The 72,089-nt window shown below is 44.2% G+C and overlaps 1 long non-coding RNA gene across 4 annotated transcripts; it reads right to left on the reverse strand.

The window, feature by feature from the left end:
* Nucleotides 1–1,322: 1,322 nt before the first annotated feature.
* On the reverse strand, nt 1,323–54,639 carry LOC144100294 (uncharacterized). 4 transcript variants are annotated; one of them, XR_013307603.1, is made up of 2 exons: nt 48,917–49,035; nt 1,323–1,663 (listed from the first exon to the last, which is right to left on the reverse strand). It is a non-coding gene; the product is annotated as an uncharacterized LOC144100294 (long non-coding RNA). The 4 variants fall into 4 exon arrangements; XR_013307604.1 differs by lacking the exon at nt 48,917–49,035 and adding an exon at nt 21,774–21,931; XR_013307601.1 differs by lacking the exons at nt 1,323–1,663; nt 48,917–49,035 and adding exons at nt 29,772–30,025; nt 54,542–54,639.
* Nucleotides 54,640–72,089: the final 17,450 nt, after the last annotated feature.

The raw sequence follows: 72,089 nt of genomic DNA on the forward strand, positions 1-72,089 counted from the left end.
CCAGCTGTCTGCCAGTCCCAGGCGCGGTTAAGCGGTGACGCTAGTCACTGTTTCGTGGGTCATCCAGCCCAAGCCATCTGTCCTCTCTTCGCCTCTCTCTCCGCTTCCACGGCCGTCTTCTGATCATGGCGCGTGCAATCCAGCGACGTTTACACGGCGTGTCTTCGTTAGGCTGCTTGGCGTATCGACCAGCTAAGAGAACCATCCGCCCTTATGATACCATCTCCTAGAGTCCCACATCTATGTTCATGAGGTTTTATGCCAAGCCATATGCTACATTATGGTCATCATGAGGATCCATGGCGCACACAATTGAGGGGACACAACACAAGCGCTAAACTTCCACTGAATGAACTTTATTTGGTGCTGACAGCCTTATAAAGATCACGTAAGGTACAGGTATCACCTACTAACAATAATTATCTTGTCAAAGTCATGACACCTGTAACTGTACCTTACGCGATCTTTATAAGGTTGTCAGCACCAAATAAAGTTCATTCAGTGGAAGTTTAGCGCTTGTGTTGTGTCCCCTCAATTGTGTGCGCTATGGATCTTCATGTTGACAACCCACCAGCCCGAACCCTCACCCTTCTATGTTTATGGTCATGATGTCCCTCCCAGGCAGCCTTTTTTAGCGGCTCATTTCCCCCTCACCCGCTGCATTCCCCCTAGCAATATCACAATCTTTCGACACTTCCACCGAGTTGAACAGACAGCCGCGGCTATTCGTTTCTCCTGTGCAGCCGTTTGCTGTCCCGAGGGCATCCGCCCTATTTCACGAGCGGTCAAGCGAGTCCCTTGACGCCATCGAACTTGACTCTAACCTCGCTCTCGACTCTTCGCCGATAGTATACCAGATACCAAGAGTGGGTTCCTTACACCGCGGGGACGCATCACAGGACTTAGCTGCCACATTCCTAGACCAAACATCCACTCCATGCAGCGCGCAATCTCTGGTGGTTGTTTTGGAGCCGGTGGCCACTCATGTCGCTTCTCTATTCCTCTCCCACTGCATCAAAATACTGACCGCGCCCCAATGTCACACCTGCACCCTGCAAAAGGTATTTTGTTGATATCGCATTACAAAATAGTATCCGCCAACCAAGCGTCAATGCTGTCAATGCTAACGACTTTTAAGGTTTTTAACATGGACATGCTTATCGTCACACGCCCAGGTTATGCGGCGAAAACACAAAAGAGCGAAAATCTCACAGAGGTGCTGACGTTTCCTCGCGGGAGGGCACATCTTGGCGCCCATCATACTAGCAGGAGGGATGATAAAAAAGTGCAAGTGAGCATTTATGCCTTTTATTTATTGTCCTGGTTAGTGCTGTATGCTCTTTTTCGCTACACCAAGATCGCGACAAACCTTAAAAGCGTATGGGCCTGAGATGTGCGCGCCGTCTTTTCGGGCTGCCGGTAGATGTATCCAAAACACGTGATGCCTGTTCTTGAGACAGCTGGTGCGGATCACGGCTGACATTTTGAGAGAGAGTCTAGGCGTAACACTGAGACACCGCGATGCACGGTCCATCAGTGCCTCTCCTGTATTGGCCGTCAACGCAAAAGCAGTTCGTTTTTTCGTTGAGCTCGCAGAAGTTGTAGACCATATTCTCGCAGCTGCATGACATACAGTGAGCATTTAGATCGGGTCCCTTGTGCGCTGAAAAAAAAAGAACAACGATTAGAAATTGCCATCTGTACTAATCTTGCCTGTGCAAGTATACAGCCTCTGTCATATGTATGCAGCCCAAGGGATTTGCTAATAAGCTGTTTGGCGCAGCTCCCTAGCACATGTATCAGGCCGAACTTTGGGATGAATGGCGACTCGAAGCCATTCCTGTTCCGGGAGATTAGGGTCGCTGAAGATGCATAACGGGCACGCTGCAGGCCTCGGAGACAAACTTCTTGGGCTAGAGTTTCTTACTTTACACCAGAGGGAAAGCAGGCGGCTTTTCACTTCATACTCCATGTAGGCTGGAGGCATGCTGGGAAGACAGCAAATCGGATTGACATCTACTGACTCGTTGACTGCCTGTTCAGTTTCGTCTTTATCATTGAAGTTTTTACTGGTGTTTCGCGCGCTTAGTGGTCGTGTAGTGCAGTTACTGTAGTGCAGCATCGCAAGCAGCTGAGATGCGAAGCATCCGAAGGCGCTTGACCCGAAGTGGGTTGCACGCGGTGTCTGCTGCCTGTTAGGCCTAAACTCCGTTTGCCCCCTCACTGGGAGCCTTTTACGCAACAAGCTGTATTTTGCTCAGCGGGAACCTTTGCTACATGTGCATTGAAATGCGAAATCAGGGAACGAGGTTATTTTTGAACTGAGAACTCGGCAATTTGCTGCCGTGACCACTCTGCATAATTTCCGTAGGAGTCTCGGAGACAGCACTTCGACAAGCGCAACTTGTATTAACGTACTCGTCGAGGATTCCGTTTGGTTGATTTCGAAGACCGATGGTGGTCGATCATTGCATATGCGGGAACGACTGCTACTTAATGGATTAATTCTAGCAAATACCAACATGTTGGACTTGCTAGCATGAACACGGCCGTCGCTTTGTTTTGGTAGGAGAGGTTTGAGCATCCTAATGCACGTTTTTCTTGGCAAAATCTGTATGCGCAGCTCCAGGACATGCTGGGAGTCAGCAATTTGTGTCCGCAAGATAGTTTTCCTTCGAAAATCGGGGGCTCTGGCAAGTTTCACACGGCACAAACATTGCCTATGCACGGACATAGGTCGCTTCCCGCCAAGTTAGACGGCACAAAAGAACGTTTATATTTTTCACAATGCCTATAATAAAGCTCCTTTAATGTACCACTTTAAGCGCTAACAATTTGTTGAAAGAATGTTTGCTTTAAAAAGCGTGTCTGTTAAAACATAAATTATTTTACACGGTTACCTATGTTCGGCGGCATGAGGAGAAAGCCCTCTCTTGCTATAGGCAAATTCAACGCTTCTATGCTTTTCTGCTCGTTTACTGTGACTTACAGTTACCTTATTTTATTACGGCACATACTGACTACAAAATAACGGTTCGTTTCTACATGAAATTTGCGATAATTTGTATTTCCGCAGTCGTACTCAAGTTTCAGGGCCAAGCCAAGTGCGCTTTGCTGTCTTCCCAGCATTCCCACTGTAGATGAAATGCGCTTTAATGGCTCTTCAGAAACTGGCATAGTCGGTGGCGCCAGCTTTTCCTCTCGGTAATATTCAGGAAATCTATGCTTTGGGTTGTATACTTCTGTCACTGGCTGTACATGTTCAATCTGCGCATTTTCCTTCAACGACACGGTTACAATTCTCACAACACGAATCCGTTAGGAACATCGGCTGGGAAATTGAAATTTCTTCACTTTTGGAACTAGAACGCATGATTTCCCAATTGCCTTTACCATATATCTGGCTACAAGTTTTGCACTTACGTAAATTTTATTTTATGATAATCTCAGCAAGTCTGCGGGACCAGACTAAGCACAACTTAGTCATGTCATTTCATTATCGGAAGTGATTATCGAAAGATGAGCAGACTATTTTTTTGTAATGGCAAAGAAAACTACTGGATTACGTTTCCATATATACTCATTTCGGCTTTGACATAATCGTGGATTCGAACACACATTTAACACTTCAGTTCAGTCAGTAATAGTAAGCCTTACTTTCACAAAATGAGGAAAGCTGACGGTGACTGTATAAATTGTTTTGTGAGTGCATCGTCGAGGACTGAAGATAAGTTTTACGCTCGCCACAAACTGTCGAAATTTCTGCGAAATTTTTTAGCCTTCTATTAAAAGTTATGGGGTAAGATTTCTAATATGGTAGTACTTTTCAGAGTTCTCTGACAAATAAACAAAAAAAAAAACAGGCAAACAAATGCCAGCGCATTTTTATTTTTTAATTCAGGTAAGGTTTACCGCCGATTTACGCTCCCCATAATAATAGCGTATTTCAAAAACAATCTCGCTAATGCAGAACAGGTCGTACTAACATAATGCGCTTGTTCAAAACAGTCAGTTATGTTTGTGTTTTCTTGAAAGCAGCGCCCTCAACTACTACCCTTGGAGATGCCATTTAGCACAGTCGGTTTCTATGATGAGGGATACTGAATAAATTTAGTGACCGCCGAAATCAATGGTATATTATCATGTTTCGACAAGAAACGATAAACACAAGCCAAACCGAGTTATTAAATCACTGCCTTGAAAAGCGTAAAAAAACTCGCGAATGCCCAGGTTTTTTAGTTGAGACTGCGTTGAGGCAACTGCTTCTGCCACGGACCTGTGAAAGGATAAGTGCTGGGTGGCAGAGGAGGTTGCTCCTGCATTTTTCATATAGGCAACGTTTTAGGTGATTGTTGTAGGCGAACAAAACCTTTTTTTGGAGTGTGCGATAATTAATACACATGATATGATCTTCTACTTATGTAGTAGTAGGATGTGAGCAAGAGTGCTATGAGGGGTATGCGCTACGTGATCATGTGACCGCTTTCACCTGCTTCCTCATAACTTTTTGTGTAAGCGGGAAGGAGGGACGGGAATTCAGACGCTGTCTACAATCGGTTCTTTGCCCGAGGGCAGCCGGAAACGTGGAGTTTTTAGCGCGACCTACCTCACTGTGACTCCCAGTCTTAGTTTCGGCGTCCATTCAAAATAATGCCAGTTCTTACAAGTACAATACGCAACTTATCAAGGATGCGCCCGATCGTTGGTCAGAGGGACATTTGACGAAGATTGCCAGTGGAGAGCTAGTCGAAAAATGTAGTATATAATAAGATTTCAGATGCCGCTTTTCAATGAAGACCACCTGACTGACCAGCGTTACAGTAAGCGCATGCTCCCTGATATCAAGCGTTATCTCAATGCTTACGAAGCTGCTGTTCATCGAGATCGCTGGTGCATGCAGCATGTTTTAAGAAATGGTCACTGGATAGCTGGCAATTTGCAGCACATCAACACGGCGACCGCGCGTTTAAATACAAGCACTTCAGCACTTCATTTTGAGCTGTGTATTTTAATCAGTATTTCTAAAGAAACACTGACGAATACTAAATGGCCACCGAGAAACCGTAATGCAACGATCATGCAGCCGCACATCTGTGAGCGTGCTGCGTGTCAATAGGGTATCAGCAGCGCCTTATTTATTAGTCACTCTCCCCACCTTATAAGCCATATCCTTGAAGCAAAAGCTTCACTAGGCTAGCTTTTCAAGAGGGCAGCGTGAGTGAAATCACGTGACTGGTGTCACATGGTGTCACGTGACAGGTCATGTGACCTACTGACGTCATCACCATATACCAATCGTGGCCACGTGACCTTTTAACTTCATCTGCTGACTCAGCCATGTGATCTCTAAGTGTCCCGTCTAACGAGCGACGCTGTAACTTTGGCACTGGACGCGGAGATTGTTTCAACTGAGACTCTATGAGTTTGACTGGGCTACCTGTGCATTTCATCTGCGCTTTACCGGCAATCCGTTCGGCAGTGCTCCATGCAAAGGAAGCTTTCGCTTTTCGCCAGGGTTAGCAAATGTTTTAATCACAGCTAATTTTTGGTTCGATTGATTTCTAAAAGACAGCATGATCAAGAACAGTTTCTTTAAGTTATAGCCTTACTTGCCACATTGAGCGGGAACCGATCTGTGTGTGTATGTGATAACGCTCAATCCTACCCGTAAAGGATGGCGTCCTAATGCAACCTGGTATGTCGCGGCTAAATTAATGATTGGTCGCGCGAGGCTGTTCGGGAAGAACAATATGGACCGCAGAATTTCCACCGGTGGCAGCACCTGCCGCGGTGGAGGGCAGCGGTGCACTCCTTAACCACTGCACCACTCCACCACGAGTTGTATGAAGACTCTCAGGTACCCATGAATGTTAAATACAGAAAAATCAATCCACGGTGGCTACTTAGTACCTTGCATAGGTAGATTTGCCCGCTGCGTGGCATCGCGTTACATGACGGCCCGTGGTGACTGCATTCACAAAGTGAGCGGAATGCTTACGCCTTCTCACACGTAAGTAGTATTAAGTATCTTTGCCGAATTTTGTTCTTTGTTTGTTGTTTTTCCAATAGAGTTGATTTTTAGTGCACTTTAGGTCTTCCTATTTGCGTAACTTCACAGAGGTGCGTTTCTGCCAAACTGTTTCTGGGTAGCCAGCTGTCTATACAGGTCAGAAAGTAGGTAGCCGATGTGTCTTGACAGTAACGTCAAATAAAGAAATGAATTTGAGAGCAATAGCAAATTTATTGCGTCATGCGTGACAGGCGAGAGAGCAGGGAATAACAGATTTGCGAACATGCACCGCAACGCACACTATCAAAGGGTAACAATAATTGCGTGAGAAACTGGGCGGTCGTGTATGACTCGTACATTATCTGCCACCAGTTGCCATTGTGCTTTGCGTTTTATATTCACAACGCAGTAGCAGCTAGCACTTCACTCACCCTTCAACAACGAACGAAAGGAAATTTTCAGATACCACCTTGACAAATAAAGCGCAGAAAGTGGATAGGGACGAAATGGTATTTAAAGTTATTTCAGTTAAGATGACGAGGTACAATCTAGCCTATTCCCCACATACAGACAGAATACTCTAGTCAACCCGGAGGAATAACCGAAACGGAGGAATAAGAGAATTGCTTAATGGCAGCATTATTTCTGCGAAGTTAGCGGGGATATTGGGAGTGGGTGGTGGTAGAGGGAGGTGGGAGGGGAGCTTATGCCAACCAAGAGTAATAGTAGGCGCTAGATGCAAAAGCAAGCAACACCAGGAGGAATAATTTTTTGCTTTTATTACAGATGAATCACCAGGAAGTCAGTCAAATCCCAGTGTGATTTCTGAGAAGAATAGAGATGACATCAAAACTGCGACGCAGCTTGTGGTTTATGCACCCCCCCCCCCCCAATAGCAAATTTGTCTTCTTTCAATTAGAATATTTTCAAAACCAACAATGTTGTTTGCCGCATTTGCCAAATATTATCGCTTAGTCATTCATTGCTCGACCTAGTGCAGAATATGAAAATAATAAGCTTTCCTCACAACACTGTAGCCTTATTTTCACAGCTTTTCAGCCAGTCCATTCGAAGAATAAGTAGTTCTATTCTGCTTCCCTTTAAAGATCGGTATATGTTTTGTGTCTCCTTTCTTTGCAGAACAAATGCCGAGATTTTCCCATTCGTAGCATTCAAATTAGATGGCCCTACAATTTTGTAATGAGCTTTGCGAAGGGGCTATTCTTGATCGCCTGCTTTAGCTTAAGAAGCGCGTTTGCCCTTTAAGTGATATCCAACGTTCTCTCAAACAAACATTTCTACCCTGACAGCTCGTAAAACATTGCACTCCACAAATAATTGTAAAATCTTCCACTCGTTTCACGTAGTCCGCACTAAGGGGCAGGACGAATAAGAAAGTGGAAAAATATGGTGTTTTCCAGCGACTAGTTTTCATGAAAAAACTCGGCGATAAATAGGCATCGCACCGCACAAGAAGGGCGCAGCCTCCGGTTATGGCTTCTAGCCACCATACATCGGGTGGAGAGCTTCAGAGGGTACAGCGGAGGCTGAGAGAATCGACAGCTGCGCGAGGTGTGGCGGGGCGGTGAAATAGAAGAAAAACACCGGGAGAGGAGGGCAAGAGCAAAAGGTGAGACGTCCGCCAGCTGCGCTTGGTGCGGCATAGCAGTGAGGGAGAGCAGCTCAGCGCCAGGGGAATGTTTTACCACCTGTAGCGGCTCCGCGGCAGTTGTAGCGTCTGAGCGCAAGCGGCGTGCTCATGGGGTCCAGGAATGTTACGGCGTGCCGCCGACGAAATTGCATGCGCACTGAGACTAACGACGATGCATAACTAACTGCCGAAGCCGAGATGAACTATTGCTGCCAAACCTCGATCGTGACTACGCTGCTGCAAAGGGGTTGTAGCATCGTAAAAATTCATCCCATACTTTTTTTACGCCCGTAGCGGCAAATGGTATCAACGCAACCGATATCTGCCACCCATGCCCAGAATCTATGGTAGAAAGAGGGCAGGCAGATGATTTCTTGATGCACACAAAGTGAACAACGGAAGGGAAAGTCTCAATGTTCTTCACAACGTTTCAACAAGAGGATTTGTCTTCCTTTGGGAAAAGCGTTAATTAGTGGCAGGGCTTCAATAGGCCTTCCCTTTGACGAGGAATTCCCGGTGAGAGGGAGAGGGCGTAAAGTGGGAATGGTGTTAGGTTGTGGAATATAAAACTTGTCCAGGGATGATGGCTGAGAAAGAGGGTTAACCGGTTGGCCTGCATAACTGTGAATGGAAATAGGCGAGCGCAGCAGAAAGGAATCGAGGGGTGTAGATAGAAAACGTGGGCTTGAAATGCTGTGTGCCGCTGAAACTTGTTGCTCCGTTTGAGTGGATGCGTTGACATGAATGGCTAAGATAAAGAAATTAAGTGAAACGTCAGAACGAGACAAGCAGAGACAGAAAAAAACGAAATTAGAGGAGAGAAAATGGGGCACGTTCCGAAAAAGCGCGAGAGCAAGAAAGGCAGGAAGGAGTGTAGAAGCCAAGGGTCCTGATAAAAGATAGCGGGAGGTGCAGGGAATAAGCTAAAAGTGAAATGATAAATGAGAGGAGAGAAATAAAAGGAAAGGGGGAAAGGAGATTGAGGGGAGAAAGGAATGGTCGAGGCGGAAGTGCACGGTGAATCAAATGACCAAGGGAACATATGAAGTCCTGCGAAAACCGGGGTAATTTTTCCCGCTTCTACCATATGCAAGACATTTTTAAAAATTTCGCCGTTTCCGAAATGTATCTGCGATATTCAAATATTGCTCTTGGGATGTTGACCCCTGCTAGTTAAGAGGTATTTAAATTTGGGAATTAGAAATGCCTATCTGTATTTTCTAACACTACAGGTCTAAGATCCTGCAGATAAGATCTTTCGTATCAGGATAGAGCTCCCCGGTATTCTGTCCTGCCATCCTACCTCCAAGTATACTGCACACCGTGCATTTAGATTTGTAAGATTATCATTCATTGTTTGAACATTGTTTGTCGTCCTCACTTAAAGCTTAATATCTGTTAAGCAGCGACATCTTAAAATCTTCTACCTTCCCTCTCGCAGCTAACTCGTTCATGACTTCCGCCTGAAAAGTTTTCTCCGCTCCGTCTTCAAGTCTGGGCTAATTCGAGACCTTCCTATCCTGTGCTCACTACAGCGCACCTTTCCGATGACCTTCGATTCTGCACGATATAGCGCATAGTGTAGTATGAAGGCTATTACATTTTAGTCTCACTATTGGGGATATTCCAGGTCCGCTTCCTGTTGTCTCGTTTGGGGTAGAAGGCACTCTTGAATGCTAAATTATTTGTATCTGAGAAGTGCACTAATTTTCTCCCTCTGCTTTTCCTAGAAGCTATGCCAGATTCGCCTACTGCCTGGTCTTCAACCTGCTTCTACCTACCTTCTCATGGAATTCCGCATCAGTACTACTTACTGTGTTTTATCGCTAGGGCGTTAAACAGCTAGTCTCGCTGAATACCCGCCGTCGCAGCCGTCGCCATCCTTAACCATGGGCGAAAACGTCTTCAAAAATGGCAGAGAAGCAACATGCGAGGCAGTTTGGCCGCCTAGGTCACGTGATCTTGCGGAGGATGAGAAGGACATTAATGGAACAGGAGAGGTCTGCCTGGTTCTCGGCCTGGCATGCTACTCCAGGTGACGTTAAAAGAAGAGAAGTGTAGAGAAGATGGTGAAAAAAGGAAAAGAGAAAAAGAGAGGGTGAATAGTGAAATCAAGCACACGCACAGAAACACAATTGTTAAAGAATGTACACCAAACCTGCGCCTCCTAAAAACACTAAAGATGCTTTTGCCCTGCGCACACCCGAAGCCGCGTCCCTCCAGGGTCCAAACTTATGCTCTAGGTGCACGGGGCTATTCTGTCGTAGTCCTAAAGCACTTAAAAGTGCCTTGCGATTATTGTTGAAGAGTTGGCAGTGGGGGATCAAATGTGGAAAATCCTCGGGCACAACACATGTGGGGCAAACAGGGCTACTTGCTGCACCAATTTTATGTAAATATGATTTAGTGAATGCAACATAAAAGCGAATTCGCTGGAGGCAATTTTGATCACGTCTGTCTATATTGCCTGGCATGTGGAAGTCTCAAGTGAGGCCGATGCATAGAAGGGGTCTATATTCATGCTGTGGATCACACCACGATGATAGCTGGTATGAGATTCCTTATCAACCTCCAGGTTGTTGAAGACGACAGACGATCAGAAATCATCGAAATGGTAAAGGCACTGGATCTTGTACCTTGATAATAAGTTGCCTGGCCGTTGTTGAGGAAACTAAAATTGTGGCACTGTGCAAAATAAATAACTGTCGTCCTCTGGCTGTATATCTGATGCCTCCCCAAGCAGGCTGATGTGCGTTGAAATCTCCCGTTATGATGTGTGGTGCAGGGCTACTGGGTACGATATCCTGAAGGCGGTCGACGTCAGAGTTGACACGCGTGGGTAGGTACCCGACGATCACTGTGAAGGAAAGGTTCATGATCTTGACGGCGGCTGCAACAAATTCATTCCATGAGTCGGCAGATATGGGTTGTGGAATGAAGGTGATGTCTTTCCGGACATTTAAAATAACTATGGTGATGTCAGCACCTGTCATCGAGCTCATAACGGTATAACCTGAAAGACTGATAGTAGTACGCAGACGGGATTCTGAGATGGCAATGATCGGGAAACAATGCTTAAAGACAAATTGTCGGAAATCAGACAGTCATGGACGAAGGCTGCATGCATTCCATTAGAAGATGGTGGCCTTGTTACGGATCCTTTGCATCTAGGAAGAGTAGCTGGTCTATTGACTGCTACCGTCATTGTGCAAGAAGAGGTGCAATGAATTCAAGGATTGTTAGGACGGCCTTCGCCACCGGCGAGGAATGTGGGGTAAGTAAACAGCCGACAGCGTCAACAAGCGAGCACAGTAAGGAACTGGTACTATCCGAGTTTTGGCGAATAGATCCTTCGCGCGTGTGGTTCCAGTTTGAATACTGCCGGTGCCGTGGAGGGTTCACTTTAGTACTCGCTACGGGAGGTGACTCAACATTTTGGCGTTGTGAAAGAGGAGAAAACTCAATCACGTCCTCAATACGCAGGTGATGGGTTGTATCTTTGTCCGGCGATTGGGGAGCTTTCTTCTCCTGCGATGAATTTTTCCTGCGGCGACTTCCCCGGGTTTGGTTTTACTCAAATAGAGCAGTTTTTACTGACTTATATTCTGTATTGTTTGAGTTCTTGTACTTCTTTATGGTTTTCTCCTTTTAATCAGCAGCGCAGCGGAAAAACGTCGCCTCATGCTGCTTACTGCGTTTTGGACAAAGAGGGTTATCACTTGCACATTCATTTCGGTCATGGCTGCCACCACAACGAGAGCAGCGCAACGCAAGTCGGCAAGCGCTAGCCACATGGCCGAAGCGTTGACATTTGGTGCATTGCCGTGGTGTTTGAATGTTCTCGTACACATGGTACCTTGTTATCTGAGAATAAGGTATCACGGAGCAGATTCTGTCACAAATACAATAAGAATATTTTGTGAGTTTCCAAGTCGGCGGATGATTTAATCGGCGCTCTCTGTAGTAGCGCTCAGTAGATATCTGATTGAGAATGTTCCAAGGGGACACCCTCAATGACACCCACGCCACAGTTGCTGGGGCGAGGATCGTTGGCTTGAACTGCAACTGCAGCTATGCTTCTTATTTGCAAGAGGTGTTCAGTTGTGTGCGCTGTACGGATGTTAACTGCCAGCAGGTTTAGGCGCTCGTTGGGATGAACTTGAAGAACGCCGTCTGGAGCCACACATTCTAATCCTTGTCTCAATGTCAGTGGATTAAAGCAGGTAATGCGGTGCCCGTAATGAAGTGGTTATATGAGAGCCGTAAGGTTGTGCTTAGGAGTTTTAGGTACGTTCGGAGTATCTGCACTCATAAGTGGCCGCTTTGAGCAGCAACGGCGCTTTGAAGGCACATGAATAAATCTCTGAGACCCTTCTCCGGACTTCTGAGTAATGACCATATAGATGATAGTAGAAGAATGTTACGAACCAGAAAAATTACCCCGACCCGTAGGTAGTGGCGGATCAAGGATTGAGTTGTAAGCATCAGGGGTGCATTGTCCATGAGGTTCTGGAAATCCTAGTTCTGATGCAGCTGGTGCAGAGAGTGATTGCAAGAGACCAGGTTTGAGGCAGCAGGTAGGGCTTGCACAGCAGGCATGGCCTGCTGCGTTGAGTCTGACGGAATGCCAGATGAACAGTCAGGTGTTGAGCCAAGGTGCAGCACTTGCGGAGCCGTACCCACCACAGGAATCATACCAGGATATAGCAGCGCAGTTTACCTGAACGTTATTGTTCAGCATTGAGCAGAAATTCCTCAGAAAGAGTGGCAGAGACGAGCGGACACGGCCCGACAGTTCTATGAATTCTTCGTCTCACAAGCTACTTTCCTGGTTATGAGCAAACTGCCCACCGTGGCAGGTGGCAGTTAAAGTAATGATTCTTCACTCGGCAAGAGCAACCTGGTTCGCCAACACCCAGTGTTCGCAGCACCTGCCAGAGCAGGGCACTTGCTTATCTCTTAACTGCTGCACCACTGATCCAGAAGTTTCACGAAGGCTCCAAGGGATCTACTACTGTAAAGAAGAGAATGACCAATTCTGCATATATTGGAATTAGTTCATTACGCTATCGCGTTATACCCATAAGGCGGAGCTTAAGTCCCCATCCAAATCTTTAATTTGCTAATTCCAAGTCTTCATAAAAGTCTTTGACGATGTGGTCATCAAGGCTGGAAGTAGGCACACAGGCCTGCAATTGCTTCATTTGTACTTCTTATTACATGGAATTACGATAAATGTCATCCTGTCGTTAATGCTAAAGAATTTACTAATGTTGCGAACTACATTCTGAATGATGAGGAATGCTACACCTCGCTCTCGTGTGACCGCTAATCTATGATAATAAAGTATAGTACAGAACTGTGCCTCATCTGTCCTAGCCTCATTGAGACCTATGACATCCCATTCATTACAAGCTAGTTCCTCGAGTAGCATGTCTAGGCTATCTCGTTTAATAAGGCGCTTGCAAGAAATGCTGCCTGGTTCAGTTTCCCATGGCTACCTGTCTAGGGCCAGAGATTCTTATCACCCCCTTCCGATGTGTCACAGGGCTGATCACCACAATAGTGAGTTGCTCCGCGGCAATTTGAGGCTGTGGGCCCAGTGCTAATTAATTTATTCAAGCTAACTGGTTATACAAGCTATGGTATATAAGAAACTTTTTGACACACATTGCAAGAAATTTTGTTCTGGTTTTCAACTTGCAGAATCCCGTGCAGCTATTCCTGGTCTTAGTAACCAAATATGCTTAGTTTATCTCTGATACTGAGAATCAAGCTTTTAATGTTCTCTTTCAAGGACAACCAAAACTGAGGCGCAAAAATCACCTTTCTGCTTGAACCACAACGTTAAGAGAGTCAATAATGATTCAGCAAATTCTTATCACGCAATCGTTTTAGTTCTTATTCGCGCATATTCAATGAACAACACTTTGTTCTGCCTGCCTGTGACGGATTAATTGATCACTACGCACACCACGAAAATAAAATGCTTAATATTTTACCTTTCTTCTTGCTGTAGAATATGAGGTGACTGCCAAATTGATGCAATGCTTGTCGGCATAGCATGAAACACTGCAGTTTCAGCACCAGGATAAATCTTCAGCACGGGCGACCTATTTAGTATTTATGTCCATATATTTGTCAAAAATCATTGTGCCAATGATGCTCACTAATAGTCTCCTTGCTCAAGCTACCTTATCTCTGAGTGTGTTCGCATTAACGTTCTTTACTGCCTTCTGCCGACAGGTTACCAGTGTGTAATCACTTCCTTGGCTGCCAGACGAAATCTTGGCGTGGAAGGCAGCAGGTACGGGGAGTAGGAGCCACTGCGTTTAAAAGAATGCTTCCGGGAACGAACACGCAGGATAGAAACTTTCTACCAGAGCGCCTGTAAAGTAAATAATGTTACTCAGCACACACCACGAAAGTATCTCGAACAAGCGGGTGCTGTCTCATGGTGGGTGCGACTGACAAGAAACCTCACACTTTGAGCGCTCGTGATAGGTGTGTGAATAACTTGACATAATTAAAAGCTGCTTCCCCCACCAGGGACTTCGAGAGGGGTGCGAAACTGCAATAATATGTGCTATTGCTGATAACGTCCCGTTTACACTCTGCACACAGGTTAAACCGCAGGAGATCGTGCGGATATCCAAGCACAATGAACGGCTTCTCCTCATCCTGAAGGCGTCCCTCGTATCAGGTGGTTGCTCTGCACGACCTCCGCTAGTGTTCTGAAACTGCACATCCGAGATCTGACGTCGGAACGTCTGATTTCGCCGTCCATGGGTCTTTTTCTGAAGTGCCTCTGATTTGGATTGTTGGAACATGAACATATGTAACAAGTGCGTAGCCAAGCACTGCTGCGCCTTAAGCGCTCGTGTTCTCTTTAACTCTGTCTTTGTCGACCTAAGCGCCGTACGTGTTGCATATGGTATTTTCTTGAACCGGTAATTTATTTGCATCGGACGACTCTGGGACGACCTGCGTACGGTCGTCGGACTTATACAGACCTGTAGAGGTGACCGAAAAACGTTCGAGCATCGGTCGCCAGTCATCTCTTCGACGGAGTTTGGCGGTCCTGTTCAAGCAGGAGACTTGTGTGCGGGCTATCAGCGGGCAAGGAGCACAGATGCTGTTCATCTTCATAACTGACATGACAATGTGGGCTGAAGATGGCGCCATGCTCCACAACGATGACAACGCACAGTTGAGGAACGGCCCAAGAACCGCGTACCTGGCAGGGTGGCTCAGTAGTTAGTGCGCTCTGCTACTGAGCCGGAGTACCCGGGTTCGAACCCGACTGCGGCGGCCGCGTTTCGATGGAGGCAAAGTACAAATGGCGCCCGTGTGGTGTGCGATGTCAGTGCACGTTAAAGATCCCCAGGTGGTCGAAATAATTCCGGAGCCCTCCACTACGGCACATCCTTTCTTTCTTGTTTCACTCCCTCCTTTATTCCTTCCCTTACGGCGCGGTTCGGGCGTCTCCCGAGATATGTCAGACATTTACTGCGTCATTTCCTTTCCTCAAAAACCAATTGAATTTCATTTCATGAACAGCAAATTCGTTAAACATTTCCCACAAATTAACCCTAATTTGGATTCAAACCAACAGTTGCGGAAGGATAAGTGCACCCTCCTTTAGTAACGATGTGTATCACTGGTGACTTGAGAGTGCGGACGCACACTACCAGGTCTTTGTCCAAAATGTTTGGTCCAGAGTCTTTGTCGTTCAGATGTGTCAGGGAAATTGTGGTGTTCCTGCAGCTACAAACAAAATACGAATGAAGGTAGCACGAATGCCCACATTTTCGTCCTCTGCACCCATTCATGATTTTCGCAGCTTACTATTTAAAGGCACATCTCAAACTCTTTTGCTCATTTCGACACGATTAAATGCTGAATCAGTTAAATTTTCAAGAGAATGGGAAAGCGCTCTACTAAGTGAAATACATTGAGACAGAGCACTGACCGTCGATGAGCAGATACCTCCAGGACGTTTGCAGTGTTCGCCCGAACACTTAAGAAACAAAATAAAAAGCATGCTTTCTTGGCATTTCAAAAATAGAATAAACACTGTAATGAAAATTGCGTGGACACTGCTGCCTCTTTTTTTACATGATTATAAAATGCAATTGTGTTATTGATGTTGAAGCTAGCCGTCATAGAGACCTAGGTCAGGGACTGCGCTCCCGAGAAAGCGCGACCGGCAATCGCGCAATCACGTTCCCCCTCTCAGTGGGTGCACTCCTGCGGGTGGGTATGATGCTGCTGCAAATCTCTTAGTTCCAGTCTTTAGCGCGATAACGGTGAGTAATCTAGTTTGTTTTTTGCAAAAGCTCTTCCTTTGAGCGCCAACGCGTTCTATCAGCAACACGGTACTTATCCCTTAATTCAAGCAGAGAAGCACGCTATACTGGGTTCTAAAGGGTCCCTAAAAGCGGTGCCTGACAAATGGTTATAAATAGCTTGAATTATATAGAGGGCTGTCCTGTGAGCGTTTATAGCGCGTACAAGGCGTCAGAAGCGAGCCGTTAATAAGCGATGCCGTGCTTTCGCCAGGATCGGTGCGCAACACATTCTTTAGCTCCTGTGACGTCACCGCAAGAGCGCTATCATCGGTTTGCCATGCCAAAGTGACATCAGGCATTTTCCAAAACAAAAAGGTAGACACTTAATTTTTACTGTTTGTGAAACATTTCGTTTAAGGACGGAAAGCAGGTGTTCGTAAGCATGTTTCCGCAGTTATTCTGTATATTACTTGCTCACTCGCTGCCGACTAAATACTGATCGCGATAATACATAGATTGTCCCGTAAGGTTGAAAACAGCACCAGGAACTTACAATGTAGACGGGACGTTTTCAGGGGCAAATTTGCTGTCGAGGATCTGTAACTTCCTTAAGAAGAAAGAAGCAAATTTGTTTCAAGAAGGGAGCGAGGGTAGAGTTAAAGATAAACATTGCTTGGTACCTTGCAGAACGAATGTGGTTTATGACATCGTACACTACGCGGAGAGTCATCTTTCTCGCACTGACCGATGTATGTCTATACGTTGAGAGGAACATGCGAAATCTTTAGAAACGGGAGCGGTCGCACCGTTCTAATGCACAGTAAAGATCTAAGTGTTGGCACCCCGTCCCTTCAGGCACGGTTTTTTGAGAACTTCATTTCATCTAAGATTAACAGAGAAATTATGGGGGCAATGCATACTTTACGACAGCGTGAGGTCTGTGTCAACCAGACATCCATCGCTTCAGCATGACACAATTGTTCATTTTTTAAAAGAGGAGTTTTCAGCAGCGTCTTCAACATTTTGGTCAATTAAAAACTTTCTTCGGTGTTTTGTTTATATGAAGCTTTTATATTTTGCTGCTTGCATTTTTATATAATCCGTCGCTCCTATGAACTTATTCTGTAACTACAGCTAATTTGCTGCATTTTACTGTCGCCGACTCTGGCACTGCTCAACTCTGCAAATGACACCATACCAACTTTTCGTGTAAAAAAGTATATTGTTTGTGTGGAAGAAGTACACAACAAATATGGTTGGGAAAGTGGCGTAGCATTCGCGTCTGTATTAAATGTACAAGTTCTTTGTAGATTTCTCTGCAAAGCGAACAAAATTGGGAACGATATAGTGGAAAAGACGGGTCGTCTTCAAGCATTGCGACTTCCATTGACATAAAAACACAAAATTTGAGATCGTTTATTAGTTTATTTGCCTGCGTTGCTAAACCCTGGAGAGTTCTACGAGAAGTAGTTATCTTCAGATACTTTAGCGATAGGGGGCCCGAGTGAGGCTATCAGACAACCCCACATTTTTCCTTGCTCATACAACGTTCATCAAAACTAATGCGGTATTTGCCTTTGTAGCAGATACAATCACTTTCGGGGCTGATGGGGCACAGAGAACCAAAGGAGTAAATCGGGCATTCGCATTTGTCACAGTGCTCTTCCGCTGCAAACATACCACAAACACGTTTAGTATACTGGTAGAGTTCACGCCTTCTCTAAGTCAAGCTTTGAAAAGCGTGAACGTGTTACATTTTGAGAACCTTAAGTATTTATATACGTTGAATAACTCATAAAGAGTAATTGTTTGTTGTGGTTTTCTAAACGCTGAGTTGTTTCCGACTGAAGCTAGCGTAATGATCAAACTACGCTAGGGACCAGCGCAGCATAAAGCCCCCGCACCAAGGCACACTGTTCACTGAACAGACTTGTGTGAACGAAGTAGTTCTGTGCACCATCGATTGATCACGTGTGCCTTCTCGTGGCTAAAATGTCCAATCTGCATTAACAGATCGCACGGAATACCGCGTCTTTCACGAAAGGCAAAAACCTTATACTGTAAGACGAGACCTCAATGTCCTTTCTGACTGTCCACCGTAGTATGTCCCAGAAATACACTGCATCACGGCACCACACATATCATTGATTGATCACCTCTGGTTGGCCGTACAGGCAGCTGTTCGCCGAGCATGGCACAGATGGCTAAGTCAACTCACAGTTCCGCGAGGTCTGTCATGATGAACGTGAAAGCGACCTGCGACACTTCCTTAATTTTTGCACAAACAGCTGTCCTGCGGGCTGCAGTTCAGTTCATCAGAGAGCAACCGCCAATTGTCTGGTCGTATTTGACTGATTCCAAGCCAGACCTCCAAACGCCTGCAGGCTGCTTTACGCCGCGGGTGGCATGAAATACTGGCTTGAAAATTTTGCGTGCTGCACCATTGCGCTATGTCGATAGGCCATGAGATCATTTCTTAATGGCTGCCAGGACACTGTGGTGCCAAAGTAAAAAACCACGCGGAGTACGCTGCTCGATCTTCCCACAGTGACGGACTTCAAGTCTGTATTCTTATACCAAGAGCTGACGCAGCATGTAAGCAACGCAGAATGGCAATGAAACTGATACTTCTTGCCTGCAATAACGGTCAGTTTTTCTTTCGTCGCCTCAAGGAATTTGGTTCTGGAGTGAAACTTTGTCTTCCCCACAATATACCGCGCCGTGAATCACCATTTGTTTACAGTCATTGGCTCGCTGTTGCATTTCCGAAGGAATACACGTTCCAGATTCAGATGGCCGACAGCCTACTTATGAAATATCTTGCTGCGAATAGACGATTGCACATTTCCTGTGTGAGTGCCCGTCTTTAGCGACCGAAAGACGTACGTTGCATTGTGCCCTGGGGCGCCTCGATCCTAGCTCTTTAGCAGAGAAGATCCTGGGGTAGTGGCAACAGCGATAGACTGCCCTGAAGGGCTAAAAGGCGATGCTTTGCTTCCTGATAGCGACTGGCTTGAGGGAACAGTTGTGACTTTGCCCCTCTCCCCCTCGCGTCTCCTCCTTTTCAATCCTCTCATCGCTGTTCCTAAGTGCAGGGTTGCCAACCAGAACACCATTTTAGTTAACATCCCCGACTTTACGCTTCCTATTTATTTCTCGTTCTGCGGACTTCCGCATCCGACCGCAGCAGCGTTCTGGTTCGATTCGAAGTTCTCCTAGGGGGTCACCGCTCTCAGCGCTCCATTCTAAACATAAGCACGCCACGCGGTTACTGGCGTACACCGGCATGGTGGGAAGCCAAGGTGTTTGCTGCAGACGGCGCCGACGATCTTGCAACTAAGGAACCAGCTAATAAGAGCTAATATTGTAAACGCAAGTTTAAAGATATGATTTACTGACGATGAATACAGCAAAAGTACATGCAGTAGCTAAGGAAGATCATGAAGGAATCACCAATGTCTGTGTACAGTTCAAGCAGGAGAGTTGCACGGGCGATCAGCGCTCACAAATAATTTAAAATTGCTTTCGGAGCAAATTAAGTGGTGCAGTAATTGTCTCACATTTCGGTGGTAACCCGAACCGCGCTCTTAGGGAAGGCAGGAAGGTAAGAGTGAAAGAATAGAGAACGAGGCGTCGTACTGGGACACTCAGGAATATATTCGAGCACCTGGACTAAAAAGCGCGAGTGCGGTTTGTAGAGATGGTCGTCCTAACATAGCTCACTGAAGATGGCGGCGCGGACGAATACGACGACGAGGGCGCAAAACTGACACCTAAAAAGACTAGCCGATCTAAATCCTTTCTGAATTCATAGCCTTGACTGCGTCAAAACAACACCTGTGCAAGGAAAGCATCTTCGTTTCGTTAAGACACAGACCGCTGGAGACTTGAGATTGTTAACGCGTATTGAAAATATATTGTCCAAAATATTCGGTCATTAGTGTTCACCATTAAGCCGTTTATCAGGTAACCTGCGATGTTTCTGCAGCTAAATTTATGAAAAATGTGCGGAAAAACCTGCGCACCCCTTTAATTTTCTTCACCTCCACATAGAAATTCGTAACTTACACAACACACCAACAATGAACCCTGTGGTTGAACACTTCTACAAAGACGGCACATGGTTCACTTCGTGCAGGCCAAATTAGATCGCAGACTCGCTAGACATGAAACAAGGTGGTAGATATTGAAGGCTCAATTACAATCTGGCAATGACAAAAGACGCCCCATACCCTTTAAAATATCATACAATAGCCTCCATGCTAAGTGTCTTTTGGCTAGAGAATTGGCAGACTTCACTAGGTGTTAAAATATGACTAGGATCAGCCCTGCTATTAAACTGTCATCTGGCAAAGCTCTAAAGATAAGGCTAATGACATTTATGAAAAACCGCGCTGTAGATATCTAACTGGATTCAAGCGTGCCGAAGAAAATCTTTGCCGCATGGCATGTAAAGGTTGAATGCTATTGTCGATCTTACTGTTCGCGGGCACAAATTATTTCCTGCGTTCTCTCATGGCAGGCGAATTTCCTCGTTTAGCCCAGCAGCTCTTTCAGTTTATTTGATATATGAGATAAGAATTGGGGAAAGGAGACTTCGAGTCGCTGGAAAACTGAGCACTTCTGTCAGATGGTCATTCGTGCTTGCGAGGTTTCTGTCTTTCTAAGGACATTACGCGATTCAATTCGAGGAAATGACTTCAGCCATTTATTGTATAAGGCTAACTGGAAAGCAAAGAGGAACACGCCTGAGCTGCTGCCATTTTATGAAAGCAACAGCTGTAACCAATGATTTCAGGCTTCTTAAGGTGCAACAGCCTTCATAGTAGCGAGTGTTACCGAAAATCAAAGCACTACAACAGGAGTGCACATTCACATACTAATAAGAGAAGTGGCATCCCAGTTAGGCGAACGGCTTTTGAGGAATATTCATAATAATAGTCTTGCAAGGCAGTTGGTGTGGGACACTAAGTTCATAGAGGGTGCTAGTAATTCTTGTTTTCAGAAGCATTTAGTGAAATCTCACCTTTCTCATTCAGCACAAAACGCAAGACTGTGGCGCAGCAAAAGCAGCCTAGCTGTTCAAGCTTAAATTATCATAATTTGGATTGAGCTATTTTAATGCGTAGAATGACGATAGGAGTTTGCGACACATATACGGGGTGAAGCAGCGAAAAAAGAATAAAACACTCAAGAAAAAAGACGCTAACAATATATTGTAGAAAACGTGATTGTATTATTCCTGAAAAGAAAGTCTCTTACGAAAGCGGATATCAAGTTGTGGCCTTCTACGCCACCTGCCTAGCACTTTTGGAACTAAGTTATACGTTCAAGCTATATATTCACGTAAAAGAATGACTACAGTGCTTGGCAATTCGTTATTGATATTCTGGATCGTAGCGAAAGACAGGGAGTGTCAGTCAACGCACACAATTTTATTGTGCTAGGAAACAACAGGTAATTAAGATCCGGGAAAACAAGCACTCTTTTTCTACACACCTTAAGATTAACTAAAAACATGAATTGTGCTGCGCTATAAACTGATTTTTCCAGGCAGCTGTCTATAATCTAATTTTTGGGGTATGGAAAGTTTACTGTAAATTTACATATTTCTTGGCAGCGCTATTCGTCAGCTGCCTATTGGTCAGCAAACTGATTATTGTGGTGTAAATATTTTTTGCTAACGTTTTGTACGGCCGCATTAACTCGTATTTAATGTGCACTATCTTTGGCTACGCTAAAATCGAGTAAGGAGATGGTTCGTAACAACAATTTTTTTATATTCGAGGCACGCAGACTAAAAACAATACAAATAACTCACAGCAAGAGCCAATCTTTGTTGAACAGAGAAGAGCTAGGATGGCGATCGCAAAAACAGGCATTGAGCGAAAATGTAATGTTAACATATTCGCTTTTCAGGACGCCAGTCAAGTTCAACTAAATCTCTCTGTGTACAGGTCGCAGCAGACGTGCGAGGTGAGGCCTATATTGTAACGCTAAAGACGTTTTTGCGCGCGATCGGAAAACACATGGCTCGCTCGTACAGCTGTCGTCAAAATCTAGGAAAACAGTGAACTAATTTTAAGACAGCTGTAGCACAAAAGGAGCCTTCTTTAAGCCTCAACTTTTAAAATCAGGTGTCAGAGATAATAATTTTCAAATGCACGGACATGTACTAATGAGCTATTTCTTCTAAAAATCTAAGCATATCATATAGGTCTTCAAGACTTGTATTATGCGAAGAAATATATTTCTCGCTTGCGTTAAGCATTGCGACCTTATATATCGCAATGGAAGCGCGGTAGATTATCTAAGGTCAGTTAAATTAATTCGGTTACATTGTATTCTTCAACGCATGTGTTTTTATCTTTAGCTTTATTTTGGCAACTTTAAAATGTGTATTGAATTCAATTCAATTACGTTGCCATTCGCTTGTTGCAGCACACTAAACTGCAAGTCTCAAGGAATGTGTTACCGTTTCGTCGGCTTCATCGACTTCCATTCGAGCGGGGCGAAGAGATCAGATTCGCTGCCCAGTGTACTAGAGTACTACGCCATCACAACGGCGCAACACCCCACGCGCTAAACTACCAGTCTCTTGAAATCGGTCTTCGTATATTAGAGAAAATTGCTGAGCTAGTTGGTTCATAATGCGCAGATGGTGGAACCAGCGAAACAGACGCAAGACAAGAACAAGAAGTGGCGTTGTGCGTGTGCATCCGTGTTCATGTCATGCGTCTGTTTCGCTGCTTCCACCACCTGGGCTTTGGTAGTGTCACCATCAACTTTGATTCGGGCTGCGCGAACACGTTAGCTTCGCTGGCCACCAAATTTAGTAGTATGCCGCCACCGCATTTCAATGTCACACGTGCATGCTTTCATATTCGCAGCACGTATGTAGTCTTAGATGCTGTCAATTAATTTCAGCTTTTTATATTTTTCTTTTTTTCACTCTTCTGCTTCACTGTTTTGTTAGTTTGTATTTTTTTGATGTCACGAATAGTTTAAACTTTTTTTCTTCAGCATAAAACAAACAAACCTCCCTTTAACCAAGTCAATCTAACGCACCTTGATGCTATAGGGGCAACGTGTCTTACTCAAGGGCGTAAGGGTATAGGGCTTGATTTCAATCAAAAGCCCGAATATTATTATCGGGGCTTACAATTTACTACACATTTTTACGTGTATTAATGACATTTCAATCGTATTGTGATCTTCAAATCAACTAATGAGAATTAGATTTCCACACCACACGGGTTGCCCCCAAACGGTTTTCGCTACAGTCAAAAACTTGCAGTCGAACGTGCGTTCTAACACTGTGCTAAACAAGGCGCCCGTGTGCTACGGTCGATCAGTGCAGGTTAAAGGAAGAATAAAAATTATTCAGGGGCCCCCACTCCAGCCCCTTCTTTCCTGTCTTCTTTAACTCACATCTTCATTTCTTCCCCAATGGCGCGGGTGAGGTGTCCACAGAGAAGTTAGATGTTTATACTGCCCGCAGCATGTATCTGGTTACGAGAATTGCATGGACGTAACATTTTACTGCGTGGACGCCTCTCCTATTCTCTCGCACTTTACTGCGTACCACACAGTGACCTCATGTGTATTAAAAGATGTTGATCACACAAATTTTTATTATGCGAAAGAAAACAGCTGAATTCTGTTTTAGTATAGAGCCTTTTCTGCTTAGACATAATCGTCAATTGAAACATCACTTCTATGCTTCAGCCGATTCATTATTAGTCAGTTCTATGTTGAAACAAAAGGAACTCCCAAAGTGAGAGTTTAAAAAGAAACTGTTAAGAATATTTTTGGCTTTATTTTCAAGGCTGGAGGGAAATGTTTACGCTCGGCACAAACGGTCGAATTCTGATAATTCGGCCACACCTTGTATTATAAGATATCGAGCGAAATATGTAAAATAGCTGCACTTTTCAAAGTTCTGTGACAAATAAAGGCAAAAAATGGTAGCGGATTTTCTTCCGTTCACGTCTAGGCGTTCGTAATTTTTCGCTGCTCATGACAATCGCGCCTTAAAAAAAATCGTGCCACGGAGCCGCTCCTAGTAACATGATGTGCTCTTACGGACCACGCCATGATATTGATGTTTTCTTGAAAGGAGTGCTCGCAACCAAGTATCATTAGAGATTTTTACTGCAAATCCTTCTTATGAAAGAAGAAAGACTGAATGAGTTTAGTGACCGTAGCGATTAAGACTTCATAATTTTGGTGTGCATCTTTATAGTGTTTTTTTCTCATTCTTTAACGCTGTGTCCCGGCGTTTAATCGCTTTGTTTGCATTGCAACCCGCGACCAGACTTACCTCTATTGATCACATCCAGGCGGAGCCAATTCTACGTTGTTTCAGAATGTTGTAGTAACTTTGCATGCTTTATCTTGAAAGTTCGCTATCAGCTTTACGTTGAGCACGGCCGGGAGTGGCGGGGATTCTGTTCGACGACATTCGACCACGCTTGCTGCTATGCCGCCACCGAGTGATTCAGTAAATTGTGGGCGCATGTCAGCCCAAATAAGGTTTTTTAGATGATATTGTCGCTGTTTTCCTGCTCTTCGGATTACAGTCAAAACTACTCCTACTGAAAAATGTATGTAGGTTTGAACGGGTCAGCAAATAAGGTTATGCCACATTTGGTTTGGGTTTATAGGATGGACGCACCAAAGCAGCTCAGTCTATGAGGGGCGCCGTAGTGGAGGGCTCCGGATAATTTCGATTCGACCACCTGGGGTTCTTAACGGGCACTATAACAATGCACAGTGCATGGAATTTTCACATTTTTTCTCTAACGAAGTGCTACCGTAGTGGGCGGGTTCGAGCCCACGACTTGCAATCACTGTGTGATATAAGTACACGGTAATTAACCACGGGTAATGGTAGTTATACGAAGCCCTCCACTAAGGAGTCACTCAAAAGCTGAATCGCTTTGGAAGCTTCATCCTATAATGTTAAACGAAATGTGGCATAATCCTATTTGTCTCTTAATCAAACCTGTACACATTTTTCAATAAGGACATGACGTCTAGTGGAGGTGCAGAGTGGCCGTCCATGTAGCGGACACCCCCATCAAATCGTGATGCCAGCCCTCTGCTCTTCGCACCGGAACACTAGCTTGCAGTTCGCCGAGCAAGCGGACGTCCCCACGCAGAGCTCCCTGAATTGGGGACGCTGCCTGACCGCAGCCGATGACGAAAACACACTGCTACGATCACCACAGCCTCGCAAAAGATATCGATCCCGATCATACTGCAGCATCCTCGGGTGCCGACAACTTTCAATGGGTCCCGATGAGAAGACCCCAAAGAATGGTTAGTGCAATTTGAGCCCATGGCATCGTTCAATAATTGGGATATGCGGCGAACATAGGACACGTATTTTCACTGGAGGGCTCAATAGTCACTTAGTACGAAAACCACGATCGTCGCTAACGACATGGGAGCTATTCAAGAAGGAACTTTTCAAAGTATTCACCAGTGTCGCCAGTGTGAACGCCAAATACGGTATATATCAACCAGCTTATCGACGCAAGCGAAGACAACTTTTACAACAACGAACAAACAGTAGCAGATATTATAGCCAAGCCAACCTATAACGGCTGTAGTTATAACGAACGCTGGCTTATTACAAACGAGAGCGGCGCTACCGTGAAAAAAAAAAGAATTAAGGCTATGGGATTGCCTCTCACAGATATGAACAACCAAGATGGACAAGGAGGAGCCGTAAATTGGGTCCTGCAGTCGAAGCACCCGCGCTCCCGGCAAGGACGAATAAGTAGGGTCGTCTACCGGGATCTGCGATGCCCTCCTCCAAAAAGAACATTTGGACAAAAGAACTCAATATAAAGAAGCGAGATATTGCACACACGACAGGATAGTGTCACGAAGCGCTGCCCTATAAGACTCATTCCTTGGAGGGTGACGGCTGCAGTGATGAAATATATTGGAAGATCTTCCGTTAACATCCTACTGTGAACGAAGAGGAACGGAGTGGCCAGCGGCCATCGTTTGCGATCGGCAGGTCTCGCGCACTGCCATGTTTCAGAAAATGCGTTACCGTATGCTTCCAGCAGAGCACAATGGCCTGGTTAGTAGTGGCGCTTTGTTTGCATGCGACTATCCTGCAGCGCTTCATTTCCAATGGCAGGATTGGTATTGCGCACGATTTGCTCACCGAGTGGGTTGTGCGTAACAAGGTAGCAACGCACAACTTGATGCCTTCTCTGCCCTCAGTGATAACTTTAGTCTCGCCATCAAACAGCAAGTCTCCACAAAACAAGGCCATCATTCATACGCGCAACATATAAATGCAAATGTAAACTAAATGCGATGCCGATTTTCAACTGAATATACGCGCTCCAAAGAGGTTTGGTGGGGTATGGCATGTCCTGGTTGGCAGATATCATTGGTGCGGTGTCGTCGTGGGCAGAGAACGTTTCCTGATTAATGCCAACACACCCGGGGTTTCTTATAAAAGCTTGTTCAAAATATATTTGCCTATACAAAAATTATTGGAGGGAAATTGCACCTCGCAGGAAAACCCAATACTTTTGTTACTGAATCAGTGGTTCGTGCCAAAGTTCTCTTGTAACAATAAGAATTCGGTACGATTACAGGTCTTGCTCACGCGCAAAGCTGGTGTCGGTTGCTCCGTGTTATGAAAACAAATTTTGTGCATCTTCCACAGTGGCCAGCTTACAGTCTGCCCACCGGGTTGTGGGCAACTAGGTCACCATTACAGAAGGCAGCGAAATGATGGAAATAAATTAGATCCGACTGCCACCTATCCACTTAGTCACTGCAAATCAGCTCATTAGTCGAGGGGCAGACAGTATTCATGTTTTTATTTCTATCCGTCTTAACATTCACGATCTTTTGTTACTGCTTCGTTAACTCGTAAACATCGTGCACAGTTTTTCACTTACCTGAAAGTACTAAGGACGTGGAGCATCACGCCGCAATTTTTACTGTTCTGGTACACAGACTAAAGGCACTACAAGCAGCTCAAAGCTAGAGTTCATCTTTGCTCGGTATAGAAGAGCGAATACAACGATCGGCCAAACAAGCATTATACAGAATTGCAAATTTAACGTGGTTGGCCAGTACGAAAACAAGTGAAGTTCTAGAAAATTGCTATGTAGACCTCAGAAAATATACACAGCCCTAGGTCGTACCTAAATGGTAAACAAGATTTTACTAACAATCGTAAAATCATGGCTCGTTAAAGCAGAAGTCGTCAAAATAATACCGCGAAATAAGCCTATTTACAGACATATTTGAAAAAAGCCATTTGAAAGATTCAACATATAAAATCAGTCGTCAGGGTTTAGAATTTATCTCTCTGGAGACTTGCGCTCGCCAAGTTCCTCAATAAGGCTAAGCTGATGACGCAAACCTGCGCCTCAGTTATGCGCTCATTGTGTGTAGTAATTCGACCACCCATGCTGCCCTGGTTGCGTGAAAAAGAATCTGAGCTCAATTATTTTCCGGATTCCCCTTTATACTCTAAAATAAATGTCACAAACTTATTGTTACATCATATATATTATGAATTCATTCATTCGTTTCTAGAGTGATGCGATAGGTTATATAAAAGCTTCTCGGTCCTTAAGGGTGATGTTTTGCTTTTTACTCGTCTAAAGGCCTTCCGTATTAGAGCAGACCTTGTTATGAACACAAAGCGTTCCACACAGCATAATCTGGTGTGTGCATGTGAGCCTTGAATCGCTGAATCTTTGGCTGCACGTTGTTCCCTTCATCGTTATTATTCACATCTTTTTTCTTTTCTAGTGGCGACAACGGAGTAAGAAAAATTTTACTTGAAACTCACGGCTCGAATTTCTTGGCTGTGCCACTGTTACACAAAAAGATTTCCATGCTCCTAAGCAGATGAAAAAGCGAAGAGGCAGAAATTCATGACCCTACGCAGTGTCGGAAAAGGAGTTAATACTCCAGCTTACTGGCGCTTGGTGAAAACATACCTATATATACCTATCAAATTATGATTTTCTAAAGGCCAAACATAATTTTTTTGCTTATTTCAGCACGATCGAATGTTAACTTCAGTTAAAATATTAAAAGAATGAGAAAGCACTCGTTTAAGGAAATAAATTCGAACAGAGCGCAAACCATGCAGTGCAGATATGATCGCCAGAATGTTCCTAGTTTTGCGCCTGACACTTGGGTGTCCAATTAACAAGTGTCTGCTTCTCGTCATTACAAAGGCGGAATAAATGCTCTTAAGAAATTTGCACCGCCTATTCAGCCTCTTATTTCACATAACTATTAAATGCTCTGATACTGCTTAAATGTAAGAGAGCCATCAGAGATCTAGGTCGAGGAGTTTGCGCTCTCGAGGACGAGTGAATGGCGATCGTGCGATACCGATGATTTTCTCAGTAGTGCACTCATGTGGAGGTGCACAATGCTGCTCCAGATACCTGAGTTTCAGTCTTCAGCTCAATCAATGGACTGAAGTCCAATTTTACTTTCCGCAACTATTCTTCTTTGGCGCTCAACGAGGTCCGTCACCACCAAGGTGCACATCCCTTAATTCAAGCAGAGAAGCAAGCCGTACTTTGTTATTCAAGGGCCCCTGAAAGCGCTGTCGGAACATGGCTATGAAGTGCTTCCATTAGGTAGAGCACATCCCAGTGAGCGTTCATTGCGCGTAGAGGGATTCAGAAGCAAGCCGTTAATTTACAGCACATTTTATAAATATACACTTTATTCCCCCTGAAGCGTTCAACGGTGCCAGGATTGCGGCAGAATCCGCGCGCAACGAATCGTTTAACCCTAGTACGTCACCAGAGAATAGCTATCACTGGCTACCCATGCCAATGTGACGCCATTCATTTACTAATCTAAACCGGCTAGCCATTTTATGTTTTTACATTTTCTGAAACTTTTCTCATTTAAGGAAGAAATGCAATGGTTCATATGCATGTTTGCGCAGACTGTGCGTGCTTTGCCCACTTACTCGCGGCCGACAAATTATTGATAGCGCTAAGATATCGGTTGTCGCAAAAAAAAGTTGAAAACATTACCAGGATTATACAATGCAGAATATTTGTTTTCAACCTCCATGGAAGCGCGTGTCGAGTTAACGATAAACGTGCCTTGGTGCCATGAACAAAGAACGTAGTTAAAGAAATTCCTATATTATGCGGGAAGTCACATCAGTCAGACCGGCTGACGTATGCATATACGTTTAGAGGAACAAGCGAAATATTTGGAAGCGTTAGGGGTTTAACCTGCGCAATGTATAAAGGTGGTAAAAGTTGTCACCCAGTCCGTTCAGTCGCGGATGTCTCAGAACTTCACGTCATCCAAGATTAATAAGAAATTACACAGGCGAGTGAATATTTTACGTCAAACTGAGCACAGTGTCAGCCAGCTCTCCAACGTGTTAGCAAAGCGCCATTCTTGCTTTCTTAAAAGCGGAGTTAGCTGCGCATTCGACGCATATTTCAATAAAATGCTTTCTTCGGTAGATTGTTTTTACATGATGGCGTTGTGTTTTGCTGCTTGTCATTGCTACATTATGTTGGCAAGTTCCAATACAGCTAACTTGCGAGTGCAGCTTATATGCTGCATTTTATTGTCGATAACGTTCACGCAGATACATTTTTATCTAAAAGCCTAAATTGTTTGTGCCGAAAAGATACTTAAAATATATCTCTATTAAAAGGACAGGAGTCTGTATTGAAAGGACAAGAAAACTGAGGACGAAAAAGTGTAAAGGATGCTTCGCCTGCAAACATTAAAAAATGCGTAGATATAAAAACACAAAGGTGGAGATCGCTTTCTAAGTTTATTTTTCAGAATTTTCACACTGTGCGTAGTTCCGCCGTTGCCAGGAGTTAGAGTCATATACTTCAGACGTAGAGAGTTCGAAGTAAGGCTACTCCACACCACACTGTTCCTTGGTCATGCAGGGTCCACTATAATCATATAGGTATTTGCCTTTGTAGCAGACACACTCGCTATCGGGGCTGACGGTGCACAGATCACCAAGGAACTCCTTCGGGCATACGCATTTCTCACAGTTCTCCTCCGCGGCTGCAAACAGGTCGCAAACACGTTTCAGTTTTGTTACAGTGCCCACCTGCTTGAAGGCGATCTTTAAAAAGCGCAAAGTTTGAATTTTCTGTGAGCTAGGTTGTTTAAGCTATTTTGAGTCGCACAATAATATTTTTTTGGTGTGGTTTTCTAAACGCACAGTTGTGTCCGACTTTAGCTAACGTCAGCGATCGATTGTGGCTAGGCTCGTCGTTATTACTGTGTATCGCTCTGTTAATGTTCCTCTTGCAACGAGAAAAAAAGACCTGGACAAATCAGATATCTGCTTTTATCGAAACAAAAAGAAAGATAGCAACGCGGGCAATAATTTTCATCATGCGATATCTTTAGTTCCCTTTCTCAGCGTACTGAGATCAACAACGACTGTTAACCGTTGCTCGCCTGCGGCTCAACATGAAGCCGAACACTTTAGAAAATTTATGTGCGAATGATATTGAGAAGCAAAAGCGACAATATTACTTTGACGTTTCTGTGTCATTCCTTTTCCGAGTTGATTCTGAGGCAAATGTCAGGCAATTGCCGGCCCACTTCGACAGGCCACAGGACAACTATGAATGAGCAGATGAGGTTTGAACAGATGAGATGATATTTAGTGCATTCTTCTTTAGAGGAAGCCCAGAATTTTTTCTGACCTGACTTTTGCCACTATTTCTTCTTGCTTCTCTCTTGTTTTTTTCTGCTGTTTTTTCTTTCTTTCCTAGGTTGGTTGTAATGACGCCACCAGGTCACGTGACCTCTCTCTATCAACATTAATTTTTTTTCTACGAACATTAAGGACCAGGTCTCACAATCTGCTTGGCCATTTGCGACGATATTACGAGGTAACGAGAATTCTCAATCCGTTGGGCTGGCTACAATCCCCCATGGTGGGGACGTTGTGCGCCCATCAGAAGGTCGCTTCAGTTCTCTTGACAAGTCACCTAAATTTGTGAAGCATGCCGCTATTTTGCTGAACCTGGAGCCCATTGCAATCGCATTTAAATAAAATCTGAATGGCCGGTTACGCATGTGACCCGCCGCGGTGGCTCAGTGGTTATGGCGCTCGGCTACTGATCCGGAGTTCCCGGGTTCGAACCCGACCGTGGCGGCTGCGTTTTTATGGAGGCAAAACGCTAAGGCGCCCATGTGTTGTGCGATGTCAGTGCACTTTAAAGATCCCCAGGTGGTCGAAATTACTCCGGAGCTCTCCACTACGTTCATCTCTTCCTTTGTTCTTTCAATCCCTCCGTTGTCCCTTCCCTTACGGCGCGGTTCAGATGTCCAACGATTTATGAGACGGATACTGCGCCATTTCATTTCCCCCAAAACAAATTATTATTATTATTATTACTATTATTATTATTATTATTATTATTACGCATGTATTACGAGATTGTTTTAGCGTTTGCAGTGGTGCGAGAGCAAAGAATATTTATAGTGTTGTTGCCTAAGGTAATAGGTTCCAATCGGATGCTCGAGTGCAAAAGTGCAAAAACAGCAAGAGGTGCCGCCTTGCGCATCATGCTTCTTCCACACCGCATGGCCAGCCTTGTTGTGAGAAGTACACTGCCGCAGTTAAGAGCAGCAGCGTCCAGATCTATGCAAGGGTGGCCAAGGGAGCCGCCAATATCAGTGCTTCCGTCGAAAGGGGTTACTCGTGTGCAACATCTTCATGCGATTCTCTGGTTTTTGCTGCAGACGGTACCAACTCTGATGACGCCACAAGCCAAAAACAAGCAAAGAAGAGCTAAGGAATTGATAACGTTTGCTTCAAGAGATGATTTGCCGCGGATCAAGAGACTACCGGCACATGCAGCACCTATGAAAAATCGGGCAGGGACCCCCAAGAGGTCGGAGCAGTTGAAGCCGAAGACACTTCCGCGGACGGTCAGCGCTGCCAAAAAAAAAACGCAAATGCGCTTTTTATTCATCGCAGTCTCGATAATGTGTGCTGAAAATGGCGAGGTGGCATGACTGAAGACAATGGCGAGGACAGAAATGTGACACCTAAGATGATCTAACGTTCTAAAACATTTCCGAAGCCATAGACCTAACTGAATCCAAACCAACCTCGTTCGAGGACAGAAATCTGACACCTAAGATGATCAAAGGTTCTAAAATATTTACGAAGCCATAGACCTAACTGGAATTCCTACTAACCCCGTACGATGAATGAAATTTAACACTTCAGATGATCTAACGTTCTAAAACCATTACGTAGCCATAGACCTAAATGGAGTACATACCGACCACGTAAGAGGAATGAAAACACCTCAGACGATCTAACATTCAAAAGCATTTCCGAAGCCAAAGATCTAACTGGAATTCAAACCAACCTCGTTCGAGGAAAGAAATATGACACCTAAGATGATCTAACGTTCTAAAGCATTTCCGAAACCATAGACCTAACTAGAATTAAAACAAACCCCGTTCGAGGACGGAAAACTTACACCTAAGATGATCTAAAGTTCTAAAACATTTCCGAAGCCGCAACCCTAACTGGAATTTAAACCAACCCCGTTCGAGGACAGAAATGTGACACTTAAAATGATCTAACGTTCTAAAAAATTTACGATGCCATAGACCTAACTGAAACTCAAACCAACCCCGTTCGAGGAAAGAAATCTGACACCTAAGATGATCTAACGTTCTAAAATAATTCCGAAGCCATAGACTTAACTGGAATTCAAACCAACCTCGTTCGAGGACAAAAACTGAAACCCAAGATGATCTAACGTTCTAAAATATTTCCGAAGCCATCGACTGAACCGGAATTCAAACCAAATTTGTTAGAAGGAACGCATGTTCGCTTTGTTAACCCTTAGCCAACTGTAATAATACTTTTTGGCGGCTAAGTTGATACGTCATTTAGAAAAAATGTCAAGCACTGAAGTCAGGAACACAGGAAAAAAACACAAATGAACACAAGCGCTTTTGTCGTGCAGTGTATTTTCCTGTATTGATCTTTTTAAAAAGCGCACGACTTTTTCTCAACAGTCGACCACTGCTGCCAATACCTCGGTACCATGGGGGTTGGCTCAGTAACACTCACACTCACAACCACTCACTCACGTCAGCTTACTTACACTCATGACCACTCGCTATTGCACCCACTCATTCACACTCTTACTCATGCCCATTCGCGCTCACAACCGATCACCCACAATCGCACTCACAACCACTCACTCACACATTCATGTCCACTCACACTCGCACTTACGCTAATCAGCGTTTGTTACTAAACCTTGAATCAAGGTACCTATGGCGTCCTTGCAACTAAAATTACGAAAGTTGTGGGGACGGCATTCACGACCACCCCATCAGTTGTTCTCTCCACCTACATATGGGCATGCGAAGCTTACATGACAACCCAACAACTGAGCCTGTGGAGAAATTCTTTTTAACGCAAAAGCATTATCGTTATGTCGAGTCAGCAAAAACAACCCGAAAATTTTGTCCGCATGATTGTGTTAGGTAGCGCATGAGTAGACCTTTTAATGGGAAACGTTTAGTTGATGAATTGAATTTTGTCAATTTAATAAAATCAGTATGTTAATGAAACTAAATGCTGCGTTTGAAGCAAGTTTTGTGTGATTGATTCGATCGAACACGGTGTCAATGCGTGAGAACGGTTGCTTAGTATAAGAATAAAATAAAACAGCTTAAAAATAAAATAAATAATAAAGAAATAATTGTCACAAATGGTTTTATATAGAACGAACACACTTTCAAATAAAAAATAAATAAGAAATGAACAATGGAGGAAGAAAGAGAGAAAATGGAAAGGCTTTTGCCTTGCCGCTCTTAAACAGACTTGAGTGCAGTCCTGTAATTTTGGCAAAGATAGCACAGGGTCCGTTTTGCGTAGGCCAACTTACATCGCAGACTCGCTAAGCCTAAAAAATGCGGGAGGTCTCAGCACCTGAATTATAGCTGAGAAAGACAAAAGACGTACCATATCTCCTAAAATTGCCTCCATGCTAACTGTCGTACGACCGAAGATTCGGCAGACTTCACTAGGTGCCTTAATAATAGTCACTGGTATGAAACTGACCTGGCTAATATCAAGAAAACGAAGCTAAGTACAGGAGTGAAAAAGGCACGCAGTAAAACTGTAACTGAATTTAAGCATATTGAAAGAAATGCTTGAGGTATGACGTGTGCAGGTTGGCTGCTTTTGTCGGTCATATTGCTCGCAGACGCAAACTATTTCTTAATTGCTCCCATGGCCGGCGCGTTTACAATTTCAGCCGAGTAGCTTTCTCAATTTAATTGTGATTTCGCAAAAAAAATTTGGCAAGGACAGTGTGCTTTGCCGCAAAACACATCACTTTCTTATTGAGTCCATCGTGTTTGCGATGCTCCTATCTTTCTGGGCGTAGCGCTCATTCCAAGGAAAAGTCTTCAGTGGGTTATTAAGACGATAGCCTTTGGTGCTCGCGTCACAAAAAAGCCGGTGTCGGCGTTGCTGCTGGCGCTGTAACTCGAAAATCTCTAAATAAGATATCTTTTGGAGATACAGGGTAATCGAGCCCAAATCTCTCAGATAGCGAGGCAAGCATGCTGAGAAGACGCTAAGAAGGCTCATTAGTGCGAACAGAATAAACAGTCGACCTAGTGAATATATTGTGGTCATTGACTTCGTGAACTCCCTTTGTGTGCTTCCTTATATGAAAAATTTTCAGCATGCCAATTTTTAAATGGGACCAGATTTTCATTGCATTCTACTCTATAAAACATTTCAGTTGACTGCCATCAGCTTTTGAAACACAGCACCATATATGTAGTAGAAATGAGAGTAAATGCAAACAGTTTGCGCAGAGGTATGATAGCTGATGTTACGACGGCGTTCGGTTTTAGAGTCAGTGGATTCGGTTTGATTTTGGGTTTATAGATTTTTATCTTTCAAAGCGACAAAGGCTATGAGGGATGTCTTAATGGTGTGCTTCGGTATTATCGGCGACCTGGTGCACTATATTGTACACTGACATCACACATGTGTTGATGATTTAAATTTGGAGGACTGGCAGACGAAAGTCTAAGACGTCAACAGAACGGACCGCGGAGCCAGGCGACAACACGAAAGTTTCGCCCCTGCGGGTGGCAGCGTGGGAGCAACCCTTCTTGACCTCATTGGACTTTCAGATGGGCAGGCAGAGGTGACTTAACCTGTTAGCGTCATGTCATGTGGTGTTGTCAACCATTGCGATGTCATGTAACCATACCGCTCGAGCGCCTGTGATGTACGCGTCTGTGTGCTGCTCTCGTCAACAATTGCGGCTATAGCGCCTAGAATTATGTATATCCTAGACCCTGTATTGGGACGACAACGGAGACGCAGACCTCCAGTAAGGCCTCTCTTTCTGTCTTTTTTCTTTCACAACAAACTTTCCCTCTTCCTTCACGGCTGGGGGCGGGGAGGAAGTGTCTTCTGATCTCTGAGACAGTTACTGCTTCTTTCCTTTAAGCTGAGATCAGAATCACAGGGTAGACCAGCTGAGGGAGGATATTTAACGTGCACTGACATCGCACAGTACAAGGGCGCCTTAGCATCTCGTTTCGATGGAGGCGAGACGCTAAGGCGCCCGTGTGCTGTGCGAAGTCAGTGCCTAATAAAGATCCCCAAGTGGTCGCAATTATTCCGGAGCCATCCACTACAGCACCTCTTCTTCATTTCTTTTTTTTGCACTCCAATACGCCTTCCCTTACGGCGCGGTTCAGGTGTCCGCCGATATGTGAGACAGATACTGCGCCATTTCCTTTCCCTAAAAACAAATTCTGTATATATTTTTTGTTTTGTATATATATGTTATATTGTTGTTATATTATATATATATATATATATATATATATATATATATATATATATATATATATATATATATATATATATATATATATATCTTCTCCCCCTATCCTGTCTCCCTCTCCCCTCACCTTTTTTCATTTCATTTCCCCATTCTGCCTGCTATCCTTTATTTCCGCTGTTCCTGCTCAGGTGCTTCAGTATCGATGGCAGATGCCGGGACTAGCAAAAATCTTTTCCTTCCTTTTTACTATTATTTTAATTTAAAAAAAACCACTACAAACCAAGCAAGTCCTCGGGCGAACTCGTTTGTTCCTTCATTGCCCATGAGGGCTTCATGTGCCGGAGACCAAAATAGTAAACCCTGGTGCACCATTGGATTGTGTGTGAGGATCTGAGCGCCTCGGCTGGGATGGTTTCTGTGTTAAAATTATTTATGGCACTTTTCTAGTCGCAGATCATTACTTTGGTATTTTAGAAAGTAGCTTCCAGCGCTATCGCTACTTATTCAGCCGTTGATGCCGACCAATACCTGACTGTGAAGCCCGCTCGTATGGTCATGCTCTCATCGGACGAAACATCGATCATTTCTCTCCTGCGATGGTGTTCTGCAGAATCGGTGTAGAGTACATCGGACCGTTTTCCGTATTTCGTTTGCAGCGCTTCGGCCTCCCTGCCTCCTTTCCTCATAAAATGCTGGGTTTATGTTTTTGGGAGAGGGGAAATTTAAATATTGCTTTGTTGTCCGGGGGAATATGCTCTTTCGGGTCGCCTATACCCTCACATGAGATACCATAATTTGTTCAAGATATGTCTGCCCCATTGGCTAATAATAGTGTTTGCTGTTGCGCAATGTTGGCCGCCTCCATCAACTCCCCTATCGTGTTAGAGACGCCCAGTTTTATGAACGTCTTCATGTATGGGCATACGGGGCATCCTAGGGGTGTTTTAGCGCTATTTCTAACGAACACATCTAGTTTGTCTTTCTCCTCCCTGATCAGCTTTGAGTATGGTGCTTGTAAATATGGCTTCTAACAGTCGGAGAAGGTTGGCCTCTTTCATACCTCAGTTATTTTTTGCAAATCTGCAAATCTGCGAAAGAGTCTACCGGTCAAGCCATAGGCCTTGTATGATGGTGTCCACTATGGGGAATTCCTGTCCGCCTGATCTAATTCGGATAGTTGGCTTTCGGTCTTTTATTTGTGACCCTGTCCTGTAGAGGACAGAGAGTTGAGACTCTTCCGACGAACATCTAAGACCCGTGTCCGAAAGATGGTGCTCCATCTCTTCCACTGCCATCTGTAGGGCTTTATATATTTGGCTGCCGTTGACTGTAGCTGTCCAGAAGGTCGAGTCGTTCTTATATATGCTGTGATTTGGATTTTCTATTTTTTCGAGGCGGTAAGGCAGTCTTGTCGTGGTGATTTTAAGAGGATGGGTGATAGGACTCACCCTTGTTGGGTTTTTTTCTTTCCACAAGCTTCATGCAGCCGAGGGATCTTTGCTCAATTTTGATAGTTGCTTTCCTGTTCGTTAGAAAGTTCTTGATGTAGTTGTATATCTTGTTGTATAAGAGTTTATCTATATAAAACTTTATGTATTTGTATAAGACTTTCAAGGCTGTTTACGACTGCAGAGAGGCGGTTGGGGGCCTCCGTAGCGGGCGGTCGCTAACTAAATTCACTGACTGTCAAGAGGCCTGCCGCAACTACAAGAACGTCACGATACGTCCTGTCGCCGTCCGCGCGCTCCTTGAAGACGCAAAAAGCATGCACGAGAACGCAGCGAAGATCCATGGCAAGATAGTATGGGTACTGCGACATACGGGGTGGCGGGGAACCATGAGGCGATAGGTTAGCTCCAGGGTACGGAAGAAACCATGCGCCCGCGTGTATCCGACATCGAGGAACTCGCCCCAGTACCTCGAGAATACTTGGCCGTTCTAGAACACTACAGGGGAAAGGCGACGGTACGTGTTACCGCACAACAAACTAAACAGAGACGGGGCGTTAAAGTGGAGGCGACTGCAGATGGCCATTTATCAGAGCTTACCCGTTCTAAACAGAACGAATAACACAGATTCCTCCGACAGTGCCTATGGTGCTCAGCTATACCGGAAAATTATCACATCACATGGGAGTGTAGGAGATTCATGCGGTTCCAAAAATAAAACTTAGCAGACGCTGAGGTAAGGATCCAATATCGAGAGTTAGCACATTTAGCATAGGTAGGCGGCTGGAATTTCTCCCGCGAGATAGACAATAACCTAACTAGTTAGTTTATTGTGGTGGTAGCAGTAAATAATGTATTAAAATATTAATAAAAGAAAGGAAAAGGTTTTTGCTAGCCCCGCCATCTGCCATCGATACTGAAGCACCTGAGTTAGGGCAGCGGAAGTAAAGGGTAGCAGGCAGAATGTAGAAATGAAATGAAACAGGTGAGGGGGCAGGAAACGAGGTTAGGGGGAGCTAATACACCCAAATATTGGCGGTGGTTTAGCTCTGGTTAAACCTGGAGTGACGCGATACCTACAGCTGGCTGGGTGGAACTTGCTCAGTTGAATTTCAAAGTCAGTCTTTTGCCACTTCGTTTGGCTGAGCGTTCCTTCTTGATCTTCGTCGCACATGACACGGCCCACGCGCACAGCTGTTGCAGCTCGATTTTTCCGGCGCGCCGCGCCCCCAGCAGTAGCAGCTGCTCCGCACCACGTGGCTGGTCACGCGACCAACCACGTGACTAACCACGTGATCAGCCTCGGCACCGCGCCGCCGGCAGCTGCTCCGACCACGTGAACAACCACGTGACAGCGTGGCGGTGAAGCCACATGGGGTGGCGTAGGTCTGGCTCATGAACTCAAACATCTGCATGAGGGAGCAGTGCCCTGGACTGAGGGCGGTCGACACTGCTAAAGGCTACCGCTAGGGTGCGCGCCGGGCCGGATATAGACCCGAAGACGACCAGGAGGCCGCAAACTCTCTAACCTCAAGGGCTTCATTAATTACACCACAATAACTTTTTTACGAACCGAACCTAACCGACCACCTGGGAATCTTTAACATGAACCGCCGACATCACACAGCACACTTAAGCCTTTGAGTTTCGCCTCCATTGAAACGCGGGTGCCATGGTCGGGTTCAAACCCGTGGACTCCGACTCAGTAGTCGAGTGCCTAAGCACTGAGCCATCGCGGCTGGTGTACGTGTTGACATGATCCTCAGAAGAGAGCTTGCTTTCCCTCTATCTGCTCTCTGCCTGCAGCCGATAGAAGTTACCCCTGTACGCTCACCTCTGCACGAATTTCTCACCCTCGACTCGCGGCAACTGCAGCTTCACACAGCCGCATTACCCGAGATAAACAGCCACGGCGGCCGCATTTCTTTGGAGGCGACACACAAAAAAAGCGCCTGTGTCCTATACGAAGTGTGGGCACGTTTTCCTCGTGATCAAAATTACTCCAGAGCTCTCCACTTCGTCACCTCTTTCTTCTTTCTTACGCCCCTACCTTCCTCCATTTCCTCATGGCGCATTCTATTTGCCCATCGAAAAGTGGCGCAGTTACGCCTTTTTCATTTCCTCAGAAGCATTTGTGGAAATTACACTCTCCAGCCAGTTGTAGGCCCAAACCAGATTTTTCCTCTTACGCCACTGATTCTTCTAACGCAGTAAAACTAATGATTGGTATTGGTCTTTTACATTCCTACTCGATAAATCTGGCGGGGCTTGGTGTTCGCCGCATCCAACAGGACCCACCTTCAGAACACACCGACTACACAGACACAGAACGAAAAACACAAACATTCAACACATTATTATTTCTGTAAATGATACTGTGATTGAGAAGAATGTCACAGTAGACCCCGTTGGTGAAGTGTTCCCGAACAGGAGGGCGGTTTGGTAAATCGAACACTACGACAAGCTAGAATCTTAAGGGGGAGGCAAATAAGTCGTTGTTTGGAGCGTGCAATATATACAGGGGTCCGGCGGACAACTTGAACAGAGAGCAGGCTACCACGCTCAGGCAATTGCAGAGACGTACGCAAGGAAGGCCATATATTAAAAAAACGTGGCCGAATAGATATCTAAAAGAGTGCGTGTGGAGTGGGGACTACGCCACGACGTGCTACAATGTACCACGTCCCCTCGTGTTGAGGAAAAAACCTTTTACTACAGACGATAACAAGCCCTAATCTACAAACGTGGGAGGGCCTCCTCATTGACTCTGACCCGAGCACATACCTTATGCTGGTGACGAGAGCAAAGGCGGCGGCGGAGGCCAAAAGAATCACGGAATGGGAAAGACCGACCAGAAAAAGCTCCAAATCTCTTTATCCCGCATTCCCTAAGCCCTAACCGTGTTCTTCTGAAGTAAATGTTTTTACTACTACTGCGACGCTTAAAAACCTCTCTGCAACCGTCATGCGCGTCTGTGAAGTGGTTATAAGCAATTTTCAGGAAACGTGCTACTGCGGTGCGTCTTACTGCGGTGCGATATTAAAAAGGCGTTTGATTCTATACAATACAACATCTTACTACACAAATTATCTATGTACGGTGTACGTGGTGTTGCCCTGCAACTTCTATCTTCTTATCTTTATGATCGATATCAAATAGTACTCAATAATGGCTCAAGTTCATCACAGTTAAAACTAACTCAGGGTGTCCCACAGGGAGCGATATTAGGACCGTTGCTCTTCCTCGCGTATAATAATGATATTGTGAAAATACCTGAATCACCAGAGATCATTATGTATGCAGATGACACTAATATTTTTTTCACATCGCATGAGATAACAGCACTCGAAACCTAAGTAAATAACTATCTAGTGCACTTGTCCAGCTGGCTGAAGGAAAATATGCTAGAACTGAATTCAAAAAAGACAACATTTATCGTATTTCGCCCAGTTAACAAACAACTGCACAAAAGAATAACACTTAAGTTTGATGACCAATGTATTTCCTTGGTTAAAGAACAAAAATTCCTTGGCGTATGGTTCCAGGAAGAATTGTCATGGACGCCACATGTGAATCATTTAACAAATGAACTAGCACGAACCGTAGGATGTTTATACAAAGTAGGGCACATAATTCCTCTATGGCTAAAACAATTGTTGTACAACTCCCTGTTCTATTCAAAACTAATATATGGGATGATGGTGTGGGGAACCACAACAAAGGGCAATTACAATAAGCTCATAATACTGCAGAAAAAGATATTACGTTGTTATGAAAATTATTATGGACGTTACCAGCTACTACAAACTTCTCCTTTGTTCTTAAAATATAAAATGCTGAGGACTGACCAGCTATACTACTATAAACTACTACAGCTCGTACAACTCCGGAAGCTGCACATTTGTGACAGGGAAGAAAACTCCACTTATCCTTTCCGACACAATAAAAGACGCATACCAAAAACTAGAACCAATTACGGTAAACAAACAGTTCCTTATCAAATGGCTTCGATCCTTAATAAACTTGAAGGTAACTTGAATTTCGCATCTAATATTAGCACATTCAAAAAGCACATTAAAGATGTCCTAATAATATCAGGTGTTTTGTACGGGGAGTGACGAGTACATATGACATGCATACTCAGGATGTATCCTTCTTTTGTAGTATGGTTTTTCACTTTATTTTTGTAATAAGTGTCCTTCAATGTATTGTCTACTGAACAAAATCTCTGTATAATATCCTTGCATTATCATATTGTGTTAATGTTGTGGTTATAATAGCATAATTTACCCACATTTGTTTTAATTATGTGATTTACCTTCTTGTTATGCTCAAATTTGTATTGCACTTCCGTCGACTGCAGAGGGACAGAGGCCTCGTCAGGCGCCACAGCCTTTAGCCTCTGCCCCTGCAGCAGATGCTGTAACTGCTCTGCTGAAATAAATCTTTCTTAATAGTGAATGTCACCTGGACTGCATGTTGGAAGGAAGCTAATAATAGGGGAATTTAAAAAATCATGTTGGAGCACTCCTATGCTGCGTTTACGAGTTGCGGCGTTGTGTGCACCGTTTGGCAGGTCATCTGATTCTGATGCTATTCTTCAGAATTTTTTACGAGATTCTGTTATCACCAATACATAGCCTCAACAACACTGTCTTTGCATACTCAGCAGTTTCACACCTTTGAAAGCGTTTTTTAATGTTCTAATTGTTTCTATTAATTAACTGAACAAATACGCAATCTATTTTTTGGTTAATAGCATCAGCTAGCATTGGCCTTTCATGCTCAGGATTTTCACACCTTTGAACCTCTTTTTTCAATTTTCATTTTTCATTTCTTTAATTAATCAATTAATTACAATAATATCATTCACTCATCATCGCCTACCTCATACCAAAAAATCATCAATCACTAGAACCACAAATTACCATGATACGCTTCCTTTACGCACCACCCGATTATTCGGACACGCAGTGCCGACTACTGCGGTCCTGTTTCAAACATAATTGCGCTTTTAGACTGACGTGGGAGAATACGGGGACGACACAAACACTGGTGCGCAAATGTTTCCGCAACACTGTTTGTGTCGTCCCTGTGTTCTACGTCAGTCTAAAAGCGCAATTATGTTTGACCATTCTAACTACCAACTAGCCCCATTTGAAACCCTCTTACTGCTGTCACGACGGGTTTTCGACCAAATGAGCTGTATGCGCTAACGCGTAATACATCTAAGCGTACCGGCATAGCGCAATAATCAGTGAAAGCTGGTTGGCATTAGCGGTCGAGAGGTTGATTGGCTCAGTGGGTTCGATAAATGGCTGACTGGCTCAAAGGGGACCTTAATATCGCTGTGAGGTGGCGGTGGTGTCCACCTAAAAATTGAGGCTATTATGCTCCTTTCTTTTTCATGACATTAACGGCGTGTTTTATTCTCTGTTCGCTTTGAATAAAGGAAAGCTGCATAACTGGCACCCTGGATCAGCCTAAATCCCAACAGAATTTTTTCTCCGAACCTACACGTCAGGCACAGGTGCCTGCACAGCCCCAACAATGAACTCAGTGGCGTAACACATTTAGCGCCAGAACACTACTTCAATAACAATCCTGAAAAAGCCAATGGGTGACTGAAGCGTTGACATTTGAACCTTAAGCTCTGAGCCGTTGACCTTCCAGCTGAATGGACTTGGGTACGGTGTGCCTATGGGATGGTCGCGCGGTATGAAAGTTTATTGCAGATATGGTGGTTGCTAAATGGTTGGTTGGTATGAAAAATTTGAATAAAATTCGAGACTGCGCGGATGTTGCGAGGTCACGTGGTATGAGAAAGAATGAAAAGGAAACGCAGGGAGGTTAGCCAGATGTGAGTCTCCGGTTTGCTACCCTACACTGGGGATGGGTGATAGGGGTTAGAAAGATGACAGAGAGGAAAACGCAAAAAAAAAGAGCGTGCACACATGGAGACACACACACACAAGACGTTCCAGTTAAAGTCTTTCACACAGGCCGGTAGATTGTAAGAAGCGCAAAAGCGCTTGCACGGCCTTCTTCTGCGACGGTAGGTCCTTTCAATGTTGTAGAATTCTTTTTTCGGATAGCGGTTGGTCGTCCAGTTGGTCAAGTTCGTGGCTAAGGCTTTCCCTCTGTGGATTGTACTGCGGGCAGGAGCACAATATATGGCCAATTGATTCTTCATGGCCGCAGTGGTCACAGGTTGGGGTATCGGACATTCCTATGCGGAAGGCATAGGCTTTAGTAAAGGCAACACCCAACCAAAGTCGATATAAAAGCGTGGCGTCTCTACGGCGAAGCTGTGATGGCGCTCGAAGACTTCATGTTGGATCAAGTGAGTACAGTCGCGTATTTCTTAAATGTGGCTCATTCCATTGCGACTCGGTGCACTGCCGAGCAAGTAGGCGGAGCTAACCGTGCCGCGTCACTTCTAGAAAGAGGAATTGGGAAGTGGCACTCCTCAGTATGGGCTGAGCGGGCAGCGTGATCCGGCCGTTCATTGCCGATAATCCCGCAGTGACTTGGAAGCCACTGGAACGTTATTTCATGGCCGGCATCACTTATATGGTGTAACGTTTCTGTAATATGGAAGATTAGTTGTTCGTGCGGTCCGCGTCATAGAGGTGACAGTAGAGACTGCAGTGCCGCCTTCGAATCGCACAATATTGTCCATTTGTGTGGCGGTTCATCACCAATGTGATGAAGAGCAGTTAAGAGCGCTGCGAGCTCTGCTGCCATCGATGTTGTCGCTTGGGTCGTCTTAAATTTGATTGTTGTAGCTTTCGCTGGAATAACGATTTCCGCCGCGGAGCTGCTTGGAAGGACAGATCCATCAGTGTAAATATGCATTGAGTCACGGTAGTTCTCGTACAAATGTAGTAGCGTGAGCTGTCTAAGGGCTGGTGATGACAGATCAGCTTTTTTCGAGATACCAGGTATTGCGAGGTTGATTTTTGGCTGAGCGAGGCACCATGGAGGAATCGAAGGTCTCGCAGCCGGAGTGAAACAAGCTGGCAATGATTCATCATATGCAGTTATCGTTTGGCTGAAAGATGTGTGTGGCCGGTCCGCTGGTAGAGAGGCTAAATGGTGACGAGGATTCCTGGCTTGATGTCTTATATGGGTCCTGAGTAATTCAATTTCAGTATGGGTCTTGACAAGGTGGTCTCTAGCGAGTGCTATCGTAGCCACTGTTGAAGCACTCTGAGGCAGGCCTAGACAGATCCGGAGCACTTGACCCTGAAGACTTTGTATTGTACGTAGATTCGTTTTGCGTGTGTTGTTTATTGTTGGCAAGCTGTATCGCAGAAATCCTAGGAAAAGCACCCTGTACAGACGTATCATGGCACTAGGCGACATTCCCCAGGTCTTGCGAGCGAAAAACTTGAACAGGTGGCAGATGTCTGTTAACCGTTTTTTCACGTATGATATGTATGGGCTCCATGACAAGTCCCTGTCGATTATGACACCTAGAAACTTGTACGATCGGACCTGTCGTATTATTTGGCCATTTATTATTACACTGTAGTTTGCCATGGGTTTGCGCGTAAATGGCACTAGTGCGCATTTCTCGGAGGAAATTTCCAGGCCTCGATTACGGAGGTAGATAACAGTTTGTGTGGCGGCTCTCTGAATTCTCGCTCGCAACTGTAGGCGTGTTACTGCAGATGTCCATATGCAGATGTCATCCACGTACATTGATAGCCTGACTGTGGTTGGCACGTGCTCAAGGAGAGCAATTAGTGTTAGATTAAATAACACGGGGCTTAGTACACCGCCCTGGGGGACACCGCGGTAGCTATAGTGAATTGAAGTATGGCCTTCCTCGGTGCTTACAAAGAAGGATCGCATGGATAGATAGCTCCGTATCCATTGAAACATCCGACCACCCACTCCTACCTCTGCGAGAGCAGAGAGGATGGCTTCATGCGTAACGTTGTCATACGCCCCTTTAACGTCGAGGAATAAGGATGCGCAGAGACGCTTACGGCATTTCTCATGTTGAATGTAGGTCACCAGGTCGACGACGTTATCGATCGATGATCGACCGCATCGGAAGCCCGCCATGGCATCTGGGTAGGTGTTGTGGTACTCCAAGTGCCACTCCAGGTGTGCCCACACAGCTCGCCAAAGCGATCGGGCGATATGATGAGAGCTCCAACGGCGACTTGCCAGGCTTCAGCAGTGGAACAAGGCGACTTGTCTTCCAGGTTGTTGGTAGCGTGCCATTTCTCCAAGATTCATTGTACACCTCAAGAAGGACTCCTCTCGCTCGCTCCCCCAGGTGACACAGAGCTCGGTAGGAAATTCCGTCAGGTCCTGGCGCTGATGTGCGGCTACACAAAGCTAATGCTGCCTTAAATTCGTGGATCGAGAATGGTAGATCCAACCGGAAATCATGTGGTGGCGGGTAGCTGCTCCAAGGCGATGGAATGTTGGTAGCTGTGAGTTGGCCGGATAATCTGGCGCAGAAATCCTCTGCCACGTCAATTTCCGACCTCTTTTGAGAGAGGGCAAGAGCCTTGAATGGGAATCGCTGTACGGGAAGTGTCCGAAGACCGCGCACCGTTCTCCATAGTTGCGATAAAGGCTTGCGTGGATCTAGCGACTCACAGAAGGCAGCCCAACGTTGCGATTCGAGCTTGTCTAACCAGCGCTGTATCTTCTTTTGCGTGCGCCTGGCGGTCCGTAAATGGTCCATTGTTTTCGTACGTCGGTACCTTCGTTCAGCACGTCATCGGATTTCTCTTAGTCGTTCTAGTTCCGCACCAAAATCATTAAGTTTCGAGGAGCATGTTAGAGTACACAGTGTCTTGCACCACGCTCTTGATTTGCCTCTTCCAAGTCGAAAGATGAATTGGCGTCGCAGTGTTCTTCCATAATAGACTGAAATTTAGGCCAGTCCACTCCTTGGATCGTATCCTGTGTTTTGGAAGCGGTCAATCCTCTGATCTTGATGTACGTGGGGATATGGTCACTTCCGTGCGTCTCTATGTCCGCAAACCACCCTGCACGTCTGACTAGGCTTCGTGAGACGAAAGCCAAGTCAGACAGCTGCTCTACGTGGAGCCACGTAAGAACGTAGGACTTCCATCATTCAGCAGCCAAAGTTCATTACTAGAGGCGAAAGATACGAGAGCTCTGCCTCTTGCGTTGATGACCCGACTTCCCCAGAGTGTATGATGGGCGTTGAAATCTCCAATGATGACCCAGGGATTGGAAGTTGAGGAAAGGATGTCTCGTAGTCTTTTGTAATCAAATCGACTTGACGGAGATAGTTAGGCGACTACAAAAGTAAAGGCCAGATTCTTTTTCCTTACGTTTAGGCATATATATTGATTACTGTCATTAGGTGGTACAGCCTGGTGAGTGAAGGTTAGGTCTCGGCGAATAAACACCAAAACCTTACTGTTTTCATAAACAGCTGACGACATAAATGATTCATATCCAGAAAGCCTGATTTTGTTCGATAAGTTCGGCTCGCAAATGACGATAATGGGAAACATATTGGCGTACACGAAGCGACGGAAATCCGAAAGGCGAGCTTTGAGTCCGCGGGAATTCCACAGAAATTAGCTGCTTGTCGGACCTCTTCCCTAAAAGACCAAGGCTGTGGTATGAAATTTTAAAGAAATCCCCTTGCGTGCGCTAATGCTAATATAATAGCCATGTCGAATGATAAGATAAATACTACGTTGCTTCTTTAATGGTTATTTGATGGGACAACCCCAATGTATACTCTAGTTCTGTGGTATGGCAATTTCGTGGCTAGGTTGTATGAAAGTTGCCTTGTATACTGTATGGTCACGTTGTTTGAAAGTTGGATTGCATTGTGTAAGTGCGTGTCGTATGAAAGTGGCCTGGTCGTGTGGCATGATTTCGCACAATATTTGGTGCTTAGCTATGCGAATCCACTAGTCACTGCTCTGCTAAGGCCGCTTTGTCTAATCAATATTAGATCGCAGACCAACAATCGGTAAAGAAGCGGGACTCCAACTTACTTCCTAGCTCATAATAACAAGAGGCGCACCATCCCCTTTAAAATCCTATACGGCAGCGTCATGATAACCGTCCTTTCCTCTGCGACTCGGTAGACTTCAAAAAGTGCTTTAATGTGACTAGAGTCATTTAATGAGATTAAACTGTGATCTGGCAAAACAAAAATGTATAGCTAAGGACAGATGTGAAAGGAGCACGCTGTAGATTTCAGCTAGATTTAGTCGTTGCGTGGGAAAGCGTTGAGATTTGACGTTTTTAGGTTTGTAGCTGTTGCCAGTCTCACGCTTGCCGACCGAGAATATTTCCTGAGTTCTGTAGATTTTGTTGTGATCGGAACTAAAACTTGGGCAAGGACACTTTGCATCAGCAGGGCAGCCCAGTACTTTTTTAATTGATTCAATCGTGCATGCGAGGTTTCTATCTTTCAAGGGGTATAGCTTGTTTCAATGCAATGCCTTAAAACATTTGTCTTGTAGGCTGGAGTTTAAATAAAATAGAAACACGTCATAGTTGCTGCTTTGTCCTGGTAGCAGCTGCAGGAATAAATGCTGTTAGGCCGCTAATATACAACAGCTTAGAGACTAGAGTGTGCGCGCTAAAAGCAAAGAAGTACGACGACCAACTTTCACCCACTACTAACAAAGGAGGCACCCACGTCAAGCATACGTCTTCTGAGGAACATTCATACTAAGTGCCTTGCAAAGCAGGCAGCGTAGCAAACTTAACATAGGGTGCTAGTAATTTTTCGTATATTCATGTAGTAATTGAAATCTAGCCTTTCGCATTCAGTAGTAAAAACAAGACCGTGACACAATATACAGTATTAAGCTGCACAATCTGAAATTATCATATGTTGCATAAAAGCATTGCAGATCTTAGCGTGGTTATACGAACCGCTGAGGCTTATACATCGTTCAACTAAGAATATATAATTTTGCCTGTGACAAAAAAGCGATAAGAGAAGAATGCCGAACATGAACCAAACTTAGCCCTCAAACATGATTGCACTACTCCTGAAAAAAGTAGTCTTCTACGAAACAAGAATTGACGCTGTTTTAGTCATGTGCACCATGGGCCTCACACAGCAAGGAAGGAATCGAAGATTTAAGTTTTCTGTTCCCTAAGAAACGAACGCAGCAGCGCATATTAAATTTTATTGATTGCCTGCCACGTTAAAACAATTAAAACAGCCAACGCAAACAAATTTCTAAATTGCAAATAATACCAAATAATTGGCGGAATTGGCACTACGGAACTACAGATAAAGAACGATTCGCAAAACTGTCACTGTTTTTCTCTTTACCTGTTACCACTCGCTAAAAGTAATATGAATTTTGCAGCGGAATAAAAAACTCATTTTTTCAAACAGCTATCCTTAACCTACTTTCTAGAGAATAGAATGCTTAGCGACCGCCTGGAATATTTATTCGCATGGTTGCTCTTCATTTCTCCTTAGGCACAACCTAAATATTTATTCAAGAACGCATTCCTCCTAGCATTTGATACTAGTTCTTTATCTCCTATCAATTATTCACCGTCGGTAGGCTAAAAGAAGTGCGGTGGAGCATAACACTTAAATTTCTATTGTTCTGGCCCGAAAACTAGAAGCAATAGATTGAACATACAGCTAAAGCCCATCCTTGTTGAAGAGAGAAAAGCGAAGAACACGGTCGACCAAGCAAGCATTATGCGAAAATGTAGTTTCATCCTAGTTGCCTGTGCAGACAGCAGTTAAGTTCTGCCAACGTTCGCAATGTATAGATCACAGGAAACATGCAAGGTCCTGGCCGTATTCAAATCCTAAACACACTTTAACGCGCAATCGCAAAACATATGGCTCGTTGGTGCAGCAGGCGCCATAATAAAATAACGCTAAAGGCGCACTTTCGGACAGATGTAGCCGAAAAGGTGCTTTCTTTAACTCTCAGCATTTAAACTCCGGCGTCCGGAATAAAAATAGTTGTCTATTTAGCTATACAGCCAACCGCGCGTTCCTGTGAAAATCTAACCGCATGACGCAAGGGTGCGCAAACTTCATTCCTGCTTTCGTGCAGAATTGCGGCAATCTACAAAAACCGCAATTTAATTCTTTCGATGTCCAGTATGATCATAAACATGCGTCATATACCTAATATTTGGTTTAATAGCTCAACAAAAGAGTATATATTCAGTCCTGCTGATTTTTTTGCTGGATACATTGAAAAAAAACGTCCAAGTATATTCATCTCGACCCTTGCATCCTTGACTAGGTATGTGCCAATGCAATAGTTACCTAAACGAAATTATAGAGAAAGACCCAAAGTAAATTTCTATTATTAGCTATTGCACACTTGACACCTTCGTTATGAAAAAAATAAAAGTGAGATGCACTTAAACCCATTCTGACAAGCAATTGTACCACACACTGGCAGAAATTAAACAGCAGTTACAGAGACAATGAAAGCGATAGAAGTGGAAGAAATATAAAGCAACGTGTATTTATAACGGCACGTCACACTGGTCACATTGGCAGAACTGCTTAAGTTCTTAAAAATAAATGTGTCCTGTTTAATATTACTGGAAGCTGGTTCCGGAATATGGCAACCAGAAAGCAGTATACATGATGAATACATTACCAAATAAAAAGGTTACAATAGCAGTTTATTCCTTCTTTGGCGGGAAGAATGTATAAAAGCGGAATAAGGGTAGTGGAATGGTATTATTTGGTGCATATCCCCCACAGGATATTTTGGTATCTCTGTCAGCAAAGAACGGCATCATTTTTGCTCCGAGCTGTAGTGGCACCTCTTACACTAAAAAGCAAAAGACAATCAAATGAGGCAGCTTGCGCATCGATACAAACATGATAATTAGCAATGTACAGAACAAACGCAACAGAATCACATTACAAATTAAATACAGTGAATTGCAATGACAGAGCAAAAAGCAAGTAGATATGAGGATTCAAAAATATTGCGGAAAATGAAGAGTCAGGAACAAACGAGTGAAGTGGCACCTAATGAGGACACAGATGACATAGTTTTTATGCTCTAGGAAAATATTTGATCAGAGTGACCACAGGTGTCTGAATTGCATAGTTTGAATGATTTGTTGTGGAAAATGATTCTGTGATACAAATCTCGTGCAGTTATGGCTAGTTCTTGGATGTGTATCTACTCAAGTATGTTGCGCGTATTTTTCACATGAGAAGCGTATAAGCCAAGATTGAATTCAGTGGGGTCTGAAATATAGAAGATGCCAAGTAGAGAGTACAAAAAGGTAAGGTTGGTATGCCGATTAAATCAAATTATAATAAGAGGAGCTTGGTTCTGGATGACCTTGAGTGTTTAGAGGTGAGAGTTGTGCCTACGCCTGAACGAGGTGGTACAATATTTCAAATGACATTGAATGAAAGCATGGCACAGCACAATTAGGCTTTTAGGGCTGAGAAAATGTCTCTCCTTTCAAAGAATGCTGATCCCATACGATACTTTTTATTGAACTTGTTAAATTTGCATGTTTAATTTTAGGTAGCGGTCCAGTTCTACACCAAACCGTGTTCATTGATCCGAAGAATATATTGAACGAAATATGATCGAAAGAGTATATGTCATGGTCGTGGTTGTATGATTGGAACTGAATACTGAAGAGAACTCTATTATTAGAGCCCCAGTTTGCAATGTTATTGCGATATAAATTAATCTGGGATGTTAGGGCGTACAAATGTTAATGAGAAGAAATAGGCTTTCCCATCAGCTTAATCGACTGCAATCAGTTAATGGATAGAGGCCGTTAGGAAGATCATTAATACAGATTTGAAAAAGCAATGGACTTGAATTGAAGCCCTGTGGTACTCCAGTGAATATAATTTTTGGGTTAGGCTAGATACCCAAGATGCACACTGTTTGTTCATGGTTAAATAAGAAACAAAAGATTTAAGGGAATATCTTCATTGCCGCAAGTTATTATATTGGAAATCAAAACATAATTGTTAATTAAGTCAGAATCCTTAGTAATATCAATGAAGAGAGAATCAACATAGTACCTTTATGTGCCTCTATTTTGCATTTGTTGCTTAAATAAATCAAAACCACATCATCGGGGAAAGCATGTCGGATTCAAATTCTTTTGCTGCAGCATGTTGTTTTTCTAAAACTCTAGACCGTTGTAAATGAATCAGTTTATCAATGATTTTACTAAAAAAGAGGATAGAGATGAACCTATAATTATTGATCAGATAGGCACGGCTTTAATTTACCTCTTAGGGAGATAAACCAGACTTAAAAATATAAGTTAATTACACGAGTGACATCAGAAAAGTCATCTTTAGTCAGTTTGTTATTTTCATTAATATTAAGTAAACCAACGAAATTTGCTTTCATAGTTACAATCGCGCTTTTGACCTTCGCATGTAACGTAGGGGCTAGGAAGAATGAATTTTTAGAACGAGTAGGGCAGTCGGAGCAGGTAAAAGTAGAGGATGCAATTGGAGAGAAAAAGATTCCGCTTAAAAAATTGGCAATCTCAAGTGGGCTATGAAGAGGATTTCAATATTGATGATAGTTCATTAGGATGAATTGAAGTTCCTTTTAAAAAAATAGTTATTGAGCTGCGGTAGCTTGTAGAAATTGGAGCCGGAGATGAAGATTTCATTCTCATAACAACTCTTTCTAGCATTTTTAACAGTAATGTAAAAGTGTAAGAATACATTTTGGACGCTGATGCAGCCGAATGAAAGTAGAAGAGGATGAACATGTAAGAGAATAAGAAAATCCTGCAGTATTTTAACTCTATTTTGCGCAGTCATAACCACCGCCCTCATGAACGAAACGCTCTGCGCCAGAATAATAAAAGAAATCAATGGACAGATCGCCAGGCAAATAGCCCATCATCATTTTGAACCATACGGCTACCACTTCACCGACTGACCAGACCAGTCACTCTACCTATTGAGCTAACCTGGACGGCCAGCATATGCTCCAGTGAAGTGGTTGTCCCGTGTTCAGACTCCGGGCCAGTACAAATTTTTATTTAAGTATGATGCTTGTGTGCCAGGTGTAAAGCTTCCCTTTGTAGCTGTATTGGGGTGCTTGAATTACCGATGAGTAATTTGCTCCAATACTATAAATATACTTCGCCTTGGAGCTTTCCCATAAGCATTTGACCAGCACTATTTCCACTTCGAGTTTTTGATCAATTCCCTCTCACCCTGCCATCTGCTACTCGTCCTACAACGGCATTTCTGCTGCGGAAGGCGAAAAAATGTACCTCATTGATCCTTGCATTCGATTCGAGTGCCTTGCACTGAAACATCAAGTTTTAATTACAGGGTAAAACCTGTTACATGTTACTTAAATAGTTCACTACCAGCGGTATCCACTGTCGTGAAAGCGACTGCACAGGGAGGTGGAAGAAGGGCTGGCGCGGGAGTTACTGCGATTTGCTCAATTCGTGACCAATGCTATTGCACAGGATACCGGAAAAAGAGGTCCAACTTGCAAAAATATTACCGCAGCCTCTGTCCGCAGGCAGCATTGAGAGCGCGCTCTAGCTACGTGTAAGGAGGCATCACGTTGTTTAATTAAGAGCCCGGTAAATATTCACTAGGCAAAACATGCTTAATGAGCATGGAGGTACGGAAACAGCGAACATGCATCAAACTCCATTTTGTTTATTGGTGCAGATCTTGATGGTGCTTGCCCCGTCAAATCATCGTCTCGGCGCCACGACTGCGCAGTTGCGTCCATTGCTGCGGACGCCGGATGACAGCCTCCAGCTTTTCGAGTCACCGCCAGCCGGACCGCTTCGCTGCGAGGGAACGGCCCCCTTTTTTGTAAACCACTTTCTGCAAACCCACCTTGGACAAGACATCGGCATCGACGGAATCATCATCTCCGGGACACTACTTAAGAAGTCGGCGCCCCTGGAATCCTCTTAGTGGGCATGGAAGTACGGCCACAGCGAACATTTATCAAACGCCATTTCATTTCTTGGTGCAGGTAGGTTAAGTTACTGAACTATTTTGCAAAAAATCTGACGATAATTTTTTGCTAGTACTTCCATGCCCACAATCGTTGCTTTCTTTGATTTGTGATTGCATTCACGTCGCCAAGTTGTTAATACTGTCCGGTGACGTTGAGTTGAATTCTGGACCCTCTAAGGAGGAGTCTTCCCAGCAATACAGTGAATTAGTCTCACTAATAAAATCTTTACATGATACAATGAATTCTAGGCACGACGAAGTTATGACCGCACTTAATGAAGTTAAGATGGCCCAAAATTCAATGGAGCTGCAGATTGCAGATATTGATGGTCATCTTACTGCAGTGGAAAACAGTATTCGCACATCGGAGGCGCGGCACGTCGAATCTGTTGCTCATGTCGGAGCGCTTGATCAGAGACTAAACGAACTTGAAGATCGTTCACGCTGAGATAACTTAATATTCCACGTTTTCGACGATAGTTGTCAAGAGACATGGGCTGAATCCGAAGAAAAAATCTGCTCCATTCGGAATACCGCGTTTAATTCGGCTTGGATAAGAGCGACGAACGCATATCTTGAGCGCATTTCACCTTCAGCAGTAAAAGTAAAGTACCTTCTTTTTCTTTCTTTTATAACCCGTTGCTTTCATACATGAGCAGTTACAATGTTTAGAATCACATACGCATGTGTGAGCATTTAAAGAAAACAGAAAAAAAATGCGTCTGAAATGTTTTATTAGATATTTCTGGCCAAACTTCAATTTGTTTGGATGGAATAAACTCTGACCTTATTAATGTGCTTGATGTTTTCTATTCAAATTTAAATAAACTATATATATGAAACCAGCCGCCGCGGTGGCTGAGTGGTTATGGCACTCGGCTGCTGGCCCGAAAGACGTCGGTTCGATGTCGGCCGCGGCGGTCGAATTTCAATAAAAGCGAAATTCTAGAGGCCCGTGAACTGTGCGATGTCAGTGCACGTTAAAGAACTCCAGGCGGTCGAAATTTCCGGAGACCTTCACTACGGCGTCTCTCATAGCCTGAATCGTTTCGGGCCGTTAAACCCCCATAAACCAAACCAAAGCAAATATGCAGCCTATTTTTTATTGCCAAGTTTACCATTACGTTTCGCAAAAGCAATATTCAACGATTCATTCATTTTTGTGTCAGTATTTTCTGTCAGCTATTAGTAGAACCTACTCGTAGAGCCAAAGTGATTGTTTTCCTTAAGGCTTATGGAGCAGCTCTCTTGCCATTTTTCACGCATTCCATATTGAAACGATATTTACTTTTCAGTAGACGGAGCGCCATCCTGTTGTACGGATCTTCCAAATGCGACGAAGAGCTCGGTTCGAGTTCAGGCACCAATTGTTCACTGTCGAGAAAAAAAAAACAGTGCCGGGTTTGTGTGGCCTCTGGTATCGAAGATTGCGCATAAATCATTTTGACAGACGCTTGTGACGCCGGCCGCATTTAAACAAATGCGTGCGTCGTTTCTGCTGCGCTGGAATGTACAGAAAACGTAGCGAACCTTCCCTAAACTTTGACCTTTTAGTGCTGCGCGCGGCGCTGTTTCTCCATCGTCAAATATCAAGTGCTGATTGCAATTTATCGCGCACACTCAACGCGAACCAACCTATGGGAGGTGAAGAGATAGGCTTGTCTTTCGCCAGCGCCAGTATGTTTTTTTTTCTTTTCCCTATGGTGCCAATGCAATGTAAAAATGTCAAATTGGTGTGCGACCTAACGGGAACCGCGCAATTTGTATTTTTCTTAAGCACTTTGTTATAAGAAGGTTTTGACGCATAAATGGCAGGGATTAACCTTCATGTTTTTCGACACGAAAACGCAGTCACAGTATCGCTTAGTAAAGCTGTTGCCATTAAAATAAACCGCTGCTGAAAAAGTATGTGCGCTCTTATATAAGCCAAGCAGAAAAAATTATGGAGGATATAACGGCGCCAATAAATATTGCTTTACTTATTTCTATACATTCAAGTCAACTCTTACGAACGCAATTGGTCAGTCGTCAGCGCAGCTGAATTCGTTGCACCGCTGACCACATGCAGGTCTCAGCAAGTATAAATTTTACAATGCTTATCTCTTGAATTCAGTGATTTGTAAACACACATAAAACGTCTTGTTGAAGTATTTTTGAAGGCAATGCCACTAAAGCTATTTTTTCGGCTCCATGCCTGCTGACTGTTAGAAGGAATCAAAAACGCGCCCCAGTGATAGTTTAGGAACGCATTAGGAAAAGAAAAGCAAATTCTGTTTGAGAGAGAGCAGAAAGGGAAGAAAAGGAGGACAGATCGCTATCCCCCTTGTGGGTATGTGCCATTGTGTGAGGTCAACAACAACAACAACAACAACAACAACAACAACAACAACAACAACAACAACAACAACAACAACAACAACAACAACAACAACAACAACAACAACAACAACAACAACAACAACAACAACAACAACAACAACAACAACAACAACAACAACAACAACTCCCTCAGTGTATACACGCTCACTGTGGTCGTCGTTTACGCTGCCTTCCGCTTGTAATGAGGAGAAAACGAACTCTTCTGCGGAACATTTATCCTCTTGAGCAGTTGTGGAAGATGAAGCCACATTTTTTATACTCAGAGTTGAAGGTGTTGTAGGCAGTACCCACATGCAGTGGCTAGGCCGGTTAGCTTCACAGCGCCGTTGCGTGCTCGCGTGTGGATCGCTGCGGCTGGCACGTGTCTCGCGCTAGTTCCAGTGTTCGCCTGGCTTCCCGCAGTAGGCTTAGCCGGGGCTGCTTCCTCTCGCTCGCTATCCATCTACGGTGGCACACGTCACAGCAGCGTCTACGGCATGGACTACGAGGCCAGTACATAGCGTCCTTCGTCATTCAGCTGCCCGAGGCCTTCTGCTTCACGACCCTTGCCGACTGGCGGAAATGGAGGAAGCGGTTCGAGCGTTTCTACGCGGCTTCCGGTCTCTGCGATAAATCAGGGTTACACTAAATCGACACGCTACTTTAATTGATGGGAGACCAGGCCGAAGTCGTCTTCTGAACCTTCAAACTCTTCGGTGAGAACTGCGAGAACTTAAAAGTCGTCCTGAAGCCGTTCGACAGCTACTTCATACCACGGCGCAACGGCATTTTTTAACGGGCACGCTTCAACACAAGGATCAAAACGACGGTGAATCTATGAAAGGCTTCGTAACTGCGCTTCACACGCTTTCCAACCACTGAAGGAAGGATGAAAATTGGGAAGACACGGGCTTTTCTACTGTAGGGCTAGCCTCCACGCCGACTTCCTGCGTGTCATAGAAGGAGATGGGGGAGGGGAAGAAGATTAAAAGGAGAGGGTAGGCGCGCAGCCGCAATGATCATGCCAGGTGACATGTGCTGCCACCTCACGACTAGAGGCGGCCAGAGATGCCGGTGACCTCCAGGAAGGAGAGGAGGTGACGAAGGGCCTTGGCAGGATGGTGGCCGGCGGAGAAGAGGAGGTGATGCCCACTTTTATCCTACGTCCAACCTGCCATTAATTATCAACCTCGGCCTTCTGGACTACGCACTATCTCATATTTTGTCCTGTAAAAAAAAGGCGCCCGTGTCGGTTTTTACGTGTGTTTTGTCCATGTCTGTTTCCCGCTTTGAAGTCAAGATGCGATTAACGCATTTGCGGGGATAGGGCTTCAGCAGCTGGCAAAAGACAGGGTTAATTGAAGAGATTTGGGAGATACCTTTGTCTTCCAGTGGGCGTAGTTAGGCTGATAATGATAATAAGTGTTCTTAATAGCCTGGTCTTGAAGGGAGAAATGAAGGGCCTTTTCAGGTGGAAGCAAATTAAATGGTTAGTGGTATGCAGGAAAGATGAAGAATTCAAGATATGGCTTCAGAACAGATATTCAGACTTAACAGAGGACAACGACATAATGTGCAAAGAATGAAATATCGCATAGCTACCATTACAGAGAGCGCACTAGGCGTATGATGTAGGATGGTTCGACAGCATGCCGACTAGCTCTCTCACGAGATGACAGATCTGATTTAGAGTTTGAAATTATAGACGGATGAGATTACTGTTTGTTGCCACTAAAGAATTTTCTAAGGTGAACGCTAATACATTGAAGAAAGCCTAGGACTTCAAAGCAACAAATGAACAGGCAGGCTTTTGGAAACGATACTTGACAACAGACCCTTTTTACACTGTCAACCAGGTGAAAAAAAATGTGTAGAACATGACCAACCACTTAGATAGCCTTCAGAGAGTAAGAAAAAGCATTTGACTCACTAGAAACCTCCGCCGTCATGCAGGTATTGCTAAATAAGGCCGCAGATAAACTTAATGTAAAAGCCTTGGGAGATATTTATGACGACTGAAATGCTACCACAACCCTTTAAAAACTAATCAATAAAACTCTAAAGCTATTTCCTGCCTGTTCAGAGGAGGTGTTCAGTGGTATGAATTTTGAATGATTGGGGAGGAAATTAAATGGAAGACCCCTTAGAGATCTACGATTACTCGATTATCTTGTCTTGCGAAGTCAGTCAGGACATGAACTGCAAAGCATGATCAATGAATCAGACAAACTGAGGAGAGCGGTGGGTCTAAATATTATAGTGAAGAAAGCCAGGGCTATGTGCAAAAATATCGAAAAGAAACAGCACTTTATGATAGGTAGAGATGATATGGAAATGGTAAGGCAATATGTCAACTTAAGGTTGGTAGTGAACGCAGGTCCGAATCACGAGAGTGAAACAACTAGACGGGTAAGAACACAGTGAAGCGCATTTGACATGTTCTCGTAGTTCGTGAATGGCAGTTTATCGATATTCTTCAAGAGAAAAGTTGTATCTTCCCGGTGCTTACCGAAGGTGTAAAGACGTGGACGATAACGAAACCGGTTAAAGTTAAGGACAACCGAGCTAGCTTGGGAAAGGAAATTGACAAGTGAAGTGTTAAGAAGCACGTAGAGAGCAGATTAGGTCAGGCCCCAACGCGCGTTAAATCAAGGAGAAGCAATGGGCTTCGGAGGGCATGTAATCATGTAATTCGAGGGCAACGTAACTGATGGTACTTAAGGCTGATGGACAGGAGTGGAAGGGAAGGCAAGTATAGCTGTAAGGGGCAGAAAGTTAGGTACGTGGATAAGAATAACAAGTTCAGAGGGTAGGGTGGTCGCCGCTGGCACAGAGCAGGGTTATTTTGAGATATGTGTAAGAGGCTTAGGCACTGCAATGTGTATAGTTAGGCCGATGACGATGTGAAGCACAGAATTTCAGCCATATCACAGGCAGTGCACTTCGGCACTTCGCGGGACACCAGACTACGTGCACTAAATAGGGATGCAGACTGTCACTCATAGTAACAAATTTTGATAGAGATCACCAGCGAGTCTCTTAGAAAATAAATGAAACTCCAAAATAGATGCAACACTATAGGTCAAGTTATTTCGGACTTTATAAAAGGTAGAAGCAAAACAATTTTCTTAAAAACGAATGTCCAGAACATTCTTTTTCCTTTGCATATACACAATTCTGAAAACAAATTTACCTAACTCTATAGTTGCATCTGAAGTCGATCTTGACTTCTCGAATTTCGCTTCTTACTGCAATTAAAAATTAGAACAGCAATTAAAAAGCTGTGTTTCAGAGCTGGAACTTTGTATTCTGAGTTCACATATCCTTCCGAAATAAGCGTGGAAAAACGGGTACATTTACAAAGACAGCATGTTTTTCTCCATGGTCCGCTCTTGGAACATTTGCATTACCCGACACACATACAGCTAATATTCTCTGAAAGAGCTAATATGGCCTGTGCCGACCCAATTGCCTCTTCTCGCTATATGATGAAAACCATACAGCTGCCCGTAACGTGTTCGCAAATTATATAAATCCAGGTAAAGGGAAACGACTACTGGTGAATTACGGCTTACTTGGCTAGCGTTTGCTCGGTTATGTGTAACATGGTTAAGAGTTTTGGTCACTTGGCATTTTGTGCTCAATGTGGCAGTTTTTAGCATTTCCTCAGTTGAGCTTACAGACAAGCAAGTTTTTGTGACCGTGGCTTTCGATAAACTGGATGCCTAATTGTCCGTAAGAACTCCTCAGCCACTGCCAATGTCGGTATTAAAGTAAATATTGCTGCTTTGCGCATGTTTCGACACGTCATGCATACAAGGCGCAATTTGTATCTGTAGAAAGAGCGATTTCATCTAATTCTTTTCATATTTTCACTCAGCTTTCATAGCAGAGGCAGGACACTCACTTGGACCAGCCACGTGAACTCTGCGTTGTTCGGCGCAGATTTTTTTGCGTTATTGATGGGTTTACAGTTGTCACCATGGAGTGCGCAGTAGGAACACATGCATAGCAACACCTAAAAATTTTGTCATCGTTAGCGCAGATGTTTATCGCCTATTGTCGTAATGTATCTGCATCAATGTCAAGTCTCTAAATTCCTGTGGTCTCTGCACGCTGCAAGCACAGCAGGTCTGATCTCATGTTTATTCCTCTTATGTGAAAAATTCATGCACCGAATCATGACAAGTGCTTAGCCAGAGCAAGGTTCTGAATTTCCACTGTGGAAAGTCAAGAGTTTAAAGAAGCACAAGACAATTTTTAATCTTCGGAATGAAAATTGTGGAGCAATCCGGGGGAAACAAGCTGCTTCCCATAATTTGCTGCAATGGCAATATATCAGTTGTAACGCCTGCCTACCGTGGTGGCTTCAACATTAAGCTGTCTCGCGAGTGTAACTATAGTGCATTCCCGCAGTGACCAAATTACAGTGTGAAAAAATGGTGCAAGGAATTCAAATAGCGCTTAGGAAAATACACGGAAGGCCTGCATGACTTGTGGCGAGGGAGCTATCTGACCAGAGGAAACGACACTGCTAGAACGCGAACGATTCTCATTGAGGACACTTTTAAAAGAAGGGAAGAACTATGTGGAACCAGATTTGACCTGCGAATGCGTCCTCAGCGCTTGTATGGAGAAGCACACCTGATTCCCCAAATGCGCTATCAAACTTGGTACTATATGAAATATACCAGGTTTATGTACACCTTCCAGCAGATGCGCACATTGCCTATATTGGACAGCGAAAGGAAGTAACTCTTTTAGAGGTATTAGGACCACGTGCGCAAACACTTTTCAGGAATGAGATTTCGCAAGGATCCTTCTACTTTCGTTTTTGTATTATGTGGAATTGTACCGCCACCCTTGACCTCCCAGTCTTTCAAAGAACTTCAGTCAATAATAAATTACTATGCTGAGCTTTAATTAAAATTTTTTATTAGAGGCTGAATAAATTGGTCGGATTAAGAGCAATCTCTCACTAGTAGCTATTAAGCGAAGGTAAGTTACAGGCTGCAGTTTGACATAAAAGACATCCTCTCTTTAGTGACGCAGCTTTGATATACAAAATACATCCTTATCCCAAAGTTAACGTTCGGTTGCCTGCATAGTGGAAATCACTGTTCTTTGATATGTTCTTAGAACCATCAACTTTTAAAACTCAACTGTAATTCAAATTCGGCTTTTTGTGATAAACTCTTCGGGGTCGGCAATTCTCTACCAGATCGCACAATAAATACTTCTTGGGACTGAGTTTTATCAAGTTTAAAGGAACTCCCGGGAAAAACACACACCGATTCATTATCTAATAAATACGTTTTATATACAACGGAATACTCCAAAAGACATTTTTGTTCACCGGCTGATGGTAGTCTGGAGTCGCGACTATTATCCACGTATAAGCTAATAATACAAGCTAAGGAAACCGTATTTCCTCATCTGCTCCTAATGTTCTCAGCCTGCTTCGCAGGAAGGTGAACCTTCCGAATCAATTCCCGCGAACTGTGTGTACTTTCAAATTATAAAGTCTAGGCTTTTGATGGGCGCGTAGTTTAGATGAACAACGAGTTGAGGGAACTCTTGTATTGTAGAGACACGTAGAGTATCTGCTAGCACCAGTGACTTTGTTTATCGTTTAGAGAGTTGATCTAAATGTATCAGCGTCAGATTGTGTGAGTGTCATCGCTGTGGCCCGCAAGCATGATGACGGTTGTGGATGTGTCGATGACGTGCTTAGCGGATTCGTTAAGGAAACACTTTGATTCAATTTCAATGCCGCCGGGTACCCAGTGGTAATACAATAGGTTCAAGCTTTCGCCTGGCCTGGTGCTCTTGTTCTGTACGGTGATTTTTTTGGGAAAGATGAAAACACTCTGTGGCATTGAGCTATCTGGCGTCAGATACCTTTGTCCCTAAAACATCACAGTCATCAAGAAACACCTTGGTATGCAATCAAAGATGGTAGAATCTATACTGACATCTTCCTAGAGAACTGTATTTTGCTCTTGCTTCATACAAAATAGTAGAGAATATAGGCGTCACCACGACGCCGCCAGAGACATTTTTGCCATATAAAGGTATTGCTTGTACTTTTCGATTGCACTTTGAACACGTTCCCATTGCGTCTTTGAATATGTATTCCTTGTAAATTTTTGTCCTGCTGCTGTGTTCGATTATGCCTGTGAAAATCGTTTTTCTTTCTTTTCGTGATTTAAGCGACACTGCAAATGCCACAATGATCAAGATATACTTCAACTGTGCCGTGATGATAGGAATATAGAAGGAAGAGAAAGAAAGAATAAAGAAAGTTTTTCTGTGCAGGGCTCTGCAATGATTCCATTTGCAAGGAGATCTTTGATGTGCTATACGATTACCTGTTGAGTCGATGTTCCTCCTTTGTGGAGATGGGGTGATGTGATTAGATATTTGGAAAGTAGAAACTGGGAGGAGGCTAAAGGGAGAGTCAGTGGTCGGATAATGCTTCTGCAGGATGCTGGCTGGGTGGGAGGTGGATTTATAATATTTTAAGCAGAGATCTCGGCATCAGCTTCAAACCGATCACGCCGTTCCACGAACGGTAGACGCATTTAGGTGCGGGTTGGACAGCGCTTCTGCAGGATGGAGGCTCATTCGCAGAGGTTTAAAATGCCGCTGTTGTTGGGAAGTGATGTTTTCACTTCTCAAGCAGAAAAATGGCACTCCTTAATCGACTACTGCACCCAAGCACACAGCAAAGTAAGAGCATGGCGAGAGGACGGCACAGTATAGCAAAAATGATTCGCTAATTTCCAGACGAATGCTCGGCATGACATTTCTGTAAGGTTTATGTTTACCCGCTACAGAAAAGTCACGACAAATACGCACAAGAAAGAAACTGAGTGCATATTTAAATCTTAAGCAAAACCCAATGTTATCCCTTCTTTGGCCAAGGCTTAAGAGTCCTTACCAACACTAAAAAAACTGGAACTCTTTCAAACAGACCAAGCGAGATGCTCTACTGACTTTACATCAGTTTGCTAGGCCTAAGTTGCACAATAGCTTCTGGGGCAGATCTTGTGACAGTGTTCATCCATTGATTCTGATCAAAATGTTCACTTTGGACTGAAAGAAATCATTGTTTTGTGTTAGGAAATCAGACAGAACTTGTAAATGTGCGGATTATTATTCTTCCACCTACCATCGCTCGTTTTCATGGAGAAGCACTGTAGGGTAGAAAGACCTCCGCTATCAAGGCTGTGCACATGCGTCATCCGGGTGGGCGGTTGTGACGCACATCGCATAGAACGAAAAGCGTTCGTTGCTTCTGTCGAGCTGAACTTTGAATTAAACACACCAAGTGTTTTCGAGATGAGCAATGAACTTCGCCTTGGACCTACTTGAGTGACGTTGTCTTTCTTCCAGTCAGATATCTATGTGTGCGCCATTGTTATCATGCACTCACAAAAGCACATTTGTGAAAGCTCTCTAGAGGTGGGAGTGAACACTCGCCTACGGGAATGCGTTTCTTCACCTCGCAGGGTCGTTAAAACAATGCATGTTGGTAAGTTACACTGTCCCCTTCGAAACGTGCGTTAAAACTATTGTTCCTTGCCACTATAGAGATGACACTCGTCTGTATTGCCGCGTGCCCATGGGATAGAGGACGATGAGGAAATTTGGGCCTGTAAGCGAGTCAGGCATCTTGTGTGCATTATTCCCCGATGTGCTTCTCATCTTGCGTCAGCACAACGGTCGCAAGCCTTCGTTACAGTATATACTAGGGAGTTAACCATCAAGGGTTCGGGCGCGAAAAGCCAAATCTCTGAAGAAAAAGTTGTTAAAACCCACAGGAAAGTTCCGACTGTGCAACGCGACATTCAGCGATAGCTGTTTAGGCGTTTAGTTCAGTTTAGGTGTTTAGTCACATGTCAAGTGGTTTAGTGGTGACGTGATGCACCCCTGAACTGGAAAGTGACTGTTCCAAACAGAGTCACACGTAAGGTTTTGCGACCCAGGTTGACCGGCGCAACCGGTGGATGCGGTTGCCACCGGTTACGTCGCCGGCTACTTCGGCGCGCAATGCACCACAGGTGAAACACCTGGGCATTTTTCTCTGGGTCAAGGTAAAAAGAAAAAATAGCAAATCACGAGCCTAACGAATGTTTTTTCAGAAATAGCCTACACATAATAAACCTGTCGAGAATGTCACCGGACAGTTCTAAACTGCGCATAATTCACTGCAGTGGTTTCATCGGACTGCAAGAAAGCGTCATCAAAGGCTTCAACACATGAGACTACTAAGATATTTGGTAACAAGTGCAGCAGCATGGAGATATTCCTTCTCGACAGGTCCAGATTGGTACTTTTAGCCAGCAATTGCAAACAGCCTTTGCAAATTCGGAAACGACTCCACACACACGCCTGAAAAACGCTTGGAAGATGTCATCAGTATTTTCAGAGCCCTTCCGATGCTCATTTGTCCAGTCACGTCTCCCTCTACAGGCCTTCTCAATTATTTTTGGCATCAGGGATGGTTGCAGATGAGCCCAAGTTAGAGCACATAACCATTGGCGCTCTAAAAGCACCGGTGGCTACAACGTTAAAAAGTCCTCTGTGCAGTCAATTTTGCGCTGCTCCTGCTGACGGTTCTTTCCACTCACATGTAAGCGCAGACTTACAATAATGACAATTTGTTTTAGGTGCAGCTAGTTTTGGAGGTCTAAGACAGGTCATCACAGAGCGACCTTTGCTGTGCACCAAAGCTGCACATTGAACGCCGCTCTCCCTGCTTCCTGTCTTAGCTCGGACCGATATCGCCGTAGGTGTGCATATGAGCAAATGAATACATGCATTACCGCGGCTTCTTCAGTTTCCTGAGTCCGGGACCTAAGAGCTTTCGCTTTTCAGTTCAATCCGTTCGCCTTGGGGCCGGACCTCGTTCACCTCTGGCGACCGTCCCCCTGGGCTTCACTCTTCCGGTGTACGTTCTCTCGGATCCAACTTCGGCACCACGTGCTACTCAAAGAAAGCGCAATTAAAAGCTGCGCTCTAAAATTTGGTCACAGGCATAGCATCTGCCTTGATCCCTCTCTAGATCCTTAAACGATCTGAGTAGCACCATTTAAAGACAGTGTTTATTCGAAGCCCATGTTTTGCGAGCCACTTGGCCACACCGCCACTCACTACTCCCGGTTCCCCCATGGTTGTTTTTCTACCGTGACTTCGTGGCCAGCACCCAGTCCACGAAATGATTCGTTCTCAAACCAAAGCAGCATCTCTGCCCAAAATATCAATACATCTCGTGCAGAAGAATGCTTACTGAATAAAGCTCACCTTTCACTGGGTCTCAATTATTTTTACGGTGCAAAACGTTCTACTGCGAGATGTGAAAATTGGGTACGGTATTGTCTGTTTGAGGTAATGGACCGGAATAAGAAGAAAAAATCAGTGAGAGGATTCACGTGCAGAAGAGTCCCGACGACCAAACAGCCCGACGACCAAACAGACGTGTGTAGAGGGTGGGAGCGTGCGCACACTCTTCCACACGACAGTGGCAGCGCACGCTCCTTGTCACTCCACCCATGCGAAAAATTTACGCGTTCAGGTTTCGTGTACCCTCCGGACGTGCAAGATGCCTCAACCGGGTGCTCATATTGTCACCTGACGGTAAGCATGCATCTGCAACCTACGAGCGTTATCAAACACGAAGTCAAACTTGTCCAGCAACCTGAGCATTCCTTTGGCCTTTATCTTACATCGATGTATATCCACCCACCAATCACAAAGACACTTCCAGAAGCCACCATGCCCAGCTATTTCCAACAAAGGCATTTCAAAGAGAAAAACCCTCACTACCCAAGTTTTTCGAGCCCTCAGCGCAGCTGCATGTTTAATCTTGAATGTAGCTAGAGGTCATACCATGAGCATAACTGGTGGTTCTCAGGTTCAACACTAAGGTGGTCGATAACGTCCTGGTCAAGGTCAAAGGTCAATGACAAAGGTCCATGCCGAGATTGTTGGTGTATAGCCGCGTGTGACGCTGCTGTAGCTGACATCATAAAAAAGAAGAGGAGCCAGAAGTCGAGGGGTATATAAAATCGTGTCTGCACGCTCACTTTCAGACACCTGGGGCGATGCTAGAAGGTGAACATCCTGCCGTAGACGCGCTCCGAGAAGCCATCGTTTCGAAGTTCATGCCATTTCGAAGAAAGCAAGAAATTAAACGCGTAAAAAATGCGTACTACTGGAAGTGCGTCAGTATGGTTATCAGTATAAACCGCCAGTCGCTCGACCACAAACGTAGCCAGGGAGATCAAGCCTTTCGCTTTCGACCAGAGTTAACCAGAGCTAGACCACATGCATTTCTTTTCAGTCTGAAAGACCTTATGAACACAATATTGTCTTAAGTTATAAGCTTGGTCTATAACCATCAATATATCCGCGGATCACCCGCCGGCAGGCTTGAATCTATTTGCCCCTCCCCTGTTAATCTTTTTACAATTGTCCGTAGCGTTCACTTTAGTTTTTATGGCACTCTAAATTGCTCGGTGCGAGCGATGCAAAAACAATAAGCCTTTGGGGCGCATCGCAAAAATCCACCCTTAACTTCAATATTTTCAAAAACAATAACTTACAGAATTCCAAGGATCAGAGTTCCTTCTCCAAGAATGCAGTATTTTTCAGAAAAAGCAGTTACATGGTGAAAGTAAATGCATAGGCGCAAATCAGTTTTCTAGGCGCTCACCCTCAGAACAGGGATTCAAATGCCTGGCAGACTCTAAAGCTTACGCCTTCACCGCGGCACAAATTTCAGATATTGCCGTTGATTTTTGTTATTTATACGGTTGTATGATGAATTGTTACCAGTGCTGCAGCGCAAGGATCTAAATTGAAATAAAAACTTCCGGCTAAGTATTTTAATAAGCTAACAATTAGAACTGCAAATCTTGTGGACTCTGCTATTTTTTATAAAAACTCACACGGCTGAATTTGGGGAAGGATGCTGACCTCTGCTTGTGACACTCCGGTAATACAAAAATCACCAGTATAGGCCTGCATCTAACCTGCAGGCGCGCGTAGATGAAGCACTTTGACTGTTCGTTAAAAGGCGTATATTTAATAGTTATGGGGACCTTCTGTCCTTCCAAACTCTGTAAACGCTCCATTTTGATGTAAACATCGTAAGCTCTGGCAATTTACTTAATAATTTGATTGTGGAGTACGAAATTACTATCGTGCTGGGGATCGCCACTTTTTGAAGGAATTTTAAGCAGAGAGCATTTTTCACTTTCCGATATCCTTGAAAGTTTTACGGCATTGTTTTCGCTTATAACAAGATGGAGTGCACATGTTTCTAAGTGACTCGGTACTCCGCTTGACATTTATTACGGGCCGATAGTCGGCCATCCTGAGTGACTTGTCTGATTCCGGAATATAAAGCAGCATTGCTGCTGCACACATGACGAAGCAAGTGACGCGATCGTGGCGCTCGTAGTTCGCGTAGAAAGGGGCCTTTGCATTGTACACATCAACTGTTTGCAGCTTCCTTTGCTAATAGCGTCAAGGCATTGTCACAAACCAGTGCCATTGCCCTGTGGTATTTCACTTAGTGACGCCTCAAGTATTGATAGGTGCGCGGTCGTCAGGAACAATCCTTAGAATGAAAGCTGGTACACTAAATAAATTATGATTATACGTATTGTCAATAAATGTCTATTGCTTATGGAATTCACTCTAACATATCGGTGTCAAAAAACTATGCCAGTTTCCTCGGGGTGGTCTAATACAAAGATAACGATAATAACGTCAATGACGAAGCTACGGGCCAGTTAATCCCTTGCAACAATTTTGGCAAGAAAAATTGGCAAAAAAATTCTGAAGAAGAACGCGGCAAATAAATTGATTTATCGCCAGGCGCGCCCATATGCAGTGAACGTTAAAGGTCCCCAGTTGGTCAAAACTATTCTGGAGTCCTCACTAGGCACCTCTTTCTCTTTTCCTTCCTTCCCTTCCACCCAGAAGTGAAACAGGTACTGCGCCTTTTCGTTTCTAAACACCCAGAGCACCAGGGGATCAATATTTCGCGTTCACTTAAAACAAAAAGGAGCTGAGTATTGATGGTTGGGAAAGTGCCACGGGAGATTTTTATTTGCGATAGTGCCGCGAATCATATTAATGCATGTAGTTTGCGCACAGAGCCACCGGAACTCGGCTTTACCATTTAAGTGTTATGCGAAATGCGACACTGGGACACTGGTACAAGCATTGCGACTGTGATAGTGGCCTTTTTTTACAAAACAGGCTACAAGACATCAGCTTAAATTCGCACCGGCCACTAATATATTTAACACCGTTCGGCGCATTCTGCCGATGGTAATCTATTTTGCTACCGCGTTTCCAGTCGCAACTATCATTATCCGTTCCTTTCACCCCAAAGCTTGCATGCCTAGGAAAGTCTCAGACCAGATTACAAAGAAGCAAGCTTTTGTCACCGTAGATATCAATAACCTAGATGCCTAATCGTCCGTAAGAATGCACTTGTTTCTCGCTCAGTCCCTTCCAATGCGGCATGTATTCCGCTTCGCGCATGTTTCATTACATCGCGCCTTCATGTCGCACTTCATATCGGTAGAAAGGAATTACTGCTTCTCATATATTCTCACGCAGCTTTCACAGCAGAGGTAGGATGCTCGTCGAAGCCAGCCATAAGAACTGTGTATTTCTAGCAGAAATGTTTGCTGAGTTATTGATGGGCGAGCAGTTGTTATCGTGCAGTGCACTGTACGAACATAGGTATAGCGACACCTAAATGTTTTGTCGTCTTTAGTGAGGATGTTTATCGCCTAGTTTTGTTATGTATATAATTATCAAAGTCAAGGCTCTGGATGTCTGTTGTCTTTGTGCGCTGCAAGTAAGATGAATGTGATTTCAGATTTATTGCGGTCATGTCCAATATACATCCGCCGAGTGATCACAAGGGCGAGTCATCACAGCGCTCGTTTTTGTTGTCCTCTTGCTTTTGTCCGTCGTCTAGTTCGCGCTGTAAACCGCACAATGAATTATTACCAACTCGCCCAGCTCTCCATCCTTCTTCTACATGGGTTTCGGCAGAAAAAGTTTCTACACTTCTAGTGTGCAAAGCCATATTTTTGATGTCTCACGGGAGGACTGTGTTGGCTTCTTCTAACAGGAAAAGGAATAATCTAGGTCAATCAAGCTACAACACTATATTTGTTTCAATCGAAATATATCTGATATGAACAGCTGTCTACAGTAAGGGATTCACCTTTACTCAGGCTGGCGAGTTAAACTATCGCACTATCACCAACCGACGAAAAGTACTGCGGTAAATGTGCAAGGAATGAAAATACTTGTTAGCAAATGCACGGAAACTCTGCATAACAATTCGACAGGGTATTACCTGACCAGAGGAAACGGCACTGCGAGAACTCAATAGAGAGAAAGGTCACTTTTGAAAGAAGCTAAGGACTATGTAGACAGATCGTAGGCTGGCGAATGCGTCAAACGTGCGTGGATGGATAAGCACAACTGCTTCTGCAAATCCACTCTAAAGCTTGGTACTATTAGAAAAGATTATTCCGGGTGCAGTACACCTTCCAGCAGCTCTTTAATTTGCCTATATTTTACAGAAAATGGAAATCCCGCTTTTGGCAGGCAGCAGGATCAAGTGCGCACAAACTCCATGAGAACATGGAGATCTAAGGACATATCTACTTTCTTTTTTGTCCAATATAGAGTTACAAGATGCCCGTTACCTTCATCCCTGCCAAAAAACTACAGTCGATAATTTTGCAGAGCTTTAATAAAGCATTTCGTTTGCAGCTTAAGAAAGTGGTCTGCTTTTCACCAATCTCTCACTAGTGGCTGCTAAGCGATAGTATGCGACTGGTAAAACAAGATTTTAAAGGCATTGTCACCTTAGTGAGGTAGCTTCGACTTAAATATACATTTTTATAGCTAAAGTAATATTTCGTTCCCAGCATAGTGGATTGAGTGTTTTTTTTTTTCGAGATGTTTCAAACCTTCGGCTCTTCAAGCTTGGCTGTATTTTAAAAAACTGCTTTATGCGATAAACTCTTCGGAGTTGGCATTTCGTTATAAAATTTTCTAGCAGAGTGCACAGTAAATACTTCATCGGTCTGAATTTGGCTACGTTTCCAAGGACTCATAATAAAAGACACACACATTCCTTATCTAATAAATTATCTAATAAATGCGTTTTTTTTATTAGGCCACGGATTGCTTCATAAACGTTTCTTTTCTCACTGGCAGTTGATCGCCCGCAGTCTCTTCAGTAATAACCACTTATAAGCTAATTATATAATATAAATAAAGTGGATTTGCCTAATCTACTCTTAATATTTCGAGTTTGCTTCGCAGCGAGGTTAACGCTCCGATTTAAAGAAGTCCCGCGAACCGTGTGTAGTTTCCCGTTATGAAGTCTCGGCTGTTTATACGCGCGTATTTGGGAGGAAGAACGAGTGGAGAGAACGCTTGTATTGTGGTTACGCATTGACTACCTGCTAGCGCCTCTGATATCGTTTATTGCCTACGGAGGTGACCTTAATGTATCAGTGTCAGATTATTGTGTGAATGCACCGTTTGCGTGGGCAAGCATGATGAGTGTTGTAGCCGTGCCGACGACATGCCTACTGTACTGCAGAGGATTCCAGTGGGAGAAACCCTGGAGTTCTCAAGCATTCAGGAGCAGCGGCACTGCAGAATCTGCTATCCGGACCCTAGAACCTTCGCCTTAAATTTCAGGAGCCGATTCCGTAAGCCTAGCCTGGATGAGCTACCGAAGAATGACTGGCTATCAGAAACGTGCCACGGAAACTGGCTGCTAGTATCAACGTAGCTTCTGACGTAACCACCCAACAGCTAAAAAAGTAGCTCGCCACCGAAGACCTGTTTTACAAGCATTCAGCAGCAGTGGCACTGCAGGATCTGCTATCCGGACCCTAAAAGCTTCGCCTTGAATTGCAGGAGCCAATTCCGTACGCCTAGCCTGAATGAGCTAACCAAGAATGACTGCCTATCGAAAACGTGCCATAGAAACTGGCTGCTGATATCAACGTAGCTTCTGACGTAACCACCCAACGGCTATAAAAATAGCTCGGCACCGAAGACCTGCTTCACAAGCATTCAGCAGCATCGGCACCGCAGGAGCTGCTATGCGGACCCTAAAATCTTCGCGCTATATTGCAGGTTGTTTTTGTTTTCTTTTTTTCTTGCATCTTTTCCGATTTTTTCCTGGTGGTCGCTGCCGTTTACTGCTCGGTCTGTCGTGATGATCGGAAAAAATGACTGACACATGTCTTGTATGCAACGAAGAGCTTTCTGAGGATGAACCTTAGCTGTAATGTGCACATTGAGCACATCACTAAAAAAGCTAATCGCATGCTCTGATATCTGAGACGTAACTTTCACGGAGCCCCAACTAACATCAAACTTCTACTCAATACGACACTCGTACGTTCACAACTAGAATATGCTTCATCAATCTGGGACCCTGGTGTTAAGAATTTGAGCGACCTACTGGAGATGGTTCAACACAAATCAGCGCGGTTTATTCTCTCTGACTTTCGGCGTACATCCAGCGTAACCGCTATGAAAACTACCCTAGGCCTATCTTCACTTGCATCACGACGCAAAATGGCACGCCTGTGCCTTTTTCACAAAATATTTTATTATGAGTCTATTCGCTACGCGTTACGTCTTCCCCCTTCATATATTTCACGCCGCACAGATCACATACATAAGGTAGGCATTTCTATATGCAAAACTAAAACATTCTCGGATTCTTTTATTCCTCGCACGTCATATGACTGGAACCACCTTCCTTCCTCAGTTGCCACAATTTCTGACCCTGTATTGTTTAGGACTGCTGTTACCGCTTCTATTGAATGATATATTGTGTTGATCACTTGTTCTAACTTATCTATGTTGTGATAATTTATTGTTCTCTTCTGTTGTTTGTATTTTCAGTGTTATTATGTATTACCCACTCCCCTCTGTAATGCTTTGCCCTGAGGGTAAAATAAAAAAATAAATAAAATAAATAAAACGTGCTCGGAATGTCATTATATGTATTATATTGGCACATGTTAAGGGGTAAATGACACAACATACAAAAAAGGCAGAAACTGCGAAAAAAAGCATGAAAATGTCCCACATTGAAAACGGCTAAGGCTCGAAGCAACCACAGTGGTAAGAAAACAAGCGAGAAAAATATTTGAGAATAAGTAAAAAATCAACACACTAAGAGAGGTAAAGGCCACTGTCGATGGTATTAAGAAGTTTGTGCAGAAAATGTCCAAAAAATGCGACGAAGTTTTGTCAAAAATGAAAGAAAGGGATGGAGACATATCTGCCCTCGGAAAGGGAGTGAAAAAACTCGAGATTGAAGTAACAGAACAAGAAAACCAGGAATTAAGGCAACAAGTTAACAAACTAGAGCAGTACAGCAGAGGTCAAAATTT

This window comes from Amblyomma americanum, chromosome 8 (genome assembly GCF_052857255.1).
Source record: "Amblyomma americanum isolate KBUSLIRL-KWMA chromosome 8, ASM5285725v1, whole genome shotgun sequence".
Taxonomy (NCBI): Eukaryota; Metazoa; Arthropoda; class Arachnida; order Ixodida; family Ixodidae; genus Amblyomma; species Amblyomma americanum.